We start from the raw sequence: 72,089 nt of genomic DNA, 5'->3' as shown, positions 1-72,089 counted from the left end.
TCAAAGGGTAGGCGATATTGCCACCTAGCAGGATTCGGACGGTATTGCACTCTTGGCGTCTCAGAATGAGTCCCAATGATCCGAGGTCTGTGAGAGGGTATAGATTATTAAAATCGAAAAAAAAAATGTAAACCCGAGATTTCGGGGGTTCTGGCAGTCAACCGCTGGCGAGATAACCTGAGAAATATCGGGTCTGGTGCAGAAAGTTTTAATAACGCGTTAACTTTGACAGCCTTCATATTTATATATATTTTTTATATTATATATAGTTTAGCTATATTCACATTGACTCTTGAAGAGTTTGATTCGCTGGTGAAATAATTATTTTTTATAACCTTCTCTAACACAAAACACTGGTCTGCTTTGCTGTAATGTCTAAGAGCTAGATCTGTACATTGATTGAACTGGAGCAGAAACAAAAAAATGCATCTGTTCAATACTGTCTGTCCTTGCAAATCAAAAGACCCAGTCAGTCAATTTGAGAGAGACAACAATCAGGTCTTTAAATCAGACAACACCAATAGGGGGCCAAAGGTGGTCAACAGGTGACACCATATTGCAATTGTCTAGGTAACTTGGAGGCTTTGAACGATAAAATCACAGATACGTTTGGACCATTCGTAACCTGAGGGAGTGGTTCTGAGAGACAATCATGTACAGGGTATGTTATTATACCAGCAAGGACATGGTCATAGTGCAATAACAGAGGAATGATGGGATGGTGTGTGACAATACAAATTTTAAAGACACAAACATTATCTCATCAGATCCGACCTCCCAACCCCCTTCCACATGCAGACACATACGCACATACATACACACACACATACTGTATACACACACGCATGCACGCACACACACACACACACACACACACTGGATGTTTCTGACTAGTCTATCCACACACAACCTTTGGCTTCTCATGTGATGTCACAGTGTCCTGGGGGTATTTTGCAGGGGCCATTTTGTCAAGCCCCTTTTTGCATGCCCTCCGGATAAAGGTTCAATCCGTAATCCGAATATAAACAATTCAGCCCTATACCACTGAAAACCGATCTGTGGGAGTGAACAGACTTTTTCAGATTGATGTGAGTGAGGTCTTGACGGATGCATTTATAATGCCATACACGTCTTGTTTATATAAGCAGCCATGCGTTGATCAGTATTACGAAAGAGTTGCGAATGTTAGGCTCATATTCCATTTAAAATTCGACTAAGGATACAAATTCTTAATGTATCATCTGGTTATTTTCTTGAATGTGAGAACCGCTGACCTCCTGTGTATATCTGCCTTAGTCGTCCTGTTTAATTAGTGGCACAAACTGTTACATTACAACACTCATTATATACAGGTGCAGCTCAATAAATTAGAATATCGTGGAAAAGTTATTTTATTTCAGTAATTCAATTAAAAAAGCGAAACTCTCATAGATTATAGATTCATTACACACAAAGTGAAATATTTATTTTCTTTATTTGTTTTAATTTGGATGATTATGGCTTACAGCTCATGAAAGCCCAAAATTCTGTATCTCAGTTTTGAATAAGACAAATAAAAAAAATTTAATATAGAAATGTCGCCCTTCTGAAAAGTATGTTCATGTATGTTCACTCAGTACTTGGTTGGGGCTCCTTTTGCACAGATTACTGAATCAATACAGCGAAATATATAGACTTTTCCACAATATTCAAATGTATTGAGCTGCACCTGTATATATATAGACATTACAAAAGTATATTTCATAATTTTTCGCAATAATACTGAGTTGTACCTCTTTTTTGCAAGGAAGGCCAGCAAGCAGTGCGTTGCAGTAGTCGAGGCTGGGGAGATGACTGTTAATTGGACGAGGAGTTGGGTGGCTTCTTTTGTCAGGAAGGGGCGGATCCTTCTGACGTTGCTCAGGAGGAATATGCAGGTTCTGGTTGTCGCTGCGATGTGGGCGGAGAAGTTCAACTGGTCGTCAAGGACAACACTAAGGTTCTTGATGGTCGGGGACCCGGTCACAGCTGCATTCTCGACTGTGATGGAAAGGTCGGTCAGGGGGGAGGATTTGGCCGGCAGGTGGAGCAATTCTGTTTTGCTTAGGTTCAGTTTGAGGTGGTTGGTCGTCATCCAGGTGGAGATGTCGGACAGACAGGCCGAGATCCACCGAGAGACGTGGATACCTGAGGGACATTTCCAGATGGCTTAAACGTCTCATATTATGGCAAATGCGTTTTGCCTAATCTATGGATCTGAAATCCAAACGCTTTTATCCAAAGCGACTTACAAGTTTTGTACGACATGTCAGTAGGAAGGGTACAACTCTATCAGCTGAGTAACAATATCCATCAAAGTGTTCAGACTTGAGTGCTACAGTGTATGTTAGTATATTAGGAAGAGTGCATGACAGTAAGATTTTCTTTTAAAGGTCCCATGCATTATAAATGTCATTTTTCAGTCTCTAGCATTGTATTATAGTAATAGGAGTTCGTATCAATGTGTTTTTGGGCCTGAATACTATATTGGCGAATTCCTCAGTTACAGCCCATCCCCTCTTTGCCTCTAGTAAATCGGGTCATTTTGATTTGACGTCCCTGAGCACGTCACTGGGCGCTGTGGATAGCGCACGGTGATGCGATTGGCTCTGTGGTTGGAGCTAATGCCCGCCCCCATTCTTGCTACCTACAGCCGACACCTACTACCTAGAAACAGGAATGCCGTCACTCGCCTATATTCCACGATGAGCAAACCCCGCAGAACATGTTCCGTTCCTGGCTGTAAAGCTACTAAGACGTCTTTGCACAGTTTTCCCGTTGATGCCGAACTTCGCCAACAATGGAACAACGTCTAATACTCGGGTTTGTACTGCACATTTTTCCACCGAGGACGTTACCAATCAAGGTATTTTTGATGCTGGCGTGGTATCCATGTTGGTGCTAAACAAAGGAGCTGTACCTTCAATACGCGACCCGACACAAATAGTAAGTAGATATGTCGTAATTAGCCATCTAACTTACTGACTGTTGCTAGCTACGTTCACTGTTTGTATGTGTGAGGGAACATTGGGGGTTGGGTGAGATATGTTATCATAAATACAATCTAACGTTATAGTATATAACTGCTGCTCTTTATAAAGTAACGTTATAGAAAACTATTGAAGCAAGCTAGTCATAACTGCTAAATAAAAGAACACAACTAGTGAGAGGTAAACAAGGTAACGTTATATTTTGTGGCTTGGATTATTGTTATGGTTTGACACCGACCCCAAACGCAACGACACAAGAGAGTTGATTCAGAGTTGCCAAAAACAAGGGCTTGTTTATTTACACTAAATAAACAGCAAAAACCTGGAAGAGAACAAACAAAGACTGGGATACAAGCATAGATGAATGTTGCTGCTCTGCAGCTTCCCTCGGGGTGGTTCGTCTGGGGAAGCAGATGGTGACGTCAGAGCCGCTCTGCAGACTTCTCTCGGCAGAATCTCCGAGGTGGTAAACGGGACCGAGAGGGAGAGAGGGAGCGGGTTAGCTCAGAGTACAGTGGGGAACAGAGCAGGTGACAGGAGAAGTGACTTGTCCCAAAAACAGAGTTATCCAAGTGACAGAATCTTCGGTGTATATACACACTGTGAGTAACGTCCCAAACACAAATCCGCGTGATTGAATCTTCGGTGCAAATAAACACTGTGAGCGAAGTCCCAATAATTATCCAAGTGACAATATCTTCGGTGTGAATACACACAGTGAGCGGAGTCCCAATACAATTCCAAGTGATAATATCTTCGGTGTGAATACACACAGTGGGCGATGTTAAGGCCAAATATTATCCCAATGAACAATCCAAAAAAGCTGACACTGGGTGAGTGACAGTCTGATAAAAAGCAGGATATCTTCAGTGTCTTTAAACACACGAAAAACGAAATAGGAGCAAAGACAGTCATAAAAACTCACCCAGGCGCTGTGCGTAAAGAGAGTAGGATCAAAGGGGCGAGCGCGTCGCCACGGGGAACTGGTTGTCCAAGCGGAATACTTCTTGAATACCGGCGACCCACTCGGCCCCGGCCTGCCCGGACGGGACCGAAGGAAGCCGGCGATCAGGGGCACCGGAGAGGGGGACAAAGACAGAGGCCCGGAGAGGGGGACCGGAGACGTGGACAGAGGACCGGCGAGGGAGGCCGGAGACGGGGACTGGGACCCGACAGCGGAGGCCGGGCACGGGGACTGGGGCCCGACAGCGGAGGCCGGGCACGGGGACTGGGGCCCGACAGCGGAGGCCGGGCACAGGGACAGAGAACCGGCGAGGGAGGCCGGAGACGGGGACTGGGGCCCGACAGCGGAGACCGGGCACGGGGACAGAGGACCGGCGAGGGAGGCCGGAGACGGGGACTGGGACCCGGTGAGGGGGCTGGACGGCACCTGAAGACACCGGGCACGACAGGAGGAGCTCCACCCCTTGATGGTACCGGAGGACCAGGCGATGTGGGGCTCGTGCAGCGCGAGCCAGGGCCTGCCCAGGACCACAGGGACAAGAGGAGAGCTGGTGACGAAAAACTGGAGCCTCTCAACGTGGTCACCAGCAACGGTGAGAAGGACTGGACAGGTGCGTTGAGTGACGTCAGCCAGGCGGCGATGATCCATTGCGAAGACCTCCAAGGGCCTCTCGAGGTCCTCAAGTGGAATGTTGGCCTGGGTGGCAAACCCAACGTCCATGAAACTCCCATCAGCACCAGTGTCCATGAGTGCACCCACCGTCGCCCGCTAGTCCGCCCAGGCTAGGGTGACGTCCGCCAGACGGTTGGGTGGTGCACGGGTGGGGGAACAGGAAAGACGGCTCACCAGGATCTCCCGGGGTCCCGGCGAGCCTGGTCCTCTTGGCCGGGCACGGCAATTGGAGACACGGTGTCCATCCCGGCCACAGTAGAGGCAACGGCCGGAGAAGAGCCTGGACTCCCGTTCGGCCGGGCTAAGGCGGTTGCGTCCCAGCTGCATGGGTTCCTCCTCGGTCACGGCTCGGGAGGGAACAAACCCACCAGTCACGGAGGGGGCAGGGCGGTCAGCACTGTAGAGGCGGCCGCCGGGAAAGGGAGCCCCTGAGCGGAGGTCGATGGCACAGTCGTAAGGCCGGCGAGGCGGAAAGACCTGAGCCCTGGACTCCCTGAAAACCCCCTCGAGGTCGTGGTACTCGGGGGGTACGTCTGGGGTACAGAAAACCTCCTCGAGGTCGTGGTCCTCGGGGGGTACGTCTGGGGTACTGAAATCCTCCTCGAGGTCGTGGTCCTCGGGGGGTACGTCTGGGGGTCCCCGTCGGGTTCTCTCACGTCTTCTCTCCTGGAGGCGTCCGTCGATGCGAATGGCGAGGCTGAACAGGTCCTCGAGGGAATCAGGTTCCTCCCGGGTCGCGAGCTGGTCCCTGACTGCGTCACTGAGCCCACTCATGAAGGTTAGGCGAAGTGCTGGGTCGTTCCAACCACTCTCCACCGCCGCCAGTCGAAACTCCAGGACGTAGTCTGTTACCCCGCCGCTCCCCTGTCGGAAGGTACCCAACCGGGCTCCAGGGTCCAGACCACGGGCTGGATGGTGGAACACCCTGCGGAGCTCAGCCACGAAGTCTGGATAGGAGAAATAAAAATCTGCATCCATTGCCCAGGAGGAAGTGACCCACTGGGCTGCCCGGCCTGAGAGCGTGGTCATATAGGCCACTCGGGCTCCTTCTGAAGTGAATCGACTGGGTTGATGACGGAAAACCAACTCACATTGCATGATGAATGTGGCACAATCCTCTGGGTTGCCGTCGAACAGCCGTGGTTCGGAGAGACGGGGTTCCCGAGGTGCGGGATTGGGAAGCGCGGGGCCTGCTAGGGCTGCGGGGGATGCTCCTGCCAATGTTCCTGAAGGAAGTGGGGGTAAAAGCAAGGCGTTAACGGTGTCGTTCAGCGTGTGAAGGAGTATACTTGACTGTTGTCCTGCCAGAGCGGCCAGGGACCCTTGAATAAGCAGGACCTGCTCTCGGAGTTCCTGTACAGCAGCTGCAGCCGCATCTAGCTGTAGGCTGTGTTCCTTGGCTGACTCTAACTGGACTGCCGCTGCTGTGCTGACTCTCTTGCGGGCGCAGACCGCGCAGGCCAGTACGAACTCCTTGACGTCGTTCCTCATGGTGGGCCACCAGAATCGACGAGCCAGGAAGGAGAACGTGCGATGAACGCCCGGGTGGCAGGCGAACCGGCTGGTATGGCCCCACTGGAGGACCCGGGACCGGACTGAGTTGGGGACAAAGAGACGATGAACCAGTACATTGCCTGGAGCGTGATGGAAGCGTAGGGCACGCCTTACCACCCCCTCGATGCCCAAGGTGACGACTCTCTCTGTGTCGGCTGGGGTCGTCATATTGGTTGGATCGTAATGTTATGGTTTGACACCGACCCCAAACGCAACGACACAAGAGAGTTGATTCAGAGTTGCCAAAAACAAGGGCTTGTTTATTTACACTAAATAAACAGCAAAAACCTGGAAGAGAACAAACAAAGACTGGGATACAAGCATAGATGAATGTTGCTGCTCTGCAGCTTCCCCCGGGGTGGTTCGTCTGGGGAAGCAGATGGTGACGTCAGAGCCGCTCTGCAGACTTCTCTCGGCAGAATCTCCGAGGTGGTAAACGGGACCGAGAGGGAGAGAGGGAGCGGGTTAGCTCAGAGTACAGTGGGGAACAGAGCAGGTGACAGGAGAAGTGACTTGTCCCAAAAACAGAGTTATCCAAGTGACAGAATCTTCGGTGTATATACACACTGTGAGTAACGTCCCAAACACAAATCCGCGTGATTGAATCTTCGGTGCAAATAAACACTGTGAGCGAAGTCCCAATAATTATCCAAGTGACAATATCTTCGGTGTGAATACACACAGTGAGCGGAGTCCCAATACAATTCCAAGTGATAATATCTTCGGTGTGAATACACACAGTGGGCGATGTTAAGGCCAAATATTATCCCAATGAACAATCCAAAAAAGCTGACACTGGGTGAGTGACAGTCTGATAAAAAGCAGGATATCTTCAGTGTCTTTAAACACACGAAAAACGAAATAGGAGCAAAGACAGTCATAAAAACTCACCCAGGTGCTGTGCGTAAAGAGAGTAGGATCAAAGGGGCGAGCGCGTCGCCACGGGGAACTGGTTGTCCAAGCGGAATACTTCTTGAATATCCTGGAGGCAAAGCACAGGGAAAAACAGCAGGCAAGGAAGGAACGGCGAATGCTAATGAAATATCAAAACGATCCAACAAAACTTGAATGGGGAAACGGGGTATATATAATCAAAGGAATGCTTAATTGACAAGCTGTGACAGCTGCGGGATGAGATTGACAAGCGTATGGTTGGGGAAGCACCAATCAAACGGCGTCTACGGGAAGAAGCGTGTGAATAGGGGAATGCAATTGATTAACAGAAAACTAAAGGAACAGAGCGAGTGGGTGAGCAGCGGACCAATCATCACAGTACTTCAAGAAGCCCGTGGTGGGGAAAGAACCAAACCTTACAATTATATTGTAATTGTTTTACTATTTGGTCATTCTTAGGCCACAAGTTCCAGCGCCAATGTACGCCTTTCTCCTGCTTCAAGGGACTTCAGTTGCCAGACAGACAACCCAAAGATACGTTCTGTTGGTACACAGCTTTCTATGAAAACACTACGTTCACATGTCAAGAGTCAAGGTAGGTTTGTAACTCAGTGTGATGTAATGTAATAATGTGACCCAGGATTGTTTAGATTGGCCCTTTCACCCACCGCTTTCACCCAAAGCTGTAAAGGAATGTGGATCACCCACTTTCAAAACATCTCTCAAGGGACACCTACGGGAGACTGCAATTCAACACTGGCCCCTGTAAATATCCTAACCCAACCCCCTCCAATGTACAGTAATTTACCTAGTATGGTTGTCAATAGTCCAATGTACAATTTTGTTTGTTTGTATAGTGTCTCCCCCCCCCTCAATGTACAGTTTTACTTGTTTATACAGTGTGCCCCCCCCCCCCCACCTCCAATGTAAATTACCCAGTATGGTTGTCAATATACAGTATATATACAGTATATACAGTCAAATGTATATACTCCCTTTTCTTGACTCCTTCAGTATCACAAACAGTACTGTATTTGCAAATCAAATCTGGTATGTCATAAATGTATAGATGTAGCAGTACTGACTATCTGTATGTCATGTATGTCATATATGTCCTGATGAATTGAAAATGGGGGACCCTGATGTAAACAAGACGAAAGATTATTCATCTGTGTGTGTGTGTGTGTGTGCGTGTGTGCGTGTGAGTGTGTGAGTGTGTGAGTGTGTGAGTGAGTGTGTGAGTGAGTGAGTGAGTGAGTCAGTGAGTGAGTCAGTGAGTGAGTGGGTGGGTGAGTGAGTGAGTGAGTGAGTGAGTGAGTGAGTGAGTGAGTGAGTGAGTGAGTGAGTGAGTGAGTGAGTGAGTGAGCAAAGTTATCAATAAATCCCTTGTTTGACTAAACTATGTTTTGTAAATAGGTGTTCAGGCGAAAGTCGTGTCTGTATCTGTTGGGGTTGGGACCCCAAATACTGGATACTGGTCTAATCAACAGGGACCATCCACGTCAACACCTGTGAAGGGGTTTAGACCCAGTAAAAGACCACGACTGGAGTCTGATGACGATGAAGTGACCTACAGCTCGATAGATGTTCCAGAGCCGCAGGATTCCACTTTCAACATTGACTCTTTGATGAGCGAGCCCTCAATTGTAGCGTAAGTTAGTTGTTACAAAGATCTCCATGGCCCGTAAAAATAGAAAAGCTGTATAGTTGTGCCGTGTTATTTATTTGTGTTTTTCTCGAGCAGGGAACCGTCAAAACCAATCTATGAGGTCCAGAAATACATCGTTTACGAAGACAGTCTACTGGAATTATTCCAACAGTGTCCGGTGTGCGATGCTCGATGTCATATCAACAAAACTACGCGAGGGACCTTCTTGGCTGTCTCCCAAGTTTGCCCCGGTTGTAAATACAGCCGTAAGTGGGCAAGTCAGCCTCTCATCGGGAGCACACCAGCTGGAAATATTCAGCTTTCTGCAGCAGTTTTTTTCACTGGCTCATCTTTCACCCAAATGGAGAAGGTATTTGATTTGATTGATTTGATTGACAAGTCAGATATACATTATGTTTTTGTTTGTGATTCACACGTGCATATTAACAAAGCGTTATTCATTTATTCTTTTAGGTCCTAAATGCGTTACACGTCTCCACAATAAAGTACAGAGCGTTTCGGGAACACGCCAAGAAGTTCTTGGAACCCGCTGTTCTCAGCATGTGGTCTAAGGACCAAGAGGTTACCCTCGCCAGATTAAGCCAGAAAGAGACGGTGATAATCGGCGGTGACATGAGAGCCGATTCTCCAGGTTAGAAAAAGCTCCCCAATGTAAAATTTCTACTTTATGAATACATTTTTAATATTGCACTACATTGATTGAAATTGTTATTATTATTTTCAACAGGCCACAGTGCTAAGTACGGAAGTTACTCTGTGATGGAACTCGCCACCAATCATGTCATAGACGTCCAACTAATTCATGTAATTAACAAGTCTGAAGAGACACCGCACCCTTCATTGTGCTCAAACGAACACAAAGCTCTCGGTCTTGAATCTTGAATCGCTGTAGGTGTGAAGTGGTCTGGCTGGCTGTGTGTGTGAGCGGGGGTTAGGAAATGGAAATTGTGGGATGGTGGAATTTTGAAAAGGCTATTTCATTGCTCTTCCCTTCCTTGTACCTCAACAGAGCAATGAGGTGGGAGGCAGCTACCATATGGAATTAGAGGGCTTGAGGAGAAGCCTCGCTCTTCTGAACGACCGATCGGTGACCTTGGACTGTATTGTCACAGATCGTCACCCGCAGATTCAAAAGTACCTGAGAGATCTGGGCATCAAACACTTCTACGATGTGTGGCACGTGGCCAAAGGTATGTCGAAAGGCATCCCACATTCAATCCCACCCCTCCTACCCACCCCCCCCCCCCACCCACCCAACCACCTCCAATGTACAGTCCCCCCCCACCCCCACCTACCCAATCCTAATGTATATACTCTTTTCTTTCTGGACTCTTTTTGTATCACAAACAGTACTGTAATTGCAAATCTGGTATGTCAAAAAATTTATAGATGTAGCAGTACTGTCTATCTGTATGTCATGTATGTCATACGACTGTTATGTAATGTTATGTTATGTAATTGAAGGTCTGTCTAAGAAGCTAGACAAGGTTGCACAAGCGAAAGACTGCAAGGTGATAAAAAAATGGCGCCCACACATATCAAACCACCTCTACTGGACTGCTGCCACATCGAAGACGGCCGCTGAGAGGGTGGCTAGGTGGAAGTCATGTCTCAATCACATGATGAATGTACATGAACACGACGAAGAACCACTCTATCCGCGTTGTCTTCATGCTGACCGTGTATCGAGAGATAGTAGCAAGTGGGTTAAACCTGGTATGTCTGTCTGTCTTTCATCATGAATATATACTCAACATATTTATATATGTCCTCATTCTAGATTGGTGTGATTTACAAATGTATACTTGCTTGAATAATTATAATCTACTGTAATATACTCTAATGAAATATCTGAATGCAATTTCTTTTTTACTTTAGACTCAAAACCGGCCCACCAGCTCGAGAAGGTTTTGCTAAACACAAGGATCATCAAAGATGTCGCCAAACTAAGTCCACACCATCAAACGTCTTCATTGGAGTCCTATCACAGTGTGATTTTACGTTTTGCCCCAAAAAACGTTGTTTTTTCATACATAGGAATGCTTTGCAGGTATTTTATATTGTGTACAAATGACTAATTATGGACTCCTGATTTGTCAAATAACTCATTATGTTGCATTAGATAACCTCAGATCAACTACAAATATATTGCTTGTGCTTATTGAAATTTTCCTTTCAGACTATACCTAGCTGCAATGCATTTCAATGAAAACTCAAATCGCCAGCAAGCCACAAACGCTTCGGGAGCTCCGGCTTACAAGATGAGTTTTCCAAAGGCCAAAAAGGGTGGACACACTATTAAACCAAGGAAAATCCCAGCGACAGTCAGTAAGTCAAAATATCAACATTTATTATTGCACACACATGACCTATATAAATAGAAAAATATTTCCACTTACAGTGGAACAGCATTAATAACAATAAATTGAATAAATAATAACCTTTTTAACATGACAAAACAAATAACAATTTCTCATTTACAGACTATGTCAACCAGCTAATGGAGCTCCTGTTTGACTCCGTCCTTCGTGACCCCCAACCATATATCCAGGTGGTAGAGGCGATTCCCATCCCAGAACATCTGTGCGCACAGTTCGACAGGCCTTCCATGGAAGAAGCGGTTTCCGCCTATGTGTCACGCTTCAATCTTGTACCGGTCTGAAGCCAGTATAGACACCATCAGCATCCGGAAATTCGGTGCGGATTCGAACCACTACACAGGAAGGGATTACTACCCTCACTCTGTGGCCTAAGTATCCCCAGCACCACGCCACAAAGCACCTGTACGCGATATATCTGAAACGGCTAAAGAAAAAGAAGTATTATATTTATGCACAAATAAAATTTAAAAAAAAGCTGGGAAATAACCATTTGTCATGTCATGTCATTGGACAGTAGCAAGCATTGATTATATGTGATGTGCAATAAGGATTAGATTGTGTTTGCAAGAAAGATTAGTATAGTCTGAGAGATGCAAGATGGAGAAACACCTGTAAAAAAATATATAAATCTGTAATAAATATTATTTACTTATTGATTCCGCTTTCTGGTATCCGGCCAAAATCTGCCTTGTAGATATTAGTTGCCATTTGGATGGTATAGGGGTTGAAGCACACTGGATCCAATCCCGGATGATCAACCATGCACAGTAGTCCAGTTGGTTCCTGGTTAATTCGACGTCTGACCTATATATATAGAAAATTAAATCGTTAGCCATATGCATGGTTTTCAGTGCTACCAAGATGCAAGGTTGTGTTACTACTTTACCTGTGGAACTTCCATGCAGCATACATTCTCAGCCTCTGTTGGCATCCGTTCACAATTTCCACACGTGCACCTAGTAGATTGATTTGAGGGTGAATGAAATTATCAATCAATGATCAAAATTGCTACAATACAGTACTGCTCAATACCAACACAACTGCGTCTTGTTTACATCAGGGTCCCCCAATTTCAATTCATCGTCAAGTACCGTTATTTCGGCAACCGTTAGACTAACGGTGGAATCAACTAACCAATCGTAAACTATTTGTAAGCCTCGATCGCTGTTGTTTGGGGGGGGGGGTGTCAGTACAATCTAACGTTAGTGTGTGTTTTCGACGGGCCGCGACAGAAGTACACAACCATTAGATAACAGTAACTAACAGTGCAATCAATCAACTAACCAATCGTAAACTATTTGTAAGCCTCGATCGCTGTTGTTTGGGGGGGGGTGTCAGTACAATCTAACGTTAGTGTGTGTTTTCGACGGGCCGCGACAGAAGTACACAACCATTAGATAACAGTAACTAACAGTGCAATCAATCAACTTACCAATCGGAAACGATGTAATGTAAGCCTCGCTGTAGCAAATCGACTTCTTCTTCTTCTTCTGAATCATACTGTGGGTCGCTCTCTGGATCCCAAACATAATGTACAGCCATGTTGTATTAGTTAGTAAAATCGGTATATGTTTTTGCGTGTCGAAATAAAAACCTGAAACCTGATACCTTCACCTGGATGGAATGACGGGGAGATGGGCGGAGCTATTTGGTGGGTGGCTGTCACTCAAAGCATTCTGCTAGTATGGGTGGAGCCAAGCCAATAATAGCCTGCTTTCATGAGGCTGAAAAATGCTGGTTTTGAGTACAAGATTAGAAATATAAAACAATGATTATTTTTGGAATAAAAATTACAGATGTGTTACATAGACTCACAGGAATTGTGTAAAGTTGCCCAAATAGTGCTAGGAATAGCACTGCATAGCACCTTTAAACTCAACCAGAAAAACCTGGGCCCTCATGTATCAACCTGACTTACGCACAGATATGTGCTTAAGCCGTGCGTACGACCATTCCTAAGCAAAGTGTGGGATTTATCTATTTGAACTTGTGCTTGACTTTGTGCGTATATTTAAGCACAGGTCGGACCATGCTTAGCTGACGCCCTGTGGTAGAATATGGGGACTGCAGACGGACGGCATAGATCAGTTGCATGCATTAGTTTCAACGCGGAAATAAGCTTGACTGACGTGTTCTGTATGACCCCCGTAATTCATTATAGTTCATTGTGAAATAGCGATATTAGTGTAATTATTGTCAAACCCTAAATAGCATGTGGAATAGGTCTTTCTCTCCGAATGAATGCAGGTTTATATATATAGCGTTATCGGGTGCACCGACTGCGCTCGCAGGAACTGTTTTCAGAGATAGCATCAGATATGGATGAATGAATGAATGAGGGGCAGTCTAATTGCAGAGAGAACATAATATTAACTAGAGTCCACTACCCGAGACACCTCCTTCATTTGTACCGCAATTTGGGACCCAAATTGGAGCTATAAGCTTAAAAGCTTTTCCGTGCTTATTTGAGAAGGTCCAGCTGCAGAGCCGGAGAGACAGACAGCAGAGAGACAGACAGACAGACAGATAGACACTGTTCCACAGTGTGTGTGTGTGACCACTAGTCTCCTAGTAGAGACCCCCCCCCCCCTCTGGACCACCTCCCAGTAGAGACCCCCCGCCCCCCCCTCTGGACCACCTCCTAGTAGAGACAAGTTTTCTGAAATGTATGTTTATATATGCAAATGAGGCACTTCCCCATTAAATATGTGGACATTTATGGATGCAATAAGGCAAAATGAAGTAAAATAAACAACTAAATGTGTGTTATTGACGTTTTATTGTCACTAGTTTCATAGAAGACATGTTTAGGAAGCAAGATATAACAAAATCTCAAAATCAACAAAAAAAGGATTTTGCCTATTCACCTGCAGTGTCTCGCCTTAATCCTCATCTTCGTCTTCTTCCTAGAGAAGTCTCTACTAGGAGGTGGTCCAGAGGGGGGGGGGGGGGGGGGGGGGGGGGGGGGGGGGCTGAGTCACACACACGCACGCCACGCACACACACACACACACACACACACACACACACACACACACACACACTGTGGAACAGTGTCTGTCTGTCTGTCTGTCTCTCTGCTCAGTCTGCTGTCTGTCTCTCTGCTGTCTGTCTCTCTCAAAATAGTATAAGTGCTATCTTGGCCCTGAGAGTTGCTCTCCGGCTCTGCAGCTGGACCCTTCGCAAAATAAGCACGAAAAAAGCTATAAGCTTATAAAACGATTTAATATGCTAAACTTCGTTTTTAAATTCTTTAATTTCACTTTTGTTATTTCATAAAGATTTTCCCGACATAATGCTACCTGCCCCGACCAGATCCGTGACTCTGTTGCGATACAGATGAATTATCTACTCAGAATAGTATTATAAACGGGCAATGGCAAAACAGTGGTTAATGGTCTTTATTAGTGTTTGCGGTGTCCAGGCAGCAATGGTCTTTTAGGAAGTTAATAGATATAATATCCGACAGTGTACAACACCCTCGGCTTAGTCCACTTTTCCACATTTCATGGGGGTGGTCATTCCCGTATATGGTTAATCGGGCGGTTCTGGTATGCAATACGTGAAAGTGTGCACGAGCCTCGTCGTAGGACCAAGGTGATATTTATCATGACAGGTGTGCGTAGGCCTGTGTACGCACGTGTGATGAATCCCGTTTTTTTTGTGCGTGCACACATTCTAAGATCTGTGCTTAAGTATGGAAATAGAACATTTTCTACGTCACGTTGATGAATGAGGGCCCTGGACTCCTTACCAGGAACCACATGAAAATTAGATTCTAACTATACCTGGTGCAATATGTTATTGTGCATTGTTACTGTAAAGATAACAAGATGAATCAATATAGGATCACCTGGTCAGTGCAGTTGCAGCTGCTCCTCTCCAGATGATAAGGGACCTGTGTGTAACATGCCCTCACACCTACACACTCACACACAAATAAATTGCTATGTGATCACCATTGCCAATAGTAAGTATCCTCACACCACTGTCTAAAACCTTGTTTTGCTGGTGCTTGAGGCTGTATCTCACTTATAATAATAACTTTATTTGTATAGCACTTTTCATACAGAGGTTGCAGTTCAAAGTGCTTCACAACAGTAAAAAATACAGGCATAAGCGAGCATTAAAAAAAATCTAAATACAAAGAGATAGAGAGGTAGCAAGGTTAGGCAAATCACAGTTCTTCAGCAATACAAATAATAAAATAGAATAGATTAGATATAGAGTAAAAAAGTGCGGTTTGATTCAGTTTAAAATAGGCTAAAAATAATAAAATAGAACGGACAGTAAAAAAGTGTGATAAGATTGTTCAATAAAACATATATAACAACAGAGCAGTGTATCGCTCTTAGTACTTTGAGTTTCTTTACAAAGTTCTAACATACAACAGAGCATTGCTCTAACATACATACAACAGAGCAGTTCGTCGCTCTAACATACAACAGAGCAGTCCGTCGCTCTAACATACAACAGAGCAGTCCATCGCTCTTAACACTTTGAGTTTCTTTACAAAGTACAGTTCTAAATTACCTTATAGAACAACAGAGCAGTGCATCGCTCACAACAAAAGAGCATCGCTCTAACATCATAGAACCGACATATGAATTTGATTGGAAGTGTATGAAAGTAGGTAGGGTAAGAATAGTGCAGGTAAGGTACAATTTGTCAGGATATCCCTGATGTTTCATTGAAATGCCTGAGCAAAGAGATAGGTTTTAAGCTGTCTTTTGAAGATGTCTAGCGAGTTCACTGGGGATTAATTTAAGTTTGGCTTCGTCTTGATTTAAGATTCAGTGTCAGACTTGGAGCTTAATAATTCTTCAGGCTGGCTTTGGGTCGTGGTTAGTGTTGTGCACATTGATCATTTATTTATCCTCCGCGATAGCGTTGCAGGGAACATATGAGGAAATATAGGAATAACAGATCAGAAAAAAGCCTCTTGGAATATGATTATGTAAGATGAGAGGAGGGGGGGGAGGCAGTAGAGGATGGTTTTGGCGGCGTTTGAATCTGTTTCCTCTAAACATGTGCTCTCAGATAACCAGAAAGAACAAGCAAGACAAGCCAGACAGATTTGGGAATCACTTTTTGTTGTTCGAACAGCCATGCCGTTGACGGAATCAGGCTATAGGGCGACAATAATGTGGTTAAGAGGCATGGTTTCTATATTCAGCCTTTAACTGGCGTGGTTTATTTATTCACATGGTATGAGCAGTAACACATGAGTCCTCCTCAGGTGGGGGAGAGAGGTCGAGTAGGAGGAGACATCTCTATTTATACTCGCCACCTGGTGGTGTCTTGAGTGGCTCCGCCTAGAGCGCCCTCTAGTGGAAACAGTTATATATGCAGTTAGACAGTTAACAATCCTACCTAGAACCTCTGACTTCAACACATGCATTGCTAAAAAACAACAACTTGATGAAGTAACCTTGATGCATGTCTGGCTGTGAGTAAATTCTGTGCATGCACGTGGGCAAAACAGTTTTCATTTGGCATGGGTAAGCAGTAAAAACAGAGTGTGTGAGTTGAAGAGGTCTCAAATTGTATGCGGCAACCTCATAAAGGAAAGGAAATAGTGCTGGTTTCTCGAGCGATACGCCACGCGGAGCCGGGGTGAAGGACGCCGATAGGGCTGTGGGAACATAAGCCTGTGGGAACATAGGGCTGTGGGGACATAGGGCTGTGGGAACATAGGGCTGTGGGAACATAGGGCTGTGGGAACATAGGGCTGTGGGAACATAGGCCTGTGGGAACATAGGGCTGTGGGGACATAGGGCTGTGGGAACATAGGGCTGTGGGAACTTAGGGCTGTGGGAACATAGGCACGCTCCCGTCTGACCACTGGCTAGCTAACATTATGTTCACACTCACATAGAACTTCAACGTCAAACCCTGTAGATGAAGTAAAGCGCCTGCTCCTACTGTCACTTTGGAGATAGTGTTTTGACATTTTAACATGCTATTCCAAAGCCATAATCGAGTTGACTCTCCCACAAGGCAAATTCAGACCGTTGATTGTGGCCTCCGTAAGGGTCGCTCAAACTCGCTGTGGAATCGCGGCTACTTTTATGTTGTGGCAGTTGCAATTTCATGACTAGCCGTCATGTTTTCCCCTAATATTAACTTTAGTGGCGCAATACTAGACTGAGAGGTTCACACAGAATATGTCAGAAGTTACAAAAATGTCACAGTAGATGCTCTGTTGGAGATCTAATGAGTCTGACACACACTACTCCCTTTCCTACTTTGAGACATCCTGACCTGCAATATAGGATGCAACTTCACCAGGAAATGAGGATCCTCTGCTATCAGCCGAGTGTTATAATCATGACCTTACAGCCACCACAGCACTAAACAAAATAGCAGCAATTTCACAGCAAGGCTGAGCGGCCCACGGAGCCGGATAGACAACGAACAGACTTTACGAGGTCATAAACTGTTTGCTTAACCTCTTACAGCATAACCTTTACTTTTATTCATACTTTTATATTGCCGTGTAAGTGATATATTTTTTTATTACCTATATTTATTGTGTCTTTCTATTCCTGTCTATACCTGTACCTATACTGTTGTGGCAACAGCTTTTTCCCCCAAGCCATCAGACTCGTCAACAGAGCCCATTGACGCCCCCCCCCCCCCCCCCCCCCCCAATCACCCCCTCTGGACTACACTTGTGAAACACTGCTGCGGCTGATAAAACCGTATTATACATTGCATTTTACACACTGCAACAAATTTGCACATTGCTCATTGCACATCACACAACATGGATGAATACGCACAGAAAGGTACACTATGCCAACGTTAATGCTTTATTTATCTAAAACGAGCCGATTTAGAAATGGTCAATGGGGAAATACATTAAAGGGGAGATGATGCATATCTATATAAACATAGTCATAGCATCAAATTAGTATTTAGATAAACCACAGAAAAAATCAACAACAAAGCAAGAGGTGCTTTCAGCCAACTTCACAACATCTGGAAGTCTAAACAATATAGCCTTAAAACCAAACTCAGGCTCTACAACAGCAATGTTAAGTCTGTCCTGCTATATGGCTCTGAGTGCTGGAGAGTAACAAAACAGGATATGAGAAAGGTTGACGTCTTCCACAATAGCTGCTTACGTAGGATCTGCAACATCTTTTGGCCAAATAGAATCTCGAATGAGGAACTTTATAAGAAGACAGGCAGCTTGCATTATGTCCCTTTAGATAAGGAGACGGAGGTTAAGATGGCTCGGCCATGTATTGAGGATGCCCAATGAAAGGTTACCCAAAGTTGCCTTGAGATGGACCCCAGTTGGGAAGAGAAAGAGGGGTAGACCAAAGAACACCTGGCGAAGAACAGTGATGATGGAGCTGAAGGAGATGGGTCTTTCCTGGGACGAAGCGCAGGCCAAAGCACGAGACAGGATTCAGTGGCAGTGTATGATTGCAGCCTTATGCCCCAACCGGGACGAAGAGGATAAGTGAGTAAGTAAGTAAGTAACAGAAAAAATCATGTTATAAAAATAAGCCGTTTCTAAGAAAAAACTATTTGTTATGTCCCTTCGTGTAACATTTATCAACATAAATGCTGACGTCACAGAGATGGTTTCGCCCGGAGCCTCCCACTTCAGAGAATTGTACTTGCATGCTGTAGATATATTATTAGGCTCCTTAAATATCGGTGTTCATAAAAAAACATTGAGCCGCGTTACTCTCCCAGGTCACATGTATTTTTCAGACATTGCCCTGTACCCGAGCTTTACCAGGCAGTGTATTCACACATTGATAGCCTTCTGAAAGAAGACGTTTCTTCAATTAGGTTTACCAGTGATATTTGGAGCTCTGATGTCAGCCCCATGTCAATGCTGAGTTTGACAGCTCAGTGGATTGACGCAGACTTCCAACTCCGTAAAGCGGTCCTGCATTCCCAAGAGTTCTCAGGCTCCCATACTGCTACAGCGCTGGCAACAGCATTCGAGAATATGTTCCAGACGTGGCATATTCCGAAAGAAAAGATTCATGTCAAACTCCGAGATAATGCCAGAAACATGGTCAAATGCATGAAAGACGCAGGATTACAAAGTTTGGGATGTATGGAATGGCCCACACGCTTCAGCTGGCTGTCCCTTTTTTTACGCACTGTTTAGCCTATATTTTACACGCTGTGTTTAGCCTATTAACACAACCTGCGCCAAAAACGTTGTACAACGTGTTTCAAGTTCATGCTAATTCTGCCAATCCATGGCGTACGACGTTATTGAGATCATATGTCATTTTTTCGCCATGTTATTCATATTTCCCTCACGGAGCCTGGTCTGATGCAGTGTGAGTCGGCACAACTCTGCAACGATTCAATACTGCCCCCTGGTGGATGATCGGCGAGTTGCCAAACCGGAAATGGCCGAGTCGATCTCGGTGCGTCTCCGAAATGCGTCCGGCCACTCGCATATTGTTGCGGGACTCTAGACACACGTCCGTGTGTAGCGATCGCTGTCATAACGCAATAATCGATACGATTTGGCCATGTATTATGATTATACAAACCGGAAATGGATTTAGGCGATCGCCGTCAAATAAGTGGGATCTTTTTCCTCCAGTATCATCGTCGAACGGTAAGAGGACGCTGACGTTACTTTCAGCCTGTTTGTTTATTATTATCCATGCAAACTGCTCTGATCAATATATTACCCATACTACATAAAGCATTTGACGACGATCACGGAATTATAAACGACCCCCCCCCCCCTCCGTTCATCCGCACATGATCAGTCATAACGTTTAGGATCATGTACAGTTGAGATTTTTAATATAGCGTGGATCGGCAACAAACGGCATTTGATAATCTATATATGCGTTTATGCCTATATCTCACATTCTAGGAATTACTGCAGAAAACGATAAAAACATATTTATATTCTAGACAGTATTTTCGTATGAATGTATGGATGAAAAAGTAAAACGTTCCTACATCCTGAACGATAGATAATCGATGTTGAATGGGCCATAGTAATGTCAATTTAGCAATACAATTTAAAAAGTTATAGCCGTGCAAAGAAGGTGAACATCTCCATAGACTTACAGTGCTGGCAGAGAATGGTATAAGATGCTCAAATTGCGTGGCAGGGAATGTGTTAAATAGGCTAATTGTTTTTTCAGCCTGTTATTCGTTTTAACTTCTTTAATTCACATTTCTTTAGTTTACAATAATGCAACTGCAAGCCAATGTTCAGAGACATATTTATACATTTGTATAATTGTTAGGCTATTTGAATCCACCATTTAGGGTTAAAGGTGTATTCAAACAAATTAAAATGTAATATGTATCGGAACATTGGCTTGCAGTTGCATTATTGCAAACTAAAGAAATGTGAATTCAAGAAGTTAAAACGAAGTTTAATATATTCAATTGTTTTTAGAAGGCTATAGCCTGCAATGTTTCCTTTTACGCATCGCTTAGCCTATATTAACACACTTTGAGTGCCACGCCGGGTTTTCCTTTTTACCCCCTTGATGCCACCATCCACTTCAATGTTAACGTTAATATCGCCTAATCTATGTATTAAATTATGGCTATGTGTCAAGTCAAGTCAAGTCAAGAGAGACTATTTTCCAGTCAGTGCTGTCAAGGCAGATTGTTTTTTTATCGCATCATTTCCGTTTCAGAGCATTTAGAAAAGCACCCGTTTTGAGATAAAAAACAGCCCATTTTGGACCATTCTATGAAAATCGTCTTTTACTGGAATATTCCACAACGTTGATATTCGTCAGCCTTTTTATGAATCGTTTTCAAATAAACGCTAGATGATCAATATTATACGTGCACGCAAGCACATTCGGGCCGCGCACGGATAATCGCTGCGTTGATTTCCTCTTGGACTTTTACATTGAAACCGAAAGAGCCCATTTCACAAAACAGCTTATAACTTCATCAAAATTAGTCTGATTATCCTAACACTGATAACATAGATTCCTTACCTGACATCAGATGGTATCCAACTGGTATATTCCAATTCCTGATCACCATTCGAAAAAATCGATAAGTATATAGATCCAACACGATACAGTAGAACTCCATGATCAGTGGGGCTCAGAGGCTCCAGAATGAACTGTGGTAACCCGGGATGGATCAGTGGACTGGAAAATGTGGAGTACCAGATTTTTTTCCCCATCCATTTTCATTGAGTCCATTCCAAAATCCCTTATGTCATCTGGGAGACGATAGGGGGCGCTTTTTTCCACATATGATCGCCGGCGGTGCTCGTGTATACTCGGGTAGGCTCGCGTGATGCAATATGATTTCAGATCACAAAAAAAAAAAAAATAATAATAATCAGAGAAATCTCGTGAGTGGCTTTCAACCACATAAAAATAAACCCGAGATATCTCGTGTGTGGCAGTTAAAGTGTTAAATAGGCTAATTGTTTTTTCAGCCTGTTATTAGTTTTAACGTTCAGCCTGTTAATAAATGTGTCGTTAATTCAGTGTTTAACTTCTTGAATATTTATTTAGGCTATGCTAATTAAAAACACAAATGTTATAGACATCTAATTTAATTATCTGCTTATTTATTAATGCTTAAATTCATCCAGAAACGTTGCAGCAAACGTACATAAATAACATAATATTATTGAAGGAGGAAAAAAAGGAAACTGATACCTAATACTTGAATGTGATTTGACCAAAGCAGAGTATACACACACAGACAGTGGAGCGGTTTGACTTGTTGCGTGGTGGCGAATGGCGATGTATCGCAGATAATACAACTACAAGTATAATTATATAATACATATTTTTTCGGTAGGTAACGTTACATTTGGTTGACAATTTACTGACCGACTTTCAAGACACTCGATGTTTACTAGGTAGGTAACCAGCAGTGTAAACCAGAAGCCAGCCCAACAACTACGGTGACGTCACCGTCTAGCTAACTCTAAAATGGCGCCGCCCATGGTGAAAACTGGGAAATTAGATTTGAGTTTTCAGACAAAAAAACGTGATGCGGCCGGTATTGCATCTAGGCATTCTCAATGCGATTCCCAATGTTTGCGCCGAGTCAGTGGGCCTGTAATGAATAGAAATATTGAATAAAAGAAATAACGATCAAATAACATATACGTGGTTGGCGTTCAACGGTTGTTGGACAAACACGTTTGTAAACGTTGTCGGCGTCCAATGAGTTAAAGCCCATGGGCTCCACCCCCTGATCTGAATGGTCACACGAGGCCAGCAGGTCAGAGCTTTCCAGAGGTTGGGGTCAGCATCTTCTGGACGTCCTGAAGGCTGCACACGTGGCTTTCATAAGCAGCCTTCAATTTGATGGAGCTACAATATCACTTAGAGAATATGAACTTGCATATGAACTTGCAAAAAAAAAGAAAAATAATTTTCAGATATTCATGATGATGCTGCTGTGATTTAAAAGAACACGCCAACATTTTGGGACATTAGCTTACCGTCTTCTCCAGAGAGAGACAAGACGATAGCACAGTTTCCTCTCTGTGCGTTCAGTAGAAAGCTATCTGGCTGCATGTTGTCTACTGAACCAGTGGCGTCCTTTCATTAAAAGGCAAGGTATGGCGAGGGGGGGGGGTGAACGTTCCCCCCCTTGGTAGATTTTTTTTGTCAAATCAGTTGTGCAATAGTCACTTTTGGTGAGTTGTTTCTATACAATTCAGTTATATGACATTTAGGTATGACACAGGACTACACAAGCATTTTTAGTATATAAATGTGTCAACAGACTAAAGCAGGGAACCACAATATTTTGCATACGAATTATGCAGAATGTAATATCATAACTGTCTATTACTTTTCTTGCAATTGAGCCAATTTTCCTTAGGTACGGTTTTGAGGTGTGTGTTCAACAGAATGTAGTATCAAAAACACATTCACAAAAAGTATGGGTTACTGAATGCTAAACTGCACTATTATAATCACTAAGCCAGACCTTACCTGTGTCCCTGTATCACTTGTCTCTGCTGCCCTTTGATAAAAAAACGTCTCTATGTCCATTTTCCTTTTTTTTGGGCATATTTCAGTTAGTCACAGTAAAAGTCACCTAGTAAAAGTGAGATAATTGACAATATCAAAACATGCTAGGGCTGTACCGAATAGTTCGAAGCTTTGTTCATAATGTTGCCATACCTTGCCATACCAAATGGACGCCCCTGTTTAACTGAACGCACAGAGAGGACACTATCTATCTTCGTGTCTCTCTCTGGAGAAGACGGTAAGGTAATTTCCCAAAATGTTGGCGTGTTCCTTTAAAGTTACTCTAAATGTGTAAATCTGTTTGTCGTTACCCCCGTGAAATACAGTAGCCTAAATTAATGAATGTAGTCAGCGGTGTCACATTCCTAAAATAACCGTGATTACTTAGTGACAGATGAGTATCCCCTTGCTAAATTAGCTCGGGCCACTCCCTCCACCCATCCATGCAAACCAGACAGCGTCAGACGAACATGCCATTAAAATCAGCTCAGTGCAAACAATAAAACATAAGTCGTGAAAGAAAAACACACATATTGGTATTCAACGGACATTGGCGACAGTGGTTCGGGAGGTAGAGCAGTCGTCTGGCAATCCGGAGGTTGTCGATGTGTCCTTGGGCAAGACACTTAACCCCTAATTGCTCCCGATGAGCAGGTTGGCACCTTGCATGGTTGCCTCCGCCGTTGGTGTGTGAATGTGAGTGAATGTGTGAGTGAATGGGTAAAATGTGAGTAACAAATTGTTAAGCGCTTTGGATAAAAGCGCTATATAAAAAAGCAGCCATTTACCATTTACATTGGAATTCCAGCGATACTGTGGGTTCAATAGAAACACGTTCAATGGCCGATCAGATCGGCATCATTAGTAGCAGATTGTGGTCCATCTGCGATGGTTCAAAGCGTGAGACGGGCCACGGGATGAAGCGCGGAACAAACCTCCGGAGTGGTGTTGGACCAAGAGGAGAGTGGTGCTTTTTCTGCATCATTATTGCTACTGTTGTACTCCAAGGAACCACACACACACACACCATTATATTGCTTGTATTTCGCCGGCGCTTATTTGATTTGGAACTTGTCTCGGCAGGTGGAAGGAGCCAAACTGTGCGCCGCTCTTTCTATTTTACTTTTCTTTTACTTTCCATTCTCTCTCTCTTTTTCTTCCCCTCTCTCTCCCTACCTCCTCTTGTCCACTCCCATACCTTATGTCTCTCTCTCCCTCTTCCCCTCTCTCTCTCTGATCACTCTTCCCTTGCCTTTCTCTCTCTCTCTACCACCTATCCCCTCTCCTTCCCTACACCATCTCCCCCTCTCTTTATTCCTCTCTACCTCGTCTCTTTCCCGACCCTCTCTCTGTTTTCCTACTAACTCCTCTCTCCCATCATCTCTCTCTCTCTCTCTTCCCACCCTCCTCTCTATCTTTTCTCCCATCCCTACTTCCCCTCTCTCGTCTCTCTCTCTCTCTCTCTCTCTCTTTCTCTCTCTCTCTCTCTCTCTCTCTCTCTCTCTCTCTCTCTCTCTCTCTCTCTCTCACTCTCATTTTTGATACGGTGTGATATCACAATTAAACTCTGAGGTCCTCTGTCAGAGGGAAAGCAATGGGAATATTGTTCAGTGCCAATTCTACTAGTGTAATTAGAAATGGAGAATAGTCATGACACCCATTGGCGATCTCACTCCAGTTGCCCCCAAACGTCAGATTTAGCTAAGTTTTTGTGTTTATTGTTTAATTAGCTTTATCAAAATGTCAGCAGCAAAGCTTGTGGACTTATCGAAAGTACCCTGCCGACCCCCCCCCCAACACCGAATGTGTGTAAAGCATACAGTAATCCGCTCAAGTCGTGTTTATTATGCAAAAAGCACCCTCACAACCAAGGCTTTAGGGAAAATGTTTGAAACCGAATTGGCTTAATTACGATTAAGAATTACGATTTTGCCTTGAGTCCACAGTCAAAAGTGTTGGGACAGAGCTTAAGTGGGTATTTTGTTTGGTTTTCTCATTGTTTTAATGGCAATTAAAGACCATTATCAAGAGCTGACAGTTTGACCTTATGCCTCATATTCATATTTTAATGGGAAATCCATACACTGTACATGACCTCACACCAGGGAAGGCTAACTTCATCATGTACTGCAGTCGCCACCCTTTGTTCCCCAAGAAAATGAAGGGAATATACTGTAGTTCTGTTAAATCCTTTTGTAATTAAAGATACAATCCAGGATTTATTTGATCATCAACATTTTGCGTATATTCACATGCGTATACTGGTACATGGAAAATAAGCGTATGACTCTCTTAGCCTATCATATCTCAAAATGTGTGTTTGCTCCAAGGTTTACAAACATTTAAAAATGCAAACAAACCTTTTGCAGCCTCAAAAGTCAAACTCCAATAAACTACTACTGTATGTATGTAAACAAAGCCAGTATGGTCAATGGGGTGAAAAACAGGGGGGAAAGCCTCTACATATAATAATAATAATAATAATAATAATAATAATAATAATAATAATAATAATAATAATAATAATAATAATAATATTAATAATAATAATAATAATAATAATAATAAATAATAATAATAATAATAATAATAATAATAATAATAAGTAAAATAATGATAATATAATACTTTAAAAGTAACGGGCGGTGGTTCCCTACTTTCTCTTTGCACATGAAAAAGTTGCACATGCACGTCACTTGCACGTGACCATGCCTACTCCTGTGTGTGCCTACAAGACACATGAAGTGGTCCCACACCCTTCTTCATCTTTTTCCAGCGTGAGACTGTTCATATGCATTTCAACCAGTGGAAATTATTATGAAGCGAAAGGAGAAATTAAACAAGGTTGGACTTTTGCCAGTGGTTCACCAGCCCCCGGACCCTCTTCGGCGCGTCCAGACGGAACGTCGGCCCTTTTCTGGTCTGTCCTCAATTCTGGCAGTGAACCGAGGGATTTTGCGCGGCGTTCGGCGGTCGAACTACGCCGCGCACAGGTCAGGGGCGGATTTAGGATTGTAGGAGATCCGGGGCTTAGCCCAGATAGATTTTTTTTTACTTCGACACCACGATTTTTTACTTATACCACCACCTTGAAAGTGTTAATATGCGTCTTTGTTTACGGTTTGATTATCACTGATACAAAGTAAAATAGTGCAGTGTAATAAAATAGTTATCATCGTATTTTTTCGGGAGGCCGGTAAGGACTGCATTACAGTAGTCGAGTTGGCTTGAGATAAAGGCATGGATCTGGTTTTCAGCGTCCTTTTGATTTATAAATGGCCGTACTTTAGGTGGAAGAATTAAGTTTTTGTCAACTTGTTGATTGTGATTTAAAGCTTAGGTCTGAGTCTACCATAACACCAAGACTTAACACACTCAAATACAGTTAGCAGCTGGATAGACCACAGATGGAAATTAGCTTATGCTAAATCTGGTGCAAACATATTTTCATGTAACAATGATGAATTGTCAAAAAAAAAAAAAAAAAAAAAAAAACGTATTTTTTTTCTTTTTTTGAAAATAGATTCAGGGCTTTTCAGAAAACATTCCCCGCCCCTGGCACAGGTAGGGCCGACACGGCAAGTTTTAGTACTAGCGTTTTCACTACTGCTCGTTGTCCCGTGAGACGACCGGGGGGGGTGATGGCGCGGGGGGCTGTGTATTTGGAGAATGTGACACGTTGTTAAATGTTTTTCCATTTATCATGGCACGCGCAGCTACTACTAATTCTGTTGCTTTTCGGGACGCTGCTCCCACGTGTCCCGCCGGGGCTGTTTTCAGTTTCCCACCGTTTTACATTGCTGTAGATCAAACGGTATCTGAGGCTTGTCTACCCTATGCATTTATGAATATATGAATTGAAAATGGGGACCCTGATGTAAACAAGACAAACGTCTTTCTCTTGTCTGCATCCCCTTAGCAGTTGTGTGTATTGGGCTGTGGTAAGTGTGCCCATTCTGCAATCTGTTAATAAAGTTTTCATTCATTCATCCCTTACACGGGTGGACGGTCTGACGACGGGGCTCGGGACAGGTGTGCCGCAGTGGAGGTTATTGCATGACTACTAGTGAGGCAGTGCTTCACTAGTAAATAGAATTGGTAAGCAGCCGCCACTGGTGTGCCGTGCTTAGAGAAGCGGGTGGCATCGGTCCTTTGTCCTGACATGGTAGAGCGGTATCCCGCCCGGTAGCCAACGCCAAGGGGAGAGTCGGCCCGGCAGGTGGCTGAGTGGGCTGTTGAAGCTTATACCGCCGCAGTACAGAATTTAGCAGCAACTCAATTGGCTGTTTTTCTGTCGAAAATTGTGTCGGTGATGGGGTCTTAGGACTAGCCGACGTCAAAACCATCGCGCAAGGTTTTGAGGTTATTCAGCTTTTGACCCAGCCGCAGGCAATAACCGCAGGGAGGACTAGGATGCTGTCAACTCTTGTTCACAGACATCTTTGGTTGGAGCAATCTCCCCTGGAGGAGGAGAGGAGAGTTCTCCTCCTCAGGGCTCCCCTCTCCGTGGATGGACTTTTTGGTCTGTCCAAGGAGGCGCAGGTGGTATTTGACCGGGGCCCCACGCCGCTCCACACAGAGGTGAGAGCACGGTCTCGCCAGTGGCTGCGGCGAGACCCCCGACCGGCAACCATGTGTCCCCCGCCTGGGATAACCTGGACACAAAGAGAACAGGTTATCACGGTGCCGACAGCCTCGGCGGCCGAGGGATCAACTGTATTAAATGGGCACGCCCCCCCCCGCGCTACACGGGATTCAGGGCTATGTTGTGTCCCCTCTGGCTGCGGGCCGTGTTCTTCCAGTGAAGCGCAAGCGGCCCCACATATCACTTCTCATGGAGACAGGGGCTGACACCCAGCTGCTAGCTAGGCCTGGGTCTGTCTATGAGAATGCTGTATTGTCAGGAGGCTCCCGCACCACACATCCTGCGTCTGTGTTGGGTGAGCCTGGTGTTGTATCTGACGACGAAGCAGGGTTCCCTGTATCTAATTTTTTTTGTCAGAGGCGGAACTCTAGGCCCAGGAGGTCGCAACGTGGATTCCCCCAGACCCGCCCTCGCCAGGCCGGGTATTACGTTAGTGCCTCCCCTGTCCGGATTTCCGATCCTGCGGTGTTCAGTCAGGCACGCGTAATTTGGGTGGTAGTATCACTACAGGGCTATGGTGTGTAGGGACTCACCCTATCGGGCAGCGTGGGGACCACACACCTTGCATGTCCAGCCGCAGAGCAGGCTGTCCCCAGCAAGCTAATCCGGGAAGTTGCTCTGCGGGGGAACTACCTCATTCACCGGGGGTGATGAGCGCTCCCCCTGTATCAGACCGCCCCTTTTTGTCGGGGTCCCCCTTGGGTGCGATTGCCTCATTGGTAGAGTCAGGGTGCAATATCCCGACTCCGCGAGACACCTTTCTCGCGTGGTTGGCGAAAGCAGGGTTTGCAATGCACAGCGGGAGGGACCGGGCCACCTGTCTACGATTCTTAGCGGACCGGCGCCAGTTGGCGGCGGGGGCACTTTGGGATTTTTACCACGTATGGCTACATTAGTGCCATATGTCGATGTGGATGGAGAGAACGCTGAGGGCGGGGCTTGTGTTACAGTTTGCACACCCCCACCCTCAATTTTTTGGGTTTGGTACAGACTCTATTGTCAGAGTCCGCGGCAGTGACAGCCCTGGCCAAAGAGATTCGTTCTCTGGTGGCGAAGCAGGCCATCGTTGTGGTCCCATGGGAGGACGCGATGAGTGGCGTTTACTCCCGATACTCTCTGGTGCCCGAGAAATCGGGGGGGTGTCAGACCCATACTGGACCTGTCCCATGGAAGGTTCAGAATGTTGACCGTCAAACACCTGTTAAGCGCTGTCAGAGTGGGAGACTGGTTCACCTCCATAGACCTGAAGGATGCATATTTTCACATCCCGATCTTCCCTCCTCACAGGAAATGCCTACGCTTCTTGTTTCAGGGCATAGCGTATGAGTACCAGAGGCTGCCGTTCGGCTACTCTCTGGCTCCTCGCATCTTCACCAAGTGCGTGGAGACCGTGCTGGGGCCTCTGCGTCGTCAGGGGATACGAATTTTATTCTACCCTAGACGATGTTCTGGTCCTCAGCTGGTCAGAGGAGATCTCCAGGTCTCATACCAGGCAGGTGGTGGAATTCCTCACCAGCCTGGGTTTTGCTGTGAACTGGAAGAAGAGTACTCCTCTTCCCAGTCAACAGGTGGAGTACTTGGGCTTAATTCTGAGCTCAAGGTCTATGTGGGCATCCCTCTCAGAGCGGTGGCAAGAGGATATTCTCGGCGCGCTCGGGAGGTTCCGTCCTGGCAGGATGGTTATGCCGCTGTCCGTGATGCGCCTGCTCAGTATGATGGCATCTGCTCAAGCTGTGGTCCCTCTTGGCCTCCTCTTCATGAGGAGGATACAGAGGGGGGGTTTTCAGTATGAAAATAGACCCTGTGAGAGTCAAGTGGAAGCAGCTGAAGGTTCCCATGTCAGTACTGGGGGACCTCGCCCACTGGGATGGGGGGGACGTGTCGGACAGATGCAGTAGGGGGCAGCTGGCAAGGACCATGCTGTCCGGTCTGCACTACATATCAATGTGTTGGAATTGAAGGCAGTGCTTCTAGTCCTCAGATGGCTCGGTCATCATGTGATGGGCGAGCATGTTCTGATCAGGACGGACTGCACGACGTCGGCATCTTATATCAACAGACAGGGAGGAGTACGCTCCCCCCGTCTCCACCGGTCGGCGGCTGATTCGATCCGTGGCCGCCCGGGATTCTGTACGCGTTCCCCCCCATACACCTGATAGCTCAGCTGTTGGAGCGGGTACGTCAGGAGCACAGGACTTTGATCCTGGTTGCACGGACCAGGGCACAGCTGTGTGGTTCCCGGCCCTGATTCAGCTCTTGGTGGCCCCGCTGTGGCCTGTTCCGTGGTCACCGCAGGCCCTCTCTCAGGCACGCGTAACACTGTTTCTGCCTCCTGTTCTGGGGCAGCCTCTAGTCTAATGTCTTGGCTGCTGAAAGGGTGAATCTGGAGGGGATGCGTTTTAACTCTACTCTGGTTAACACCATCCAGAACGCGCACGCTCCGTCCACTACCGCGGTAAACGCGTGGATGAACTGTGTGCTCTCTCGGTGCGGTCAGAGTGCCTGTCTATTTGGGCCAATAGCAGTGCGACTCTGAGGCCAAATCCGGCCTTCGTGCCAAAGAATATCCGGAGCTCTTATCGCTCCAGGGATATTGTGCTTCAGGCGTTTCACCCTCCTCCTCACACTAGTGAGTTGGAGGCAAGCCTTCACCTGTTGTGTCCTGTCCGTGCGCTGAAGGTTTACCTTAGTCGTACGCAGGATCTCAGGGCTACCGATCAACTGTTGTTTGTTACGGTGGCTCTCACGCAGGTAAGACGCTGTCCAAGCAACGCCTGTCACATTGGTTGTGCGAGGGCATTGCCCTCTGCTACACTTTGGCTGGACAGGTTCCCCCCGCAGGCATCAGGGCACACTCCACTTGTGGAGTGGCGGCCTCCGCTGCCCTGTTTGTGGGGGCCTCGGTGGAGGACATCTGCGCTGCAGCCTCCTGGTCCTCCCCGGGCCCGTTTGTTAGGTTTTACCTCATGGACATGACTGGGGGCCCTGTCTCCCAGGCGGTCCTGAGGTCCGGGACCTCTCTTGCATCGCGCCATCAGGTGGGCTAGCAGGTGTGTGTGGGTGTGGACCGCGGAGTGCTATGTCACACATGGTCCCGGTTGCACTGTGCGTTCTAGGGTGACTGGTTTCCTTTTTGTCACATTGGTTGTAGTTGACTGCCTCCCCCCCTTCGTTAAGACGGGCGGCGTGAATACTTTCCCTAAGGGGTTTGTACTTTTGCGCAATCTGATTTTCCACTGACGTTTCTGGTCATGTGACATGTGCGCCAATCGTGTGACGGCAAGTTCTGTCACCGGTTAAGCTTAGGCACTCTTTCGAAGTTGTTTATGGTTAGAGTTTGTCTTAGAGCAGGGCGATAGAACACCAGCCCTGATTCCAAACTCTAACCGTAAAGGAAAACTCCAACATTTTGGGAAATTAGCTTATTTAACATCTTCCCTGGAGTTAGACAAGAAGATACATACCTTTTTTGTCTCTGTGCATGCATTAGGCTTAGGGAACAGCCGCTCCGTTAGCGTAGCTTAGCTTCATCCCTGGAAGTGGGTCAGAGTTGTAGCCTTAGTTGTAGTTGTATTATTATTATTATTATTATTATTATTATTATTATTATTATTATTATTATTATTATTATTATTATTATTATTATTATTTAGTATTATTATTATTATTATTATTATTATTATTATTATTATTATTATTATTATTATTATTAGTGAGAGAAACAAAACACAAACACACAAGGATGGAGGGGAGGCTCAGAGAAGGCAGTGGAGAAGAGATGGGTCTTGAGGTGGGATTTAAAAACTGTATGTCTTAAACGATTTAATTAATATGAAAGACAACCCCCTCCCCAAAAGACATATAAATATATATCCTTCTTACCTGTAACTATATATCAACCAACAATTTCAGACACCCTTGCAGACATGCCTCTCACTCATGTTCAGTCAGTGGCGTCTGGCTCTGCACAAATTGGTGTGTTTGACGCTCAATATTTCCTGGGGGAAGGACCGCCAGACACCCCGCTTAACACTTTAAGTGCCGAAAACGTGTTTAGGCGTCTTTCCTAGCCATGCTAAAGTTGCAGAGGACGCCCTAACTCGTCTTTAATATCAATATTTCAAAAATCTGTGATCGGAATCATATTTCCCCTCTGCAGCCTTCACACACAGTTCTGAGCTCCTCTCAATCCTCTAGCGGTTCAAGAGCGCCATCTGGTGGCCGATCGGCAGAAGCGCCAAACAGGAAGTCATGTGGATGAAGTGGTGATCACCCATATTACTTCCGGGCACTCGCTATAGGTCCCGGGGTCCTCATTCATCAATGTGTGCGTAGAACATGTTCTATTTCCACACGTAAGCACGGAATGTAGAACCAGTGTACGCACAGGGAAGTCGGGATTCATCACACGTGCGTACGCAGGCTCTATGCTCCTCCGTGTTGATGAATACCACTTTGTTCTACCGTCAATGCTCGTGCATGATTATCCATATATGGTCATGAAAATGAGGAAACACCCCCCATGGGATGTGAAATAATGGACTGACCCGAGCGGAACTCTGAGAAACTCCACGAAGATTGTTCACTGCTGTCGAACCAAGAAGACACTATCGCGTATTATGGGATAAATAAAAGGCGGACTTGTAAACGGTGATGTCAGATATCAACGGCTCCCTAAGACCATTGCTGCAATTCTGCCTGGACAGCTCAAAATACTAATAAAGACCGTTCGTTGACCACTGTTTGGCGTTGGTTGTGTGTCATTATAACCGTGCTGTAATATGAATGCCTTTATTAGTTGTGTTCGATTGGCTATATGATTTTTAGAGGCATCTATTTTGTTGTCGGCTAATAAATACTGCGCTGGAATATGACTGCCTTTTCCCGTGTTGTTTGATTAATACCCAGGGATTAAAGTTCTCCTCAATTTTATTCCAAATCGCGATGGATCTCCCGTCAATTTTCTACCTGCTGCATATTATTTCTAGAGGCATACTACAATCTATTTTGATGTCGGTATTGGGTAGCCTATATAAACAATAATACGAGAGCATATACAAGAACAATGAATCTCACTGCATGTATGATGTAGCCTGCCTTTCAATACATGAACTTGAATCCCATCATAGTCTGTCCACTATCTGGTGTCATTGCAATGCGTTTTCTATTCTTTCTTATACAGTAAAAAGGGGGAAGAACACTATATTCATATGACTTGTATTCTGCTTACAGCTTCGAAATTCCACTTGTTTCGTTTAACGTAAAGCCTTTTAAATATAATCAAAACGTTCCCGTGTTTCTGCGGTCTGCGCAAAATAATAACGAGTTGAGCTTTATGATTTATGATGAATTGAAAATGGGGGACCCTGATGTAAACAAGACGAAAGTCTTTCTCTGGTCTGCATCCCCAATTAACAATTGTATGTACTGAGCTGTACTGTACTGTACCCATTCTGCAATCTGTTAATACACTTTTCAATCAATCAATCAATCAAGCTACACGGAGCGCAGTCAGTCAGTAGCCTACACCCCGTATATTCCGATAACGCTATATAAACCATGCTGCATTCATTCTGAGAGAAAGATCTATTATTCCAAATGCTATTTATAGGGTTTTGACCATAATTACACTACTGTTGCTATTTTACAATGAACTATAATGAACTACGGTTCGTACAGAACATGCCAGTGTTATTATGCACAGAAGCTCATTTCCTTGTTGTAATAATATATTCTACCACTGGGCGCCAGGTACGCCAGGTCTGACCTGTGCGTAGACGTAAGCACGGAGTCAAGTTCAAGTTGAAATTGATGAATCCCACTCTTTGCTTAGAAATGATCGTACGCACAGGGTAAGCACAAATCTGTGCGTAGAACACGTTGATGAATGAGGGCCCGGGACTCCATCTTGATACACTGGACATCGATCGGTTGCAAATAACTCGATAAACAACATGATTTGGACGTATATACTATTATACAACCTGGAAATGGACCGGGTATTTCGACATCCCATAATGGAAAACTGTCTACCCGACGCTGATCGCCCAACGGCCCGAGGAGACTGGGGTGAGTTTTAGCGTGTAATATTACCGTGTTCGATACTAACTGATCTGATGAACATATGACCCACATTAGATGAATGGTATAACGCTGCCCACGGAATTATAAACGCCCCCTCGCCCATCCGGTCAACATCAGATGACGTGTAGTAACTTCCAGAAGTCCGTCCAGTTGGAATTTTTTATATTGCGCCGATTGCTATCAAACTGTATTTCATCATCAATATAATGCATTTGGGGCTATAAATCACGTTCTGGAGAAAGCTGCAGAAAGAGATGAAAACATACTTATACCTTAGACCATATTTTTGTATGAATATGTGAATGAAAAAGTTTAACGTTGCTACACCATGAACAATACATATAGGACCTTGAATGGGCCCTAATAATGGCAATCTAGCAATAGAATTTAAAAAGTTATAGCCCTGCAAAGAAGGGGAACTTCTCCATGTTAAATAGAGCTGGCAACGGATGGTATATCATGAATTTAGCCTTAGGCAATCAAAGTGTTAAACTGCTCCCCCCCCCCATGTTCAACAACACCCCCGAGCGAAGCTTAGGAAACGCTCAAAGTGAACCGTTTCCACTTTCGTTACGGTGCAATTTGATATAAACGGCCTCGTGTGAAACCCCATTTTCCAACCAAGTGAGAACTCAAAATCGAGATACTAGGTATTTTTTTTGTGTGTGCATGCGCTGGTGTTCAATTGCTACTATCTAAGCTTGTAGTCGGTCACAACCCATGCCGAAGCCCTTCCCCCCTTTTCAAACCCTATAGGGAGGTCTAGTCTGATGTCACTTTAGTTTCCCGCACGGTCCACCCGTATAGGGATTTATCATTGGGAAAATGTATTATCGGCTATTGTAATAATTCTGCCTCATGAACATTGGCAAGCTTTCCATTTTTGCATAAAATGAGTTCCCTTATATCACTGACATTATTGTTTAAGCATTTTTGGTTGAAATAAAGTTAGTTATAAGGTTTTTAATTTGTCGTTAAAAAAGAACTAGCTACACTTACCAGTAGAACGCCTGTCGGGTGAAGTGTCGTTCATCAGTGAACGAAAACGTAAACGTTGTTATTTTGCTACTTTTACGATTAATTGCAAATGTTCATGTTGAGCTATTGATTGTGGTTGAATACACACAGAAAGGTACACCATGCCAATGTTCATGCTTTATTTGTTTTAAACGAGACGATTTAGAAATGTGTCCATTGGAAATACATTGCCATTTCAAAGAGGGTGGACCGCGCGAGAAACACCAATGATGTAACCACTACACCTCCCTATAGGCACTTGATTCCTAGATGTATGGCACAGCATAGAAAGTAAAGATAATTCCTGCTAGGTTTGCGTACCCATTTTGTCACCCAGCTGTGAGATTCAGCAATGCATTTGTTGTTTGCCGTTGGGCTAATAATACAATGCAGCAAAGCCTGTGGATGTGGTGAACATGGCCCTTGTCTGAGGACCTCTAACATAGAATAGGTTTAGAGCATAATCTTCTCAAGTCTTGTTTGTCGTTCAAAAGCACCCTCAACCCAAAGGCTTTAGAAGCATACTTTGGTTGGAATTGACGTAATGTCTGTGCAAAATCGCACTTCAATTGTCACCACCGACAAACATCCTCTCCAGAGGACCCAGAGCCATTGGGAGAAGGTGTGTAATTAGGATAATTGTGGCGCTGAGCATATGTAAATGTTTGACAACATATGTGCTCTGATGACAGATGTGTCAGAGGAGGCAGGGTAAAAATGAAGTCACAGTAAATGTGAATACTGAATACGGATAATTAGAAAAGCTCTTTTAGTATGTACAGTATGTAGCGCCTACATTTTATTTTGTTGAATTAACATAGGATGTATTGCCCTTAAAGTAATAATCTTATTTTCATATGAATAAATGTCTAATTTGCCACTACCTATTGCAGACTAATATAACAAGTCAAGTGTTCCTTTATTAATCATCTTGGGGAAATTCAAGTGTCATAGCAGCATGCAGGGATGGGTGGGCGTACAGGTAGGGTAGGTAGTAATAATAATAGAACATAGAAGAAAGTGCAAATAGTAATGATAATAGTGATAACAGTAGTAGTAGTGAACAGTAGTGAGTGGCAGGATTTAGTCAGACAGTACATGGTCCAAACCGTAGCAACACACTGCAACAGAGTCAGTGCCATGTTTATTATTAAGAGTCAGATAGTCCTAATAGTGTTTATTATTGAGAGTCAGATAGTCCTAACACTCACAGTGTTTATTATTGAGAGTCAGATAGTCCTAACACTCACAGTGTTTATTATTGAGAGTCAGATAGTCCTAATAGTGTTTATTATTGAGAGTCAGATAGTCCTCAACGGTTCTCAAGTTCACCTGCCATTAGCTCTACAGCAGTTGGCAGCAGTCCATGCCCATGGTTGTTGAACCCGATGGCACGAAGGACTGGCCTATAGGCGGCTCTGGCGATTCAGTCCCAACCGGTAACCGGTTCATGAATGTTTTTTGAGCTGTTCTTGGCTGTTACGTCATAGCTTACGCTCTGCGCTCTACTGGAATATATCCCATATCCATATACTGTATATACTGAATACATTTCTCCACATGTACCTATACACACCCATCTGCCTGGCCACACCCCCATCCGCTCCTCTACATAAGCAGGGGTGTGGCCATACTAACAGCTCCTTCCTTATTTTCACCACGGCGAGTGTCTGTATACACCACTTGAGTTTAGTGTAAAATAGTTGGAAAGGAGCTATGTTGAAGAGAAGGAGCTGCGTTGACATTATATCTTTGTTTTCTCTCTCACTATTTTTCGAGGAAATACAGCAATAATGTCTTCGCCACCGGAGTGTCTAGAAGATGATGATCATTCTGACCTCCATTGGAGCTTCGTAGTAGGGGCTCGCGTCGCTGAGCAATCTCCGCCGGCATTACCTCCGGCTCTGCAGTTGGACACGTTGCTTGAGAGGCGGTCGGTTGTGTGGGGGCTGGCGGCCTCTCTGGGGCGGGGGATGTGTTTGCAATGCGGGCGCCAGGTGTGTTGGTTGTGGGGGGAACAACTACACAGTTTACGAAGATCCTGCCCCAGGCTTGTATCCTTTTTTCGCTGCCTCTAGCGGCGTGAAGAGGGTTCTGGTTTGATGCCCACGTTTTTAACATGAGCTCCTCATCGGGAGCTTTGTTTACCTGGGACCGTGTCCGAATCTGCGGTTCAATTCCCCGGGTCTCTGGACAAACGGATGCCCTCTGTCACCGTGCTGGCCCCGCTTTTCAAGATGAAAAACACCTGGCGCGAGGGAGGTGAGCTTGGTGTTTCATTGTGAGAATATCTCCATGCTCAAGTCGGCTATAGTCCGCGAGGGACTTGTGCTGGCACCGCTGTGTCTGGTAAACACCATTCTGAAGAGGGACGTGTTGCCTTCTTTTTCTCTTCTCTCTTCGGATGAGAAGAGGGAAAGACAGCGGCTGTCTGAAGTGTTGGCCTATATTGCTTTCTCATGTTGTAATATTGTTCAGTGGTAGCCGTTTAGCTTGCTTCTTAGCTGGGTTGAGCTAACTGTTAGCCAGTTAGCTGTTTAGCTATGACGTTAGCTGCCCGTACGTTCGCTCGGCTGGGAACGTTAGCTTGATGCTATCAGTTAGCCTAGAGTTAGCTGTTAGCTTGTGCTACAACCGTTGAACATTAGCCGTGATAATAGCAGGCCCTAGCACTCTGACTACGACATCATCTTTGACAGAAGATGTAGTGGGGCCTGCACCATGACCAGCTGCAGGAGGGGGGCGTCTCGCCGGAGCGAGGCTCCGGCCATAGCTGCTTTTTTGCCCGGGACCTCAGGACCGCCTGGGAGACAGGGCCCCCAGTCATGTCCATGAGGTAAAACCTAACAAACGGGCCCGGGGAGGACCAGGAGAGAGGCCTTTCGTCAACGTGGAGACCAGCCTGTGTTGCGGCCTCTCCGTCCTGCGTTCGTTGGTGCAGGTAAGGTGTCCATTGGACATTACCCCACTCTTCCTTCCTTCCCTTCCCGAATGTTTTGTTAATAACGATGTTTTTTCCAAAACGTATGTTGCTTCACTACATTTGGAGATACGACATGTGCTGTGTGTGAATTGTCTTGGTCGCTTGTATAGCTTGGGTACCGCTGGCCAAAGCTTGTGCTTTTCTCTCTACCTAGAAACAGCGTTGTTTTTTACTTGAGTAAAATGAACTGGGTTTTTGTTGTATGATGAGAAGTTGTGTGTGTTCATGTAACGTTAGACAACGTGGCTGAGCCCACAACTGGCTGGGTTGCCCTACAATGCTGTGCATAGTGGCATGTGATCGAGGGATGAGTCCCTCTCTCAGCTTGTGATGACAATAACAGGTGGCAAACAAGGTCTTCGGCTGTGCTGGCGTGCATGATGTAAAGCCTACTCTACACATTGGCGTCGTATCAGGTGTAAGGTGGTGAGGGGTGGGTTTCCCCGGTTTTCCCATGGCCCCCACCCCCCCTCCCCTCAAACATGATTTTGTTTACAATATATTGTTTCACTATGTTTTTGGGGATACGGTGTAACCCCTCAGCTTCTGCTGGGGTTGTGCTCTTGCTTAGAGAGGCAATTTTATTTCTGAAAATTTTTTGGTCGCTGTCATGTGGAATTAGCAAGGCCTGTGACCAGTACTTAATCGAGGACTTGTGTCTTCTCTCGTCATGAAAAACGGCGTTCCTCTTACGGTAGTGAGAGTGTACTTTCGCCCTTTTTTGTTGTGATGGAGGGTTGTGTGTGTCGTTAAGATCCACAACTGGGTTAGGTGTTGGCCTACAGAAGTTACATGTGTAAGCTCTTGTACCAGGGCCCTTGGCCCTCTCTTGGTCTGTGTTTTTTCTTCCTTTAGGAAAAGGTGTAAAAATTCAGGTGGCAGGTTTGCACATGAGCTTATGTGAAGCTGTTACCTTGACAGGTATACATGCGCTTCATGTAGCACGCTATGACTGGTGTCATGGCTCTGCTTTGTCATTGCATCGTATCAGGGGTGAGGGGTCATGAGGGGGTGAACTGATAAACCCTCCCTCCCCTTTTTTCTGATTGGTCAGGGGGTTGGACCTCCTGTCCTTCGGGCTTCCTGTCACGTTGCTGGGTCAGCGCGTCACAGGGTAGGGAGGGGGGGGGGGGGGGAGTTTCCTGGTCCCACGGCATATTCGGGCGGTGGGTCACGGAATTCCCCCCGCCATAGAGTACATCACTGGGCGCGTTTCTATTGGTTGTGAGACTTCCGTGAGTTCTTTTCAGACTCCATGTTGTGGACCTCTGTTATTGTCAAGATGAGTTACGCGGTGCGTGACAACTTAAAAATAAGTTCTGCTCTGTTGTATGTATCTTGAGCTTGGTAGGTGATGCAATGCAGTAGAGACAATTTGTTTTCCGGCTCTGCTCCCTACTAGTAGTGTATATTGGGTCAGAGCCTCCTCCTCAGGGAGTTTCAGAGCCTCCTCCTCAGGGAGTTTCAGAGCCTCCTCGTGAGTTTCAGAACCTCCCTCTCAGTGAAGGAGCCTCCTCAAGAGTTTCAGAGCCTCCTCCTCAGAGAGTCTTAGTCCAATTGTTAAATGAATCTTTTTGGACACGTAGCTCAATGTTGCATATATCTTTTCAATTATTACTCACGTGGGAAGCCTCTCTCTGGGGGTTCCCTGTCTCCTCTCTTTTATAGGGCAGGGTTGACAGGGGTGTTTTCCTTCGGGCGCGTCATATGGGACCCATATCTGTGTCTTGGCCGGCTTCCTGCCGCTCTCCCAGGCGGCTTGGAGGGAACGTTATCTGGGTTCTTGTTAGAATTACCATTGATATGTTTTGGGTCTCGACGTGTAGATAGTGCTGGCCCTGGGTGCTTCTGTGTGGAACCACGCATGGGCTTGCGCGCCTTGGTTGCTCATCATTGAAACAGCGTTTTTATGGGGCAACTAGGATGGAGTTTTATCTCTTCCGAGCGCCAGTGTACTAGGTTAGTCTCGATGAATTCTCGTTCATCTCTGGGGGAAGATGACGGAACAGATCAAAGCATTGGCGGAGGGGTCTCACGCCTCAGGGGTGGGCCACCGGGCGCGGCTTGGTTGCACCCTCTGTGATGTTTTCGATCGACGCACGTACCTACCCCCCTCCTGGGACTGGGGATGGCGGCGTGTCCGCCGGAACGCAGATCTGCTGTTCTGGTACCCTGAGGGACTTGTGCTTTTTCGGGGGGAAAATGCCGGGTCGGCCCGGGCGTTGCAGGGTTTGATGTTATGGAGGTGTTCGTGGTTATGTCACTGCGTGTTATCTTTCACTGTTGCTTGGTCCATATTGTACCTTGCACTGTGATAAAGGAGCCTGGTCCTTCTCCATTCTTTTTTCGCCCCCCTCTCTTCTCCTGCTTGGCGGGGCTGGGAGGGGGCTGTCGAGGTGGTTCTTGTACCCCTCTGGCATCCCTGTGTACGTTCCCGGTCCGCCGGGCCCAGGTCCGAACTCGTTCTCGTCGACCTGTTGGCCTAGGTTAACCCCTTCTTGAGAACTGAAACACTTGTACTGCTGTATAGCCGGTGTATACCCACAGTTGTGTTTTGGAGTTTTTTCTTGGGGGGGTTATAGGACCAACCGCCTCCTGTTAGGTGGTGGTTGGTTTCCACGTGTGTTGGTAGCGGAGTCGACTCTCGGGTTAGGCCGGGCTTGACCCCGTCTGCCTGCGAGTGTGCCCTCGCACCTTTCATGACATCTGCCAATCGTGTCTGCCTTCTCTGCCTCGGCCCCTCTAGAGGGTCAGGGTTTTTTGTGGAGGCTGCGACATGGTGCACAGCATACCGTACGCCCCTTCCGCCGCGGTGCTGTTTTCAGCAGACCCCTTTGGCGCCTGTCTAGTCCACAGTGCTCCAGGCTCAGGTCGAGTCTTTTTGACCTGTTACCTGGATTGAGGGATCAACCTTTTTGGGGGTTGTCTCCCCGGTGTGCTGCCTGGTCCCGCTGTGGGTGTAGACTCTTGAGTGCTTCAGGGCGGCGTGCTGTAGGGGGGAAGGGCCTGCTCTTGGATGAGCCCTGTCCGATACGCTGGCGATGTGGGGGGTGGTGTCACTAGTGACCGCCTGGTGGGGTCTCGGTGCTGCGGCGTCGTTGGCCTCACCAGGCCCCCTTTACCGGGGGGTCCAGTCCCTTCCTGGGGCTGGGTCCTCCTTTGCGCTCCGCTGCTACGGCCTTGCCACAGGGTTGGGTTTTTGCCCTTGACCCCGTGATATTAGGGGTTGTAACGGGGATTTGGTTTCTTCCCGTTCGTTCCCTAGTGGCATGTGGGTTGCGCGTTTGTGTAGTCATGGGTTCTTCTGTGGGAAGGTAAGTCCCACGGTCTGCTCACCCTGTGCGTTTGAGTTGCTAAACCCCTCTTCGCACAGTCGGATCCGATTCCCTCCCGTCCTTCCGTTCTGCTCAGCTCCTGTGTTCCAGTAGAGCGCAGAGCGTAAGCTATGACGTAACATAACATACGGTTATCTATATAACCATAGTTATGTGAGTAATAGCGAGCGCTCTGCGCTGGACTCGCTGAGGACTCTGGTCTTCGCCTTGGTGGTGAAAGACTTGGGAAGGAGCTGTTAGTATGGCCACACCCCTGCTTATGTAGAGGAGCGGATGGGAGTGTGGCCAGGCGGATGGGTGTGTATAGGTACATGTGGAGAAATGTATTCAGTATATAGACTGGATATGGGATATATTCCAGTAGAGCGCAGAGCGCTCGCTATTACTCACGTAACTATGGTTATATAGATAACCGTATGTTTTAAACACTGGTGTCTGGCAGGACATTCCCGGTGAAAATCATCCAGCACACAAGAAGCAATGTGTTTCACAGCACAGGCAGCAAGAGCTTGTTTTTAACCTCTTAACTAGCGACCCCAAAAGTGGACATTTTTTTACTTGAACTTGAGGACTGCATACTTTTTTTGCAAACCAAAATACTATACTTTATACTTATAGCACATGCATGAGCATGGTCTCTTTTGAAAGATAACATTCTGAAGTTTCTGATACAAAGAAATTCACTTTTAGTGCTTTTTCAAGGTCTGAACTTGAGTTGTAGAAAAACTTGTTACTCACATTTGTCTGTAGTAGTTGCAATATCCAAAAGTATATTTCCCCAAACATTGGTATGGCTGAAAGTCTTGTGTAGTACATGTTCAAATTTCATAGAAATCCGTTCAGAAATGGGCGGCTGGTTGGCGCAGCGGACATTGCGCTTGTCACCAACGCAAGAGACACCGGGTTCGACTCCTGCTGTCGGCGCTGCCTCCGGCTTGGGCCAGCCGTCATACTAACTAAATTGGCAGAGTTAGCAGGTGGAAGTCGATGGGTGGTAATCTGGACATTGTGGACAGCGACTCCTACAGGTCGGTTGGGGACGCCTGCACAGCAGAGACAGGAAATGGCAGGGGTGTGAGCCTCCCACACGTTACACCTCGCCAATGAGAGTCCGCGCTGGCAGGTGAAAAGATGTGACAGGCTGCCTCCTTGTGTACCGAAGGAGACACGTGATGCAAGGCTTCTATCCTCCCTACAACCGGCCAGTGGGGGGTATATGCAAGCAACGTTCAAGACAGGGGAGGGAAGAGTTGGCACATTGGAATTGGGATGGGAGAAAAATAGAAAAAGAGGAAAAAAAGTGGATAAAAAAAGAAAGCCGTTCAGAAATTTGTGATATAGAGCGATTTTGGTAAAATGTGAGAAAAAAAAGGTCTGCACTGCAGGTTTCCATTTTCTCATAGACTCTAATACATTCGGCGCATTTTTTACTTCCTGTTTTTGCTCATGACTTTTCACCTAGATCCCTTATTCGCTCATCCCCACTTTGGGTAGCATTGGAAAGCCACACTCATTGGTTACAACTCTGTTCAATAATTTTTTAGATCGCCAAATGATTGACTGAGGTAAAGCCTCGGGAGTCTGCATGGGCGGAGTTTATGGGGGTGCAGGGGGTGCATTGCACCCCCTGGTGGCCGGGGGTGAAATTGCTTAAAAAAAAATAAAAAAAATAAAAAATCAAGATTATTTTTATTTTAATAAAATTATAATAATTGTGAGAAACAAATCTGAATTCTATTATGTTTTGTTTTACAATACATTCATTTTATAGTAGTAATCATGTCACATTATAAGGCGAACCTTCTGTAGTGTGGCAGTGAAAGGGTTAACGCGCGGCCAAGCACCAAGCAGCAGCAGCAGAATGCCCCGCGCGATAGATTGTAACGCTTGTACAAAGCCACTTATTCTGAGATGATAATTAATGTATCTGGATAACCAATGCACGGATTTTGTCGAGGCAGGTAGCGTTATTTCGGGAAAATTGATATCTATAGTCTGGTATATTTTTCGTCCACGAAAAATGGAGGCTGTAATAATTATTATTGCTCGAGAGTCTCTATGAATAATAATAATTAGAGCCTCCATTTTTCAAGTCAGTTAAAAATGATCCCCCGTAGTGCTGTGTGTGTGAGTGTGTGTGTGTGCTGCTGTACTACCTAAATAAAATAAAAAATTAGGGGTTAGGGCATTGTAAAAACGCTAAAATAATAAAATAAAGGTCAAAAAAAATCGGGCGCGCGGGTATAGTTCGCCGATGACTTGCACCCCCTGGCGTCAAGTTCAAACTCCGCCTATGTGAGTCTGGAGTGGTATTTGATTTTTTTTTAAGTCTGCTAAAGATGTGAGGCACACACCTCACAGGCATGTAACTCGTAAACGGATTTTGTCGCCTGAAACGGCAATCAACAGATATGGCTTTAATTCGATCGTATTAAACAATATGCACGCCCGAGCCGATAGAGGTCGCCAAAGTGGCGTTGGGCACCGGGTGGCAAATCGTCCTTAAAGCGTCCCGGGGTCCGGGTCGGTGCCAGTTAAGAGTTACTAGAAGATTTTGTCAGTAGTTAGCATGGATTTTCAAGATGAAAAGCAAGTCAGTACAGTGAAAAACAGCAATGGCCACTTATGACCAATATAAAGAAAAATTTGGATCTTAACTAAACACATAAAGTAGCCTAATCGTTACATGACAAATGTGACCAATGAGCTGTGTGGTGGCATTTTTTTGTTTGTTAAAATAATAGCTCTACAATCCAACAGCCATCACTAATAATTATACTGTAGCAAGTGTTTGGTCAGTAACATGGGTCTCCCAGTCCCTCCTGCTCTGCAGTAAACAGGAAATACATTTTCCGGTATCCTGTTCCCACTTTATGGGAACTAACAAAAATAAGAAATAAACTAGTTTTAAGCAAATATGTCCTTGAAACAAGTAAGTACAGGTAAGACAAATGTGGCTTGGCAAGATTTATTGAAAAAAGTATACAATCTATGGTTTTCATGTAGCCTATATTCTGTTTACTGCAGACGGAAGGACTGGGAGACCCATGTTACTGACCAAACACTCTATACCAGTGATGGCTGTCGGAATGTAGAGCTATTTAACACATAATTTTAACCAAAAAATTTACAGCACTTACATCACCTTTAACGACATCACGCCGTAGGTAGGAAATGCATCACACAAACTGCTGCGAATGAGGTGTGGTTTGTTTACACAGTGGTGGTTTGTTTACACAGCATCTGCTGGGGAAGTGGGTACAGTAGGTCAACTCACACTGGGTCTGGACCTCGATCCTCCGACTGGCACGGAAACCTGAGCACTGGGAGTGAAGAACGAGGCTCTACCTACTAGCTCCCAACCTGCCGTTGGAAGTGCCCTTGAGCAAGGTATTTAACCCCCCGACTGCTCCAGTGGAGCTGCCCCGGTGGCCAACGGTGTCATGACTGGGGTTGTACTGTGGGGCGGCTCCCAGGAGTGAATAGGTGGAACTGTGTCAGTGTGAAGCAGGGTGTTTGCTGAAAAAGAGCATCTGTTCTCAGTAAATATACCCTTAGTAAATGTACCCAAGGTAATAATAAATTTAAAAAAAGTCCCATTCAAGCTTTTTATATGACCTTGAATTTACCTTTGTCTCAATCAAATCACCCTGGCTCCTACTATCAATTAATTCTGACTGTCCATAAAGGGATATTTCACTTTAGTAGAACTTCAAAAAAACAGCAGTCTCACATAATCATCTACAAAATGAATAAGGTAGCTAGCGACCACTGCTGTCCCTGTCGTCTGCTGTCAACACCACAGTTCCTCCCAGGTGTCAGGCTCCTCATTCACTTCATTTTAAGGACCAAGTCTAAATATAATACTCCTGAATTATAAACAGATGGATCTGCACATAGATGTGACATGACTGATTAGGGCTACACTTCTGTTTAGCCAATAGGAATTAGTAGCGAACTTGGGGCTATTCCACTTTAGGGATGGTTCATTGTTAATGAACAAACATGATCTTGTATTTTCCAATAGAATTTACAAAATTGTCACTGGTGTTTTTGATCTAGGTAATAGTGATCACTGTCCTACTGCATGTGTGAGTACGAAAATGGAAGAAACTAGGTCACATATGGTCATGAAAAGGAATTTTAAATGTTTAATGAACAAGAGAAACAGATGTACCACAGCTATGAGAAAGTCAAAATCAGAGTACTACTTAGATTTGATTTAAGATTTAAGTATTTAAAGTTAATAATCTCTTAAGCCCTCCATATTTTCTGAAAATGTTAAGAGGTTAAACTTAAATTGGTTCTTAATGCTAGTGAAACTAAATGTATGCTGTTTTCTAGAGCCAAAAACATTGAATATGATGGTTTACACATATCTACCGTAAGTGGTTCTAGCATTGAGAGAGTCACTGAATATAAATATATTGGTGTGTGGCTCGATGAGAAATTCAGATTTAAATTCCATGTGGACAACCTTGCCTCCAAGTTGTGACAGAAAATTGGCATCCTATACAGAAACAGAACCAGCTTTCCTTTGATGGTTGAGAGTTGTCGAAGCAGCTATGGTGATGTAATTTCTAGGCATGCTGCGGCCTCAACCCTTAAATCCTTGGACTCTGTATATCACTCTGCCCTCAGATTCATCACTAATGATAGATATGACACTCATCACTGTGTCCTTTATGAGAAGGTTGGTTGGTCCTCTCTGATGGAGAGGCACAACAAATACTTGTATTTGTTCATTTGTAAGGCCCTTATTGGTAAGCCACCTCCTTATACTACATCCTTATTGGAATGGAATTTTGGTACCTATGGAACCCGTTCTAGTGACTGGCTGGTCCTTAACTCATTCAGCGCCAGCTATTATCCTCATCCCTGTAGTCAATGGGCCACTTCAAGGTCATTTCAAACCTTTATTTTAACTCGAAAAGCAACTGAGGTTTCCCTCATTTACAGTCACGTTGAGTGTACATACAGAGCTAAGCAAAAAAAAGGCATATCAAATCACACAGCATATAATAAGACCAAGATCATAACAATAAAACAAGTATGGATAACAATCAACTAAAACGTGTACAACTGATTGACAATGGTTGGAGATCAAGTTTTTAAACTCTGCAACAGAGGGGAGAATCTCAAGCTTTAAGGACTGTTGGAGTTCATTCCATGAGCCAGGGGCATCATAACAAAATTCATTTCTGAGCGAACTCGAGGGACCTTAACTCATTGACCGCCACGCTCTTTTCCCATCTTTACTCAATGGTGCCAGTGTTATTGACCATTTTAGCGATGTTTGCAGACCCATTGTGTGTTTTGTATTATAGCTATGGAGATAGTATGGCTCAATTGACAGGCATTGTCCATTTCTACATACTGTAGTTTTTGCACTATTACAAACATCGCACCTTTCCAAAATAATCCAGTCTTTTTTCATAGATCGCGAGATATGGCGCGTTATATGCAATATGCTCAGATCGTTCGGGTCGCTTGCCTGAAACCCCAAATACTTCCAAATAAAAGGTATATACCATGACATGGTATATATGTCGTTACTAGAAGCATGTTTTAGGTCCGGTAAAATACGACACTGTGATTGGTACAAAAACATGTTTCAGGTTTGGTAAAATAGACATAGAATTGACCTTACCTTAGCCAGAAGGTACTCCAAAAAGAATAATCCCCAGTGATCCCATCGTCATCGCGATTACTCGTGTATATGTGTATACTCATGTATATGGGAAACATGCTGATCAGCTGGATTGGTATGAAAACATTGTACGATCAAGCTGGAATTGACGTTAGATCAGTGGCGGCCGGCCGATAGTGGGCGCTAGAGCGCCGCCCTCCCTGGTTAAAAGAAGAAGAAGAAGAAGAATTTTTTATTTTTATTTTTTTTTAGAGCCCTAGAAATAAAATAAACATGTTTAAAATGAATAATATTTACTCATTTTAAGTATGTTTGTGTTTCCAATGCACAATATAATGTTAATATATCAAATATAAATAATTTTTTTCATTAACAGGAAGTGACTGTCTGATAGAGAATAATACCGCGTCTATACTTTCCGTAGCCGCATTTCTCTCGGGCTAGACGCAATAGCGCTTACAGTGGGCGTGCACTGGTTTCATCGCTGTATCCGTCGCAGCCAATCAGTGCGTAACAAGTCAAGTCAAGTCAAGAGTTTTATTTGTCACGGCATACGAGTATACAATGAAATGCGGGTGGTCTTGCCCACAACGATGTGCAATACAGTGGGTACAACATAATAGAATCCAATACAAAAAACATTGTGCAATAACAGGTAACAGGTAACAGGTAACATGGTGTGACATCTCGGTATCTGTACATAGTTATTTACAGAGCATATAGGACATGCTAGGTAGCTTTGGTAGTGCAATACACTGTTACTGTTGCTAATACTAATTTAAAGTGGTCTTTCCTTTTGGCAATAAGTGTGGGTGTGTGCGGCATGAGTGTGTGCCCGCTCATGTTAAAGTGGCTGCTAGTGTGTGAGCGTGCACAGCGTGCGTGTCGTGTGTGTGCTCATGTGTGCTTATGTGTGGATAGTTCAGTGTTCTGTGGTACTCAATGTTCATTGTTCAGGACTCTGATGGCCTGGGGGAAGAAGCTGAGCCGAAGCCTCTCTGTCCTAGTAGCTGGGGTTCGCAGGCGTCTGCCTGACCTCAGCAGCATGAACAGGCTGTTGTTGGGGTGGTGTGGGTCTTTCATTATTCTGCAGGCTCTGGATTTGCACCTCTTGTTGTATAGAACCTGCAGGGGAGGTAGTGCAATACCCGTGGTACGCTCGGCTGAGCGCACCACTCTCTGTAGGGCCTTCTTGTCCTGTGCCATGCTGTTTCCATACCAGGCAGTGATGTTTCCGGTCAAGATGCTCTCTACAGCTCCTGAGTAGAAGGACTGGAGTATCTTCCCCGATACTCTGAACTTCCTTAACTGTCTCAGGTGGTAGAGGCGCTGTTTCGCCTTCTTTACTACTGTGTCTATGTGTGTTGACCATGTCAGATCCTCTGAGATGTGGACCCCCAGGTACTTAAAGCTGCTCACCCTGTCCACGGTAGCCCCGTTAATCATCAGTGGTGTGTGCGTCTCCTGCTGTCCTCTCCTATAATCCACAATCAGCTCCTTGGTTTTACCAATGTTCAGGAGCAGGCTGTTGTCCTGGCACCAGCGTTCCATTACCTCAACCTCCTCCCGGTAGGCCTTCTCGTCGTTGTCCGAGATGTAACGCGCTGTGCGTTGAAATATGATGTATTATGATGGAAGCCGGGCGCGTTTTCAAGCGATCTATATCATCTAAGCAAGCAGCGTCTATACTTTCCGTAGCCGCATTTCTCGGAGACGCTCTCTGATTGGCCGACGTCAGTTTCTACACTGGTTAAGCTTAGCCACTCTTCGAAGTAGGTTAAGGTTAGAGTTTGTCTTAGAGCGTGACGGCAAGTTCTTTCGACGGTTAAGCTTAGGCACTCTTTCAAAGTTGGTTAAGGTTAGAGTTTGTCTTAGAGCAGGGCGATAGAACGCCAGGTAGTTTGCAGGCTGTTCGACACGGAAATGGGCACAGCTCATCAGTACTTGTGTTGTGCTAACAAGAAGCTATTTGCCTAGCTGGATGCAGTCTGGACAGTGGATATACATCAACAGTCTGGGACTGTGGGACAGTGGACATATACACTTTATCAAGCCCTCCTGGACCACGTTTCAACTAAACAGTGAGTTAATGCGGTCTCTCTCTCTCTCTCTCTCTCTCTCTCTCTCTCTCTCTCGCTCTCTCTCTCTCGCTCTCTCTCTCTCGCTCTCTCTCTCGCTCTCTCTCTCAACACAGCGTGTTGTTGTTGTTGTTGTTGTTGTTGTTGTTGTTGTTGTTGTTGTTGTTGTTCATTTCGCCGTGGGTGATGCATAATGGATGAATGAATGAATGGTAACTTGTTTAAAATGACAAGATATATATATTATGTGTTCATTATTGGATTGATCATACGTGTACTAGTGTAGTATGAATGAACTCGACTTAACGTTGGAAACGTTGTCGAGTCAGTGTCCACTTGGTCAGCTGTCCGCTTGCCCCCCCCACCCCCCCTTCACCCCCCCCCCCCCCCCCCCCCCCCCCGTGCCCACCCAAATGTAGTTCACACCGGCCGCCACTGCGTCAGATAGTCATTACCTTTGACCGGGGCTGAATATTCCGATTGTTTGATCGCCATCTGGTCCATCTGATGTCCATCTGCTCCACGACATAATCCGGCACAACACATGCATCGAGTGTCCCGGACACTTTTCAATGTGATCGAGTGAACCTCTAGGCTTCTTTGTACTAACATTCTGCGCCCGGAGGGATCTGGCCGGTACTGCACCCTCGGGGTCCCAGTATGCCTTTTAACGGCAACATACAGGTCTGTGACATTGAATAGAATATTCTAATCGAAAAAAAGGGAAAACTATCCAAAAACGTATATATATACGTTATTTGGCCCTTAACACATTGGACGCCAACAACGTAATAATTCGTTATTGGGATCAATATAACATTTTTTCACCATGGCATTCATAATTCATCCAGCCTCCCTGTGGGACTGCAGCTGCACCCTGTCTGATATTGCAACGCCTCAATACCGCCGCCTGGTGGATGAACGGGCGAGTTACACTCCACGCCAAACCGGAAGTGGCGCTGGTGTATCGAGGAAATCCCTCCGGCAGTAATATCTTGTTACGTGGGTCCAGACAAACACTCAAGTGCATCGGATCGCTTGCAAAATGCAATAATCTATATGATTTTGGCGTTTATTGCGTCATACAAACAGGAAATGGATCTAGCAGATCGACGTCAAATAATTGGAATATTTTTCCTCCAGTCTCATCGGCGAACGGTAAGAGGAATATAACGTTATTTTCAGCCCGATTGTTTATTCATTTCACGGCAATTCATCTGCTCAACCCATACTAAATAAAGCCGTTACTGACGATCAAGGAATTATAAACGACCCCCCCCTCCTTTCCTTCACGCATGATGAAGCATAATGTATACTGATCATATACATTTGAATTTTTTAATATAGCGTGTATAGGAAAGAAACGCCAATCGATAATCTATCATTATGCTTCAGGGCCTATAACTCGTGTTTTTGGAATTACAGCAGAAAACCTTAAAAACATACTTATATTCTCGACGGTATTAACACAACAATGTATGAATAAATAAATATAACGTTCCCACATCCGGAACGATAGATACCCGATGTTGAATGGGCCATAGTAATGTCGATATAGCTATACTATTAAAAAAGTTATAGCCCTGCAAAGAAGGTAAACATCTCCATAGACTTACAGCGGTGGCAGACTGGACCCAATGATGGGTACAATGCACGGTGCCCAATGTGTTAATGAAATGTCCTCCATTTATGTTGATATTTTTCAGCAGGATTTGCCAAGCTTCAGAAAGAAGACAGAATAGTTTGTTTAACCTCTTAAACAAAAAACAGTCAAACAAAAAAAATTATCTCATTCTCAATTTCACCTACAGTAGCTCAGACACCAAACAAACTCTGTCCTCCTCTGGAGTGACATTACATCTGCTGGTCTCTAGGGCTAGTGGTAATGTTGCTGACCATATCTGTGCACATAGGGATCTTTGTCTTTTGCTATACTTCACATAAGGTTCTGCACTGTAGCTATTCCTTATGAGACAATAAGTTCATCATTTCTGTTCATAGCATATATCAACGGACCATTTCTCTTCATCCATTGGAATTCAGATGGATGTACAAAGCTAATTATTAATCTTTCATCCAAAACACAGGACAGCTTTCTTTATAATTTGTTCGTGAAACAAGTGTTTTCAAAGAAATTAAATAAACGGATGAAACATCTGTTACGCTGCAACGGCTATAAATGCTGCTTTTTAAAAACACTGATCTGTATGCGTGGGAGTGTGTTTGGTGCCGGACGGGCGGCGATCGGGGCTCTGAGATACGCCACGACGAGTCACAGAGGGTTCCTTGATGGAGTAGCGCTTTCTCTGCTTCAGCCTCCGTAAGACTCCATTACTTCTCCATATATAGATGAGCCGTTGGCGGGAGAGAGAGAGAGAGAGAGAGAGAGAGAGAGAGAGAGAGAGAGAGAGAGAGAGAGAGAGAGAGAGAGAGAGAGAGAGAGATCCCCGGCAAATTTGATCAGTGAGATTACAAACTCCTCCGGCGTACTAGATCATTTAAACCTCATCTCTGTTGCCTGCGAGGACCACAATGCATTACCCCGTCTATGTGGTGCATCTATCAATCTCCCTCCCCCTCCTCTCACAGCTGCAGGTGTCCCCAGATCGAATGAGCGGGCAGAGGTTGGGGGGGGGGGGGACCAGAGTGAGCGCTCGCTGACCGAATGCACTGACCCGTCGGGGTGGAGAGAATGCGGCAGCATGGTGGACAGCGCTCAAATTACTCTTTGAATGGGTGCGGGTTGATCGTGTGAGGGGCGGGGCGAGCTGGCTAACCTTCTGTAGTGTGGCTGTGAAAGGGTTAATGACGGATGGTCTCAGAAGGCCCCAGGTGGTGTTGTCCTCCGGCGTGGTCAGTATGGGCCGGCCACGTTGCATAAAAGGACACTTAACACTTTGAGCGCCACTCACGGCTAATCTCGGGTTTACGATAGTGACGTTGAAAGCCACGTCGCGGCTTTTCTCTGAATTTTATTTATTTATTTTTTTAGCGATCTGAAATCATATTGCATCACCCGAGCCTACCGTTGGAAATCCAGGGGCCGCCGGCGATCAGATGTGAAAAAAGCGCCCCCTATCGTCTCCCAGATGGTAAATCACCCTTTTGGAATGGACTCAATGAAAATGGATGGGGAAAAAATAATATTCCAGTCCACATTTTCCAGTCCACTGATGCAGCCGGAGTTACCAGAGTTCATTCTGGATCCTCTGAGCCGCGGCGAGCATGGGTTATACTGTACACACGTTGGATCAATATACTTATCGATTTTTTCGAATGGTGATCAGGAATTGGAATATACCATTTGGATACCATCTGATGTCAGGTAAGGAATCTATGTTATCAGTGTTAGGATCAGACTCGTTTTCGAGGAGATATAAGCTTTTTTGTGATATGTGCTCTAGCTGTGTCACTGTAAAATCCATGAGGAAATGAAAGCAGCTATTATCAGCGCGCGGCTCGAACGTGCGTGCGTGCACGTATACTATTGATCATCTAGCGTTTATTTGAAAACTATTCATAAATAGGCCGACAAATATCAACGTTCTGGAATATTCCAGTAAAAGGCGATTATCATAGAATAGGTTGTTTTTCACCTGAAAACGGGTGCTTTTCAAAATGCTCTCAAACGGAAATGAAGCGATAAAAAACCAATCTGTCTTGACAACACTGACTGGAAAATGATTCTTTGATAAGCGACGGGCAGATTAGACACATAGCCATAATTTAAAACATAGATTAGGCGATATTAACGTTAACATTGGGAGTGGACCGTGGCATTCAAGGGGGTAAAAAGGAAAACACGGCGTGGCGCTCAAAGTGTTAAAAGGACCCACGCTGGTGTAATTGGAAAATGCCGGGCAGAGGGAAGGGCACCGGCGATAAATATGTTCCATCTCTCGTTTTACGGTTTCGTTGTTTTGATATATCTTTCTGAAACATCGCTTTTTGGACATCTTCGGACCGATGGGACGAGTCGGCGGTGAGCGGTAAAACAAACGACGAAATCTTCTTTATTGGTGCTATAGATAACATTCAGCCGCTTGATGTTGCACTAGACTAGAGCACCAGCAAGTCATTGATCCAATCATTCCACGTGGGGGAATGGAAAGTAGGGAGGGGATACATGTAACATGTAAACAACAACATTAATTTAGGATATCTTAACACTTTGATTGCCTAAGGTTAAATGCATGATATACCATCCGTTGCCAGCTCTATTTAACATGGAGAAGTTCCCCTTCTTTGCAGGGCTATAACTTTTTAAATTATATTGCTAGATTGCCATTATTAGGGCCCATTCAATGTCCTATATGTATTGTTCATGGTGTAGCAACGTTAAACTTTTTCGTTCACATATTCATACTAAAATATGGTCTAAAGTATAAGTATGTTTTCATCTCTTTCTGCAGCTTTCTCCAGAACGTGATTTATAGCCCCAAATGCATTATATTGATGATGAAATACAGTTTGATAGCAATCGGCGCGAGATAAAAAATGTCAACTGGACGTACTCCTGGAAGTTACTACACGTCATCTGATGTTGACCGGATGGGCGAGGGGGCGTTTATAATTCCGTGGGCAGCGTTATATCATTCATCTAATGTGGGTCATATGTTCATCATAGCAGTTAGTATAGAAGACGTTAGAAAATAACGCTGAATCTTACCGTGGCTTCCTCGCGCCGCTGGCAGATGATCGTGGAACAGAATTTTTCCATTATGGGATGTCGAAATACCCGATCCATTTCCAGGTTGTATAATAGTATATACGTCCAAATCATGTTGTTTTTTCGAGTTATTTGCACCGATCAATGTTCACTGTGTGAAGACAGAGTCTCTCTAGCATTAGCGAGTGGTCGGACCCCATATGGAGTGAGTCCTGCCGGGTTAAAGGTTGACATCCGGTTTCGATCTGCCGATCGGCCACCAGATGGCGCTCTTGAACCGCTAGAGGATTGAGAGGAGATCAGAACTGTGTGTCAAGGCTCCAGAACGGAAATATGATTTCGATCACAGATTTTTGAAATATTGATATCAAAGACGAGTTCCGGCGTCCGCGGCAACTTGAGCGTTTTCGGCAGTTAAAGTGTTAAATGATAAATGTGTTAATGAGTAATATTTTGGGGGAAAAAAGCTATACTTTTATTCCACACCTTTTTAAAAGCTATGTGGCTGTATTATTAATAAACAACAATTTTAAAGATTGCTCTACATGGTGGCTGGGTAGCGCAGCGGACTAAGCATCTGCCTACCACCGCAGAGACACTGGTATCGAATCCAGCTGTCAGCGGTACCTCCGGCTTTGTCGGTCATCCATATTAACCAATTGGCAGTGTTAGCGGGTGGGAAGCCGGCGGGGTGTGTATCCTGGTCTTTGTAAACAGCGACTCCTACAGGTCGATCGGGGTACCTGCTAAGCGAGGGAGGGAACTGGGGGAAGTAGTGTGAGCCTCCCACACGTTACAGTCCTCGCTGTCATGTGAAAAGAAGCGGCTGGCTGACTCCATATGTATCGGAGGGGACATGTGCAGGGAACAAACTTAACTTTTTGACTTACCAGCCATTTGGCTGGTAGATTTTAAAAACTACCAGCCATCCAGATTTTTTACAAGCCAAAAATTATAAATAGCTTTTTAGTATATCGCCATGTGTTATTATTACTATATAATACTCTCGTATGCTATTTTCAATTAATATCATAAACAACATAAGGAATATTAGCCTAATTTTGAGTGGACTGAAGGAATGAGTCAGCGTTAATAGTTTTAAATGCAAATAATTTATTGCGAATTTATTTACAATATGGAAGCAAAAGAATTAAAGAACATATTAAAACAACTTCAAACAAGATAAACAAATCCATACTTGCCACCTACAAGGCAACAAGGGATGTTAGCGGAGTCTGTAATGCATCCAGCCTTGTATGGAATAATAATATAATAATATATAATATCATGCATTGTTATGTAAACAATTCCACTGGGTAGGCTTTACAACCATAATTAGCTGAAAGTGAAAGCCGACACACCTATATGAACATGCTGGACTAACGTTATAAAAAAAACACAATAAACTTACTCGCACATCCAAGTCCCTGTATGGTCTTGATTTTTACGCTATAGCGTGGGCGTTACGGAATAGTATCCGCATTTTAGCCAGAGTCGACTCTGACAGCTTGGTCAACAGTCGGAGCAGCCAGGAGCGGAGTAGACTGTGCTTTGTATACAACAGAGCAGTCCCTGTGACAGCGTGACGTCTCGTGGCTTTTGATGGCTTCCAGTTTCATCACCGACGTCCCGATGACAAATGAATTTCGTTTTCTTTTATCCGTTGCTTTGGCACGACATGGTATACAAAACTTTACCCCCCCCCCCCCCCCCCTCAAATTTAAGCCATTCTCGTGGTTTCCCGGAATCAGATGTGTACCATTTCTGGTTAAATTTCCTAACTACACCGACGCTAGTAGCAGGTGCAGTGTTATCGGTGGTGCTGGTGGTAGCAACTGACTCGTCAACGTTAATGTTGTCGCCTGTTTTTCTTAATTTTGAGGGGGGACCCGGGGGAGCTACTCCGGGAATATGCCTCCACATATTTGGTCAAATCAAATGCAAAATTAAATATCAGAGCACAATCAAAAACGCGATTGCAGGTTTTTTTTGTAGTAGGCTAAAGAACGGATGAAGACAGATCTCATGTGCGTCTCATGTTACAAACTTGATCTCGTGAGCAGAGCGCATCTCACACACACACACACAGTTTCACTTTCGTTTCAACTCACCACGCCCGCATCCAATAGGGTCCAGCTGCAGCCCCGGAGATTGTTCCAGATTGGGCAACTTCCACCCGCTCCCATGACATTTCTCCCGCTCAGCTGGACTACTCCCTGCATCATGCAGTGGATTTAGTTGGCCGCCAGATGGCGCCCAGGCCTTAATTTATGACGGCCAAACATTATATCTACAAGCCTGTGGCGGTGGGCGTGTGACTATTTTGTACCCTGGACATGTGATAGTATCTATCAACCCTCCCTAGACCGGCAAGTGGGGGGCAAATGCGCGCAACAACCAGGAAGGGGAGGGGGGAATTGGCATAACGACAAAAAAATTATTGGGATGGGAGAAAAATACAGAAAAAAGGAGGAGAAAAAGTAGATAAAAAAAAAGATTGCTCTATAAAATGTGTATCTATAGCACCTTTAATATCTTGCAGTCAATGGAGATCCCCCCTTGAATGGTCCTTCTAAGGTTGCTCTACTCCACATTGCCTGTGGTGCTTTTTTCCTATTGCTAGGTTTTTAGAAATTTTGGATTTCATGGTATTTTTAGTTTTGTTCTTGATTTATTGTGATGTTTCTTCTTGACTTGTTTAAAGAAGACGTGTCCGGCCCGTCTCTATGCCTTCTACAACGGCGCTCAGTTTCCGGTTTCCTCTGATTGGCCACTAAGCCCACGTGACCGCGCGCTAGCACGCCCCCCTTATCCCGCGCGCTAGCACGCCCCCCTTATCGCCCACTCTCGCGCTGTGAAGCGGAAACGCCCAGGGGGGCGAGGCGGTGGTTTCTCCCCGGCTCGGCGGTGGTTTCTCCCCGGCTCCGTGCGCCGCTGACTCGGTCCAGCTCCAACGGCCGTCTTCCGCCTGCGATATCCTCTCTCCGAGGCGGCTCGTTCTTATTAATCCCCCATTGTTCAGGTCGACATGGTCGCACTAACACCCGTTGGAAGAGTAGTGGGGGAGAAATGAATGAATGAATGAAAACTTTATTTAACAGATTGCAGAATGGGTACAATACAGTACGGCGCAATACACACAATTGTTAAGGGGATGCAGACCAGAGAAAGACGTTTGTCTTGTTTACATCAGGGTCCCCCATTTTCAATTCATATCGACATTTATGACATACACAACATACATGACATTAACATGTCTGACAAGCACAGAGTTGCCAGTCGATAATTCTTGCTATTTAAAAATATTCCTCTTCTTCTCCCCCACTACTCCTATGTTGTGTATGTCATAAATGTCGATATGAATTGAAAATGGGGGACCCTGATGTAAAGTTTGTGAAAATAATGAAAATCCATGGGGGTTGAGGCAAATGTGTTGGCAGGCAAATAGGATTTACACCAGAAAAGCATGCATTTTCAATACAGTGGTTTTGCGTTTGATGTATCCTTTGAAGACATCAATCTGGACATCTTCGGACCAACCAAAAGGGACAATGGTGAATAGGTAATCCCCCTCCAAACAAAAAACTAAAATAAACCCCCGAAATCACCTTTAATACCGTGTCGTTTTTTGACCTAAATTAAAGTAAGTTAAATTGAGTTATCTCGCAAATCTAAAAAATTAGGCTTCCTCTCTGAAAAAGAAAACGCAAACCCTGATTTACTTTAATCCACAAGCTTTGATTTACTTTAATCCACAAGCTTTGATTTACTTTAATTCACAAACTTTGATTTACTTTAATCCACAAGCTTTGATTTACTTGAATCCACAAACCCTGATTTACTTTAATCCACAAGCTTTGATTTACTTTAATCCACAAGCTTTGATTTACTTTAATCCACAAGATTAGATTTAATTTAATCCACAAACTTTGATTTACTTTAATCCACAAACTTTGATTTACTTTAATCCACAAATTTTGATTTAATTTAATCCACAAACCCTGATTTACTTTAATCCAAAATCTTTGTCCACAAACTTTGATTTACTTTAATCCACAAGATTTGATTTACTTTAATCCACAAGCTTTGATTTACTTTAATCCAAAACTTTGATTTACTTTAATCCACACACTTTGATTTACTTTAATCCACAAGCTTTGATTTACTTTAATCCACAAACCCTGATTTTCTTTAATCCACAAGCCTTGATTTACTTTAATCCACAAACCCTGATTTACTTAAATTCAAGATGTACTTGAACCCAGTGGCCTGGTAGCCCTCTGCCCCTCTCACATCCAGCCTCCTGTTGCCACCCGCTTATTATCTCATTTGCATTGTGGCTCCGTTTCAATGTTAATGTTGCAAGAACAGCCGGGGGGATCGAACAGGCGGGGGAATTAGAGCGCCGGCCTCAATTATTCATGTATTTGCTCAGATGCGTGTCCAGATTTGTAAGCACGTCATTGGCCCCAGCCCCTGCTCTCTTTGCAGGTGGCACCTGCACTAATATTAACAATTTGCCCTGTCAGATCCATGCTGGATGCGTCCGACTGCAACTTTCGCTGTTGCCAAATATGGCTCCAAAGGACAGAACCACCTCGGACGGTATAGTAGTTTTCCGGGAAGCGTTATTTTATTTCAGTTTCGTGGGAACATGAGGTATTTTTTCTCTCAAATAGGATTGTTACGACCCTGGCTCAGGGGCACGCAACCTATGTGCAAACCAACACCAAAACCCCGTGCTCTAACTCAAAGTGCTACTATCTCAAGGAACTATTAATATAAATGTTAACTAAAGTACTAAGGTAACCCAACGGACAAGGACTAGAAGAACGTGACAGCTCTTTCTCTAAGCACAGACAGTGCATGTGTGCTACTAGGTCTGCCTTTAAAGCTCCCCAGCAGGTAACCAATCAGCACTAATTGGCTAATTGGCAGGCCTCACCTGCATGCCCGGTGACACAGGAGTGATCAGGCCTCTAGTACATAACACCTCCCCCACCAAACTGGTTGCCCAAGAGGCAACCACTACACAACAACCCATAAACAAAACAAAAAACAACTGTGACCCCTTAGTTGTCAGGGCCACTACCACAACAGCGATAACGGGTACCACAAACACCGGTACTATGATCGTGAGAGGGCGTTTGCTAGCACGTTGTCCCTCCCACGATGTGGCGAATATCCAAGTTATACGCCTGGAGGAACAAACTCCATCGCATCAAACGATGGTTCGAGTTCACCATGCTGCGAAGAAAAACCAAAGTGTTATGGTCTGTATACACAACAAGGGGTAAACTGGAGGATCCAACGTAAACATCAAAATGGTTCAAGGCAAGAATCGGGTCGGCCCCTGTCGAACACGACCACCGATACCGATCTGTCAAAATTATACTGCAAACCAAAATCAACCTGAGAACTGCGCTTAACAGAACAGAACACAGCACAACAAAACCATAGATCACTGATACCACCACAGCACCCATATCCATCCCACCTGGCACTGGCAGTTCAGGATACTGCACACCGTGAACATCCAGAGTAGGCTGTACCGCCTCAGGTACAGCCCCAGTGTACCGGGAACATGGCAGTATGACAGTCACAATAACGTCTGGAACACCATCTAAAATGGCGTCACCCAAAATAACTTTGTCCTGATCAAAATCAAAATGGCTGCCACTCAACAGACCAGGTCGCGAAGGCGGCTCCTGCTCCACAGGACACAGGTAACTAGGTTGACCATCACACCTAGTGCATGGCAGAGAATCAGTGTGGACATGTGGATCAATGTCAGAATCATCAACTGACATACTGGGACCATCCCTGCCCACAAGTGAAACATTAGGGACAATAGAGCTATTGTGGGAAGGCTGGCAGCCTAAGTCAAGCTTAGTAGCCTCTCCAACTAGAACGGTGTCACATGAAACAACAGCACCTCTCATAGCATCCTTCCCACACTCCTCCTCCAATTCGTTCGTGGCCTCAGCCACGGTACAGGCTGGGAAGACCTTGAGACACTGCGCTGCCATATCATCTCCTGTCACATGCTTCTCCGGCACGCCTGTCAACTCTGGTTTCACCACCGGGCCTAACACAAAACCACAATCAAGAGAATCATTATGCAGAGGTACATCCACAGTGTGCTTTCCAAAATTCTCAACAGGTACACATTTTAACTCAACAAAGAATGTGTCACTAAGTGTAATGTCCCAAGTCGAAGTATCAACAACATCACTTTTGTCCTTTGACATTTCTCGTGCCACAGCACACACAGGAAACACTCCTGGATGTTTCTGTGCCAGCTCATTAGAGACCTCAGAAACCACAGGAAGGGGAGTTACAACCGGAGTAGCCAACACTTTGTCACCAGCCAAATCATTCCCTAGAATGAAGGACACCCCCTTTATGGGAATGTGAGAACATACCCCCACAACAACATTGCCTGATACTAAGGGAGAATTGAGCGTGACCTCATGCAAAGGTGCATCCACAAATCCACCCCCAAAGCCCCGAACAACGACACCGGAATGCAAAGAAGAGTTTTCTGAAAACGGCAAAACCCCCTCCAGAATGAGGGACTGAAAAGCACCGGTATCTCTCCAAATTGTTATAGCCTGCTTGGACTCTAGTGCATTAGTCAGGGAAACAAATCCATTCATCATAAACCTTGAGGAACCCTCGAGTTCTTTGTCCACACGTTTGATACTTTCCCCATCCCCATCTAACGTTGGCATAGGCGTCCTGCATATGGTTTCTACCAGAGCCACGGTTCTGACATTTTTCTGCTCAAGCACCGGGCACCCAGCAACGATATGACCAGGTTCTTTACAGTAAAAACAGATAATCCCTTCTGGGAATGCACCAGCAGAACCACCCCGCCTAGGAGGTGAAGTTAACTGACCAGCAGACACAGGTTTTGGGAAACGGCCCCCCTGAACAGGACGCCTATCCCCGGACTCAACACGGTGGTCCTCCAAAAACACGGACTTGTGTGTCAACACAAACTCATCGGCGAAGACAGCGGCGTCGCCTATCTTCGATATCCCACGCTCATTTAGATGTGTGGAAACGGTATCAGGAACACATCTTTTAAATTCCTCTAGGAGAATCAACTGCCTAAGCTGCTCTCTTGACTCTGCCTTCTGAGAAGTGCACCACCTGTCAAACAGGTTCTCCTTCTCCCTACCAAACTCAACATAAGACTGCCCCTCCGACCTGCGATAACCTCTAAAACGCTGACGATAGGCCTCAGGGACCAACTCATAAGCCCTCAAAATGGAAGCTTTAACCAGCTCATAATCAGCGCTTTGTTCAAGGGACAGAGCAGTGTAGGCTTCTTGTGCCCTACCAACTAAAACACATTGCAGCAGCAGTGTCCAGGCGGTATCAGGCCACTTCAATGTGGTTGCCACCCGTTCAAAAAGGGGAAAATATCTTTCCACGTCTTTCTCAAAAAATGGTGGCACCATCCTAATATTCCTGCCTACATCAAACCCGGAACGTGACTCTGGATGCAGAGCACCCGCCTGCAAGGCAGCATGCTTATATTCAAGCTCCTTCTGTGCACGCTCGTGCTCCAGCAACATTTGTTTCTCCTTAAGCTCATGCTCCTTAAGTTCACGCCCACTGTTAAACTCGCGCTCCTCTCTTCTCTCCTTAAGCGCACGCTCCTCTCTCCTCTCCTCACGCTCCCGCTCTAGCTGCCTTTCCTTAAACTCCAACTCCCTAATCCTCCACTCACCCTCTGCACCAGATAATAACTGAGACACGTCAGACAAAGGAGGCTCCTCCACCCTCTCCTCAAGCACCTGTTCCCTAATGAGCAAAACCCTCAAAGCACCCAAGGCAGATGGTTTCAAACGTTTCTCACTGGGAGTAAGCTCGACCTTGTAGTGCACAGCAAGCTCGAGAAGCTGTTCTTTTGAAAACCTCTCCAACATGTCATGTGAAGGGTGATCCACAAAATCCCTAACGGAAGCCATCTTTTCTGCACCAGCGCCACAACCCGTTCACTTTAGAGTCACCAAAAGCTGCCAAAAGCACCCTAGCACACACACAATCCACCTAAAGAGCCACCAAAGAAACACTAAAGAACCACTGAAGAACGACTAAAGAACCACGACGAACCACTGAAGAACCATAAAGAATGCCAAAGCCACTAATACTAACCATAAAGGGACGCGGTGGCAATGTGTGCTACGGAGCGCACATTTCTAGGACGCAAAAAAAACATAAAAAAAAAAAAAAACCACCCACCCCAAATAGACGTGTCATACACGCAGGGTGTTAGGTGCTACCAGGTATGCTCACCAAACACTCAAACAAACAAAATAAATCCAACAAACAATTCCAAACAGGTGCGCCTTCTAACCTGATATGACTACATATGCTTCTACGTCTAAACTGCAGAAAAAACCGGCCCACCCTAAGAAACACTAAATCAAGCCCTACCACACTACCTGTGTTTTCTGGCCGCCCTAATCTACCTACCCTTAAACTAATGCCCTGTAGACCTAACTTTCTTCAACCACACCTGCTACCAGTCAAAGATCATATACCAATCATTTCATTGACCGCCCCAGGAGTACGTGGTGCACAGGACGCTAACCAACAACCAGAAAATAATGTCCCTATCTACATGTGGTGCCCACTAAACTATATATTTTAACAGCATAAGGAGTCACATCAAATTACAAAGAAATACGGCATACTCACCTGTTTGATGAAATGGCTCAGCCCCCACGTTACACCATATGTAACGAACACCACCCAAACCATAATACGATGACACCCCGTGCAACACACAAAAAAAAACACCAAACAAAGTTCTAGGGGTAAAAGATCCCGGACGTGCGCCCAACTGTTACGACCATGGCTCAGGGGCACGCAACCTATGTGCAAACCAACACCAAAACCCTGTGCTCTAACTCAAAGTGCTACTATCTCAAGGAACTATTAATATAAATGTTAACTAAAGTACTAAGGTAACCCAACGGACAAGGACTAGAAGAACGTGACAGCTCTTTCTCTAAGCACAGACAGTGCATGTGTGCTACTAGGTCTGCCTTTAAAGCTCCCCAGCAGGTAACCAATCAGCACTAATTGGCTAATTGGCAGGCCTCACCTGCATGCCCGGTGACACAGGAGTGATCAGGCCTCTAGTACATAACAAGGATTAAAGTAATAATCTCTATAAATAAATGTCTATTTTGCTACTCGCCAGCTGATATAACAGTGATTCTACCTACTGTATAACCAGTCCATGAATGTTTTTTTTTACTGTATCTTATGTTTTTGGCTCTTCTAAACGCCGCTTGTGTCTGAAAATCATCCGGCAAGTGGGAAGTTATGTGTTTCACATCACTGGCAGCAACAGCAGTTTGTAGTGCCGAATTTCCCTCAGGATTATTAAAGGATTTCTATTCTATTCTATTCTATTGTTTGGAATGAATAGAAGACAAAGTCAGTAGTTAGCGTGGATTTTCAAGATGGAAAGCAAGTCAATACGGTGCAAAGATTTTAAAAGTGTTTGTGAGAAAGTGTTTTAATCCCCCCCCCCCCCCCCCCTTTCTTCTTAACACATTAACTGCCACGCTTATATCCATCGATGTTTGATCACTGCCAGCATTGTAAGTCTATAGAGATGTTCACCTTCTTTGCAGGGCTATAACTTTTTTAATTGTATTGCTAAATTGACATTACTATAGCCCATTCAACATCGATTATCTATCGTTCAGGATGTAGGAACGTTTAACTTTTTCATTCACACATTCATACGAAAATACCGTCTAGAGTATAAATATCTTTTTATCGTTTTCTGCAGTAATTCCTAGAACGTGAGATATAGGTGTAGCAGGGTGGATTATCCCTGCTTCGTGGGAAGGTTGCTGGCAGTCACAAGGTAGCTGGACGCAGTAGAGCTCCGTCTGACTGCACCCTCGTCTTTGGGCCTGGAGCGTCAAACTGGGGCCCGGTAGTGGGAGTGAATGGGGCCCGGGATTTACCAACCTGGTTTGGTACCCTGGTCTTCCTCGCCTCTCCGGGGCGGTCAGCAGTACTCCCCAACTCGCTCTCACTTCCCTCAATACCTCCGTTAACCCTCCCACACCTAGTGACTGATATGGCTAAATAGATTCGTTCCTCCCGCAAGCAGTACCCTCCCTCGACGACCACTAGAGACCTTAATGACTGGAAGGAGAAAGGGTTAAATAATAATAATATTACCTGCATCGAAAAGGGTTAGGGTTAGACTCAATAATGGACACGCACACACACAATTCCCGTCTTAGTTCGTTTAGTGTTACTTAGGCAGGGACAAGTACTACTGGCAGTGAGTCAAATGGCATATACCAGGGGTAGGCAACCCTAGGCACGCGTGCCTGCATAGGCACGCAGGGGCATTTGCATAGGCACAGGGGGCAACAAAAAAAAATAAAAAATGAAAATTATAATTTTTTATTTTAATTTTTTTTTGCTTTGAAATATTATAGTGAAATATTTTGCACTGTTGTCGCATTTATCTTGTTGAAATCCTCCCACAGGTTCTTTTTACTACCACATATTTAATTGAGACCCTTTATTTGTTTATTATTTCAATTTAGCTGGAAATACATTGCTACATCATTCAGTAACATTTGCAGAGCCTTATAACAAAAACATTATTACGGTCACCATTGTGACCAGTGGGATTAATCAACTAATTGTATTATTTATTTTTCTATTTCATTGAACATTGCACATGTTAAAAGCCATTTTTTTTACTCAAAATGTGAGTATTACCAAGTCAACTTGTGTTCTTAAAACAATGACAATAAACATAGTTTTATTAGGTTGAAATAATGTGGTTGTGTACTTATTTTTCTGTTAACTTATTATGGATTGAAAACTGAAAACCTTAATGCACAGTCACTGAACTCAATATTTTAAAGTTCTGGTAACTTATTATTATATTTTTTTTTACAGTGTAGTCTTGCGATCAATCAAAACTTATTTACACGATATACCTCACATTCACCCTCCATTCACATCCTGGTGTTCTCCATTAGGCCAGTAGGTGGAGCTATGACAGCACACGTACAGTACACACAATTACGATGCATGGAATATTGTTGAGGAACACTAGTTACAACTATATTTCAAACAGGCACTCCATGTCAAAAAGGTTGCTGACCCCTGGCATATACTATCATTATTCCTAATTACTAATAATTATAATAATAACACATATAACACTTATACAATAATACCTTCCTCTATGGCTTTACATATTACGGCAGCATTAATGTACCCCAGGAAGAAACAGCTTTAACGAGACGGGAAATTAAGAGGCATGACCATACACGTTATTACACTCAAAATAAATGAATAGGTGGGCCCACTTTACCTCACAAAAGTCCTAAACTAATGCCGGCATGTAATGTTTATGGGGTACCCCTATGAACTGTGGTTAGCAACCATTAGCTTCGCCCGTAGGCCGCGACACACTGTGTACTGTGCAATAGGATCCTGAGCACCGAATGTAGTCAACCAAGATGGCGGCCTCGCCGCGCCACCACTGTCCGGGTGGTAAGATGGCGTTGAGCGCTCTCGTCACGGGCGCTAGCAAGCGGGGCTGGAGCAGAGGGAGCAGTAGCGGCCTGAGAGCGCGTGCTGGGTGATGGCGACCTCTGCTGGACGGGACAAACTCCCGTGCTGGGCTGAAGACAGCCGGGTGCAGAGCAGATGCAGAACGCCGGCGAAGGCAGGCTGTTGACGACCGGTGCTGGGTCGACGCGTGACAATAATCTGGCCCTACCTTAACTGAAGCTACTCTGTGGGTCCCAGACAGCCCTCCTGCTAGCCGCAACATACAATGACGCAGGGTGCCTCTAAACACCGGTCCTCTTCAAGCCACGCTGGCTGGGCACCTCACTGGAGGGGATATCGTTAACATAAGCCAACACTTGGCTATACCGCTTGTCTTCTAGGATAACCCGTAGTATCACTAGGGTTGTTCAGTGGGGACATGCAACACGCTACTACACTTATATTTCTAGTATAACCCGTAATATACTCAAGTTCAATACGTTCACCTGTGTGGTCCACAACGGGGCTCTCTCAAGACACGACCGACCAAATCCAAGTCCAATGTCGAAGAGGCTGGCTCGCCTCACTTCCGTTCCCGTTGACTTGCTTCTCCTGCTGCGTCTCTCTCGTGCGCTCTGCCTGCCACCGCCGCCCCCTGCTGGTACCGCCAACTAGCCCCACAGGAAGCACTGGGTGGAAAGAATATGATTCAGTTCACTGTTTATAATCCATATTCCAGCCGGTGAGAGAAGGAGAAACCTGCGTCATTGTTCGAGGGAATATCAATGGAAACTAGTTAATATGTCTTTGTGCACAAAGGGGAGATAAAAGGCAAGTCAGCACTTCTGAATAATAGCCACATATTCAGGGTGCTACATTTCCCCCCACTTTGAACTTGCTAAGTCCTCTGCAAGTTAACTCAATAAAACACCAACCAACGCATGTATGAAAACGGTCCTGAGACCAACAGTTTCACACATAGATCGACAGTCACACACATTAGGCCAACAGTTTCACACACTCCTTCATGAATTGTAAACACTGTTCAACAAACACTTTTCAGCCCGTAGTCCTGGCGATACCGAGCGGGTAGCCGACCTCTGGTGCTCCTCTGGGGCCGGGTTGGTTCGACCCCCCCCCCGTCTGACTCCGCGTCAGATCCTTCAGTGCCTGTTGGCGGGTCATTGACTACGGCCTCGCCCTCTGGGGCCATCGGTTGGCCGCCAGCGGCCCCCTCTTCGCCCCTCGTCTTTGCCGCCCTCTCCCGAGGGGTCCGACTCCACCTCTCCTCCCTCGTCCGGCGCGTCTTCAGCGACGACCCGAGGGGCCCGGGTGGGTTACACGCCCTGGGACCCGGTTCCCGAGGACGATAGCCGGCGGGCTCCACGTCTGTCCCAGACGAGCTCCGCGAGCGCGTAGGAGCCCTCCTGGACTTTCGGTCGTGGATCCGCTTCGCTGTGGCTCCGGCGGCCTCCGCCGCAGCCTTCAGTCGCTCCTTTCTCCGTGGGTACAGCCTCTGGTTCTGACCGCATCGGGATGCACGGCCGGGCGCCAGCGCTTCCGTCGGGCCGGCCGCAGTGGTATCGAATCCTACGAAAACTACGGCACGCTACCACACCTCCCCCCTCAGACCATGGTCTGGCGGTCGCCAGGTCGGACGACCTGCCTGTTGCTGTGTGGGTGGCGTCCTGTACTTGTGGGGGAGGAACCTCACCGCCCGGTGCTTCCGTTGGGCGTGGATCTCCCATCGCGCCGGGGCACTCGCGGCCGATATGGCCGGGCTGTTGACAGGTGTAGCAGATCACTCTCCCATCCTCGCTCCGGCGGGGTAGTCTGCGCGGGGTAGAGGGCATGTCTCCCTTCCGTCGGCTTCCGGCGAAGCCTCTCTGGGGCGTGTCTCGCTCCTGTTGGCACGCCTGGAAGAGCTGCTCCAGGCGCGCGCCCAACCGTTCCTGGCTGGCGAAGAGCTGTCGGATGGACTCCTGGAGTGCGGCTATGTCCAGAGGTGGCTCGCATCTTTCCACGACGACGCCGCGTATCATGCCCCGGGCGGCACCCCTCGCGGGGGGCAGGACCATCTCCTCTTCGGACCAGTCTATCGCCGCCATCATCAAGTCGAGGAATGTCTGCTCCCCGTCCTCCCTTACGTACTTCCTCATCTCACGTCGCAGCATCTCGTCCCTCAGGCCTAGCACGAACTGTGCCTGCAGCCGGGCGGCAGGATCCGCAACCTGTCGGGGATCTCGGCCCTGTATGCGACGCATCCGCTCCTGTAAGTCGTAAGCAAACTCTCTCACGGTCTCGCTGTCTATTAGCCGGCGGTCAAGGAACTCTCCCAGGCGGACACTGACCGGGGTTTTGTCTCCGTACGTCTCCTGCAGCAATCGGAACATGGCGACCGGCTCTAGGGCGGTCCCTTCCATCGCGAAGCGCACCGTCCGTTTAGCCTCGCCTTTTAGATGCTGTTGTACGAACTCTGCCTGTTCGTCGCTGGGCACTCTGCTGATCCGGAAATGCGCTTTCATGTCCCGGATCCAGTCCTCCACCGGCGGCTCTCCTCTCTCTTTTCCCCCCTCCGAACTCGCTGCACTTTCGGTCCCGTTGGACATACGCGATCGAGGGGGCCGCGCGGGAGTCGCAGCCTTCCCTGTCGAGGGCGGCTTGGGTCTTTTCCAGGGCCAGCGCCTGTCGTTCCAGGAGGCCGGCTTGTGTGTGGGCTTTGTTCGTCAGGGTCTTCACCTGTGCGGTCAATTCCTCCATGGTTTCGGCCTCCTCCTTCTTTACCTCGGTGGCAGCGTCCTGGCCGTCTCGTTGCTCCTTTAGGGCCGCCTGAGTATAGCGCTTCTCTTGGAGTGCCTGTTCGGTCAACTCCTTCATCGGTTTGGCTTGCTGCTTTAGTAGTGCCGCCTGAGTCCGACACTCCTCCTGCAGCTCCTCAAACTTCGCCGCCATCTCCTGCACGGCGTGGGTCTCCTCTTCGGACATTGTGGGTCTCTCTACGGGTCTCGGTCAAGGGAGTAAGTTAGGATGTTGATCCTGTTCGTGACGCCAAATGTAGCAGGGTGGATTATCCCTGCTTCGTGGGAACGGTTGCTGGCAGTCACAAGGTAGCTGGACGCAGTAGAGCTCCGTCTGACTGCACCCTCGTCTTTGGGCCTGGAGCGTCAAACTGGGGCCCGGTAGTGGGAGTGAATGGGGCCCGGGATTTACCAACCTGGTTTGGTACCCTGGTCTTCCTCGCCTCTCCGGGGCGGTCAGCAGTACTCCCCAACTCGCTCTCACTTCCCTCAATACCTCCGTTAACCCTCCCACACCTAGTGACTGATATGCCTAAATAGATTTGTTCCTCCCGCAAGCAGTACCCTCCCTCGACGACCACTAGAGACCTTAATGACTGGAAGGAGAAAGGGTTAAATAATAATAATATTACCCGCATCAAAAAGGGTTAGGGTTAGACTCAATAATGGACACGCACACACACAATTCCCGTCTTAGTTCGTTTAGTGTTACTTATACTGGGCAGTGACAAGTACTACTGGCAGTGAGTCAAATGGCATATACTATCATTATTCCTAATTACTAATAATTATAATAATAACACATATAACACTTAACAATAATACCTTCCTCTAAGGCTTTACATATTACGGCAGCATTAATGTACCCCAGGAAGAAACAGCTTTAACAAGACGGGAAATTAAGAGGCATGACCATACACGTTATTACACTCAAAAGAAATGAAAAGGTGGGCCCACTTTACCTCACAAAAGTCCTAAACTAATGCCTGCATGTAATGTTTATGGGGTACCCCTATGAACTGTGGTTAGCAACCATTAGCTTCACCTGTAGGCCGCGACACACTGTGTACTGTGCAATAGGATCCTGAGCACCGAAGCTCTAATGTAGTCAACCAAGATGGCGGCCTCGCCGCGCCACCACTGTCCGGGTGGTAAGATGGTGTTGAACGCTCTCGTCACGGGCGCTAGCAAGCGGGGCTGGAGCAGAGGGAGCAGTAGCGGGCTGAGAGCGCGTGCTGGGTGATGGCGACCTCTGCTGGACGGGACAAACTCCCGTGCTGGGCTGAAGACAGCCGGTGCAGAGCAGATGCAGAACGCTGGCGAAGGCAGGCTGTTGACGACCGGTGCTGGGTCGACGCGCGACAATAATCTGGCCCTACCTTAACTTAAGCTACTCTGTGGGTCCCAGACAGCCCTCCTGCTAGCCGCACCATACAATGACGCAGGGTGCCTCTAAACACCGGTCCTCTTCAAGCCATGCTGGCTGGGCACCTCACTGGAGGGGATATCATTAACATAAGCCAACACTTGGCTATACCGCTTTTCTTCTAGGATAACCCGTAGTATCACTAGGGTTGTTCAGTGGGGACATGCAACACGCTACTACGCTTATATTTCTAGTATAACCCGTAATATACTCAAGTTCAATACGTTCACTCGTGTGGTCCACAACGGGGCTCTGTCAAGACACGACCGACCAGATCCAAGTCCAATGTCGAAGAGGCTGGCTCGCCTCACTTCCGTTCCCGTTGACTTGCTTCTCCTGCTGCGTCTCTCTCGTGCGCTCCGCCTGCCACTGCCGCCCCCTGCTGGTACCGCCAATTAGCCCCACAGGAAGCACTGGGTGGAAAGAATATGATTCAGTTCACTGTTTATAATCCATATTCCAGCTGGTGAGAGAAGGAGAAACCTGCGTCATTGTTCGAGGGAATATCAATGGAAACTAGTTAATATGTCTTTGTGCACAAAGGGGAGATAAAAGGCAAGTCAGCACTTCTGAATAATAGCCACATATTCAGGGTGCTACATAGGCATAAATGCATATATTAGATTATCAAATGCCGTTTGATACCGATCGATGCTATAATAAAAAAACGTTATGCCTGATCATGCACGGGTGAACGGGGGGGGGGTCGTTTATAATTCTGTGATTGTCGTTAAATGCTTCATGTAGTATGGGTGATATATAGATCAGAGCAGTTTGTATGGATAATAATAATCAAAAACGCTGAAACTCACGGCAGCTTCCTCTTAGCGATGGGGGATGATACTGGAGCAAACCGATCCCAGTTATGTGATGGGGATCGAGGCGATCCATTTTTCCGGTTTGTATAATACTAATATACGCCCAAATCATGTCAATTATTGAGTTATGGCAACGATCCATATCCACGGTGTGTGTCTTGAGTCCCGCGACGATAAACTAGTGGCCGGACGGATTTAGGGGACGGACCGAGCTCCAACGAGCATATCCGGTTTGGCAACTCGCCGATCAGCCACCAGGTGGCAGTATTTAAGCGTTGCAGAGTTGTTCCGGCTCAGACAGCATCTGACAAGGCTCCGTGAGTGAAATATGAATACCATGGCGAAAATATGAAATATGATCAGAATAACGTTGTACGCCGTGATCTGGCAGAATTTGCATGAATTTGAAACCCGTTGTATGACGTTTCTCAAGTTCAAGTTCAAGTTCTTTAATAGTTGTCATACAGAAGTACAGAATACTTTCATACAAAATGCTTCTTACTGTTACGCTCCAGAGACTGTGCTAGACAAGATAGTATCAAATAACATAATAACATAATATAGCATGAATTTAGAAGAAGAAAATGAGGTCACAGTGTTCGGTATAGACATATGTACAATGTTCTGAATTACCGTATAATATACATACACAATACTATGCAGTGTACTAATGTACAGTACTATCTAGTGCAAAGCAGAAATGGGATGAGGTACAATTTTAGGTACAATTTACAGTAAGGTGTACGAGTTGTAGTGCAATCCTTCATCCATAAATATAAAGTGTGGGGAGTGGGTGCTACAGTGTGTTTGTTTAAAGTGGGTGTGTGCTATAAAGTGTGTGGAGTGGGTGCTACAGTGTGTTTGTTTAAAGTGGGTGTGTGCGTGTGGATGTGTGTGCTATGTGCGTTTGGTGGTTGTTGTTGTGTAGTGTTCATTCATTGTTCGTTTAGCAGCCTGATGGCCTGGGGATAGAAGCTACTTCTGAGTCTTTCTGTGCTCGCCTTGAGACTCCTGTATCGCTTGCCTGACCGCAGCAGTTCGAAGAGGCAGTTGTTCGGGTGACTGGAGTCTTTAATGATTCTCTTAGCCTTGCCCTTGCAACGCTTGTAGTAAATGTTCTGGAGGGTGGGGAGCCCCCCTCCAATTGTGCGTTCGGCTGAACGTGTCACTCTTTGTAGTCTGCTTTGGTCTTTTGCAGTGCTATTCCCAAACCAGGAGGTGATGTTGCCGGTCAAGATGCTCTCTATTGTACATGAGTAGAAGTTCTTAAGGATCTTCTGGCTGACTTGGAACTTCCTTAGGCGCCTGAGGAAGTAGAGGCGTTGTCGTGCCTTCTTCACCACACTGTTAATGTGTGTGGTCCATGTCAAGTCCTCGGATATGTAGGCTCCGAGGTACTTGAAGCTGTTGACTCTCTCAACCGGTGCCCCGTCGATGCTGAGGGGGCTGTAGTCCTTGACCCCCGACCTCCTGAAGTCCACAGTCTGGCGGAGAAAGTGTTAATGGTTTAGTCTATGCTCAAGCTTAATCCTTGGCCAGGAATTTGGCTTAATCTGTTGTATCGGTCATTTTGATATTGATGGGTACATCCGTGATTACTGATTGCTCTCATTGCCTAGAATCATCATTCCTCTCATTCACCACTGCCATGCATTTGGTCCCAGATACTATACTAACCCCCCAGGCGGCGCGTTTCTAAGCACCAGCCTAATAGCAAACCGATCAGACCTGCTGAAAAGTAACCAAATCACTTCGTCTGATGGTTTTAAGCATTCGCCTGAGGCCTGTGCGGAAACATAAAAGACAAAACTCCTTTCGCAAAACAGCGCATCCATAGCATACGTATCCCGTTATGAGCCACGCTGTCGACTGGTGGTGTAAGTGTGATTTGCCTG

The sequence above is a fragment of the Notolepis coatsorum genome, assembly GCF_963971535.1.
Source record: "Notolepis coatsorum genome assembly, chromosome: 1".
In the NCBI taxonomy this organism is placed as follows: Eukaryota; Metazoa; Chordata; class Actinopteri; order Aulopiformes; family Paralepididae; genus Notolepis; species Notolepis coatsorum.
This window is presented reverse-complemented; position numbering follows the sequence as displayed.